The sequence below is a fragment of the Haliotis rubra genome, unplaced genomic scaffold, assembly GCF_003918875.1.
Source record: "Haliotis rubra isolate DU_JTF1 unplaced genomic scaffold, ASM391887v1 Scf1554, whole genome shotgun sequence".
NCBI classification, from domain to species: Eukaryota; Metazoa; Mollusca; class Gastropoda; order Lepetellida; family Haliotidae; genus Haliotis; species Haliotis rubra.
The window spans coordinates 72,956-145,044 of record NW_025765508.1 but is presented as its reverse complement, the minus strand read 5'-3'; the positions used below and the strand labels follow the sequence as shown (position 1 = coordinate 145,044).

The 72,089-nt window shown below is 39.6% G+C and overlaps 2 protein-coding genes and 1 long non-coding RNA gene across 3 annotated transcripts; 2 read left to right on the top strand and 1 right to left on the bottom strand.

The window, feature by feature from the left end:
- Positions 1–10,125: 10,125 nt before the first annotated feature.
- On the top strand, positions 10,126–11,030 carry LOC124270880. The gene is made up of 3 exons (XR_006896899.1): positions 10,126–10,155; positions 10,570–10,657; positions 10,945–11,030. It is a non-coding gene; the product is annotated as an uncharacterized LOC124270880 (long non-coding RNA).
- Positions 11,031–15,517: 4,487 nt separating this feature from the next.
- On the top strand, positions 15,518–17,956 carry LOC124270882. Its single transcript, XM_046705944.1, has one exon. It carries the CDS (start codon positions 15,518–15,520, stop codon positions 17,954–17,956), a length of 2,439 nt encoding a protein of 812 aa, XP_046561900.1.
- Positions 17,957–30,831: 12,875 nt separating this feature from the next.
- On the bottom strand, positions 30,832–35,265 carry LOC124270881 (G2/M phase-specific E3 ubiquitin-protein ligase-like). The gene is given in 6 exon segments (XM_046705942.1): positions 30,832–31,476; positions 32,538–32,600; positions 32,603–32,772; positions 32,920–33,061; positions 34,459–34,691; positions 35,080–35,265. Coding segments are annotated over 6 exon segments (1,035 nt in total). The 5' UTR covers positions 35,262–35,265; the 3' UTR covers positions 30,832–31,231.
- Between the last annotated feature and the right edge of the window lie 36,824 nt (positions 35,266–72,089).

Sequence of the window (72,089 nt, the reverse complement as noted above, 5' to 3'; positions counted from 1 at the left end):
ATTATCTACAGCTGGTCTCGTTCACATTCGAGACCAGTTCGTAGTATTCCTGGACAAGCCGAATAGTTACTCGTGCCCCACTTTAAGGATTTCAAAATGACGTATGAACATGAGAACTACTTCAAACAAGAACGATAATACTATTCCTGTTTGATTCCAATGGTACTTAATATCACCGAAGTATATTGTGTTGCTGGGTTAGGTTGTTGTTTTGTATTTCTGTCTTTTAAAGAATTAAACCTCTTTGATACAACTAAGCGAAGGAGAAAAAATTGTTAAACACATATCCTAACGTAATTAGTACCAGCGGCTCACCATATATACTACCCATCAAAAGTTTACACTCGCTTAAATCAATCACTATAAGTTATGTATGTGAGGTGAGGTGAAATTGGGTTTGACGTCGTACTTGAGAATATTTCGCTCGTGTATGTGTATGTGCGGCTGCTTGTACTAGCCCAGACTTAAGCTGGTTTTATAGTGCTAGCCCACTGAGATACCATGCCGCAGTGAAGCGTGAATACCCCACTCAGACACATTATACTGACTCCGAGCCGACCAGTCCTTGTTGTACCCATTAATGCCAAGCGCCAGGCAAGGACCAACAAGTACCATATTTAAACTTTTTTGGGTATGACGCCGTTGGGGATCGAACCCACGACCTTCCGCTCTCCGGGCGGACGCTTTAACCAGTACACCACGGAGGCGGTCAGTTATGTATGTACATATGGTTACAACGAAGATGAATTTCTCCACTAACTTGGGGAAAACATCTGCAAACCTTATGCAGATGATTGCATGAGGAACATGCATCAAATTGCTGAAAAGAATTTGCAAATATCGTGCTTGTGAACAGCTGCGTTTTGGTGTAAAGTTTTGATGAAAATCGCCATTTGTCACCGATTTTCGTCATTTATTGAACACATGACAATAAACTTTTCAACGTCACGAATTTGTTTTACAATACATCAGTTTATGTGTAAACAGTACCTTTAAGCTGTATGAATTATTTTATAAAAACTCGTTCTGAACAGTTGACTGAAGTAAGTGGCTACATTTACACTAGCGAGTCTAAACTTTTGATGGGGAATATATTCCAAAAGGTATATTTCAGAATAGAATCATAAATGGGATTTGCGTTATGGAATATGCTATTAAATTGTAAACATATTATAAAATATCTATAGAAATGTGAAATGTAGGCCTAAATGATAAACATTTAAGGGGATTAGTGATATCATAATATATTGTTTTGAAAAGCGTTGCGCTTTACAATATATATTTCGTAAAAATGTCGGAAAGCGGACATAGAATCTCTGTAACAATCCCGTGACATCGTCAGAAAAACACTCACTTGCAGCCACGATAGCTGTTGTGTACACAAATGCACGGGGTGTGTGTATTTGAATCTATCACCGTTCATGGCACACCCTTATTAATAACTTCGCGTTAGGAAACAAAGTTCTGTTCTTTGTTTTCTATCCATCCGTTTAGCACTGAAGACAGACACGGAAGATACTGGCTCGCTCGGTTATCAAGTCAAGACCAGGCGCGCAGCACGCCAATTTTGTCGTGTAAGCCCCATAGATTGCAAAGCGTTTTATTTACATAGTATTGAGTATGGAATACTGTAAGGGACATTCTCGCGATCTCGCTTTCTTGCAATCTCGACCTTTGGAAACAAGCTCAAAATGCCAAAAGTGCGAGAATGCGAGATCGCGAGAACGCGAGATTTGGCCAAAATCTCGCGTTCTCGGGATCTCGCATTCTCGTGTTTTTGGTACATAGCACATTTTGTCAAAAGTCGAGATCCCAAGAATGCGGCATTTGTAAATGCTGTCAAATCTCGCATTCTCGCAGTCTCGACTTGTCAAATATGGCCATAAAAACATGAAATCCCGAGAACGCGAGAATGCGACATCTCGCGTTCTCGCGATCTCGCGATCTCGCGTTTTAGAAGCTGTCGTTGCGCATGCGAAATATCATAAGGTCAAGGCGCATGCGTATCTAAGTAGTGCTATGGTCATGCTTCTTTCATGCTTTTCACTTCCCAAGTAGCATTTAGCAAGATTATCACATAGCTTGAAAATTATATGTAATTTACATACACGATGTGTAGGGTAGAGTATATAAGTCCGTTCCCGTTGTTACAATTTCCTATGAACTTAAAAATCCTCAACATGTAAAATTTTATTTAAGAAACGAAATTGTGAATATGAATGTCCAATAAAAGTGAAAACATGAAAGTGTCCGGAACCTGAAAATAATATTAACGTCAGTGAGTGATAAAATAGTGCTTAAAGCCGCATCATTTCGCAGCTACACCGTCAGTTATACAAACAATCACCGAGCAGTGGGTTTGTCCATGATGCGATGTCATATACGGCTAGCATGTTCATTCTAACAAAATTCTAACAGACCAATTTGTGGCAGTCGGCTTAAATGAACATGTCTGATGAAATTTTTCTTACTCGACATTGTATTCGCTAGATGAGGCCATAAAATATTAATTAATAGATGTTCTTCCGCTCCCGCCTCACTACAAAACACCCTGTCTTACATAATTCTTTGGTCTCCAACTTCCAAGAAATAAAAATGCATTTGTACCTATAATATTTGTGTTCCTCTGGCAGACATGATATAGTGGAGTTCCAATGTGTTATTAACCACAAATTACGGGTGATGAGTGAGATATCTGTTTATTTCCATATCGTGGTGGAAGAAGACACCCTGTAATAAAAATAATAAACAAGATATACACAACATAAAATCACCTCTGATGAACATGTCATCATAATAAATATAGTGCATAAATGTGCCTATCAACAATCATATACAGGTATTACGCGATGCAATATCACACAGGTTACTTACGTGATCACATGTTTACAGTGATATACCAAATGAGTGTTGACATAAACACTTATAATAATACATGGTATAATAATGAAAAAGACAATAGATACTGCTCAAACAAACCTATCGTGTGGGTTACACGAGAATGGGTCTGCACATCCAGCAGGCGCACAGTCAACGCATGCAATAATCCCATATAGGTACCACACATTGATCACATGTTGTCTTTGTCAAGTACATACAATATACATGATAGATGAGATATATCAATCTTACATGATACAGAAAATAGTTACCAAACAACAACTACTAGCCAGCACTAGATATTCACTATACATATAGAAAGCAAACCATAAGCACATTCATACAAGTTAAAAAGTATACTGTGTATTCACTTTTATTTTGTTTATCATGGGCATATTTATACCTATTTTGTGTAATGATTAATGTTAGGGTTTACGTTACTATGTATGTAACAATTAAAATGTATAATAACTAACCTTTAATTCTGACCAAATTGTGACACAGAACTGTACATAAAAACACAAAGACATCCGTCAAGATCCGGGTTCGAATGTGTCTTCAGCAACCAATGCTTGTCGTAAGAGGCCACTAACGGGATCGGGGGGTCAGGCTCGTTGACTTGGTTGACACATGTCATCTGTACCCAATTGCGCAGATTGATGTTGATCACTGGTTTCTCTTTTACAAAATCGATTATTTGCAGACGGCCGCCATATAGCTGAGTGCGGCGTAAAACTAAACTCACTCACTCAGTTAAACACAAAGAGCTGGCTAAAGCGCCGGCTAGTGATCCAGCGAGGTTGAGGTGTCAGGTTCGAGCCCATCTGTGACCGGGTGTAAAAACCTTGAAGTCAACTTTGTGCAGACTCTTTCTGCTCTGTCACAACCCTAGTGTACAGTACACAACCCTGTGCGCCAAAAGAACCCACAAATCCACTGGTATATGACCATATGGTGGCCACATGTTGCAAAACACCTAGTTGCGGGTACATCAACGTGCTGTGAACTATGTGTCCCTGTCCACCCAGCTGGAAATGGGTACCTCGTTAGGATGAGAAAGTCACAATAAACTCGGTGCGCCTAGAGGCAGTAAGAGTTGTATACTCCCAAGGGAGTTGATATTGATATTGCGTGGATAGGTGCGCTATATAATATAATTATCCTATGATATTGATAATATAATAATTAATCCCTGTTACATTCCTACTTTCTTTACTTGATGAAATACTCCACAAACGTAGCCCTACTGAACATGCATGATACATGTGAATCGAATCCTTCGACAGTAGTTGTACAAAGTAAAAATAAAATGTAAATTAATATTCTTCCCGTCTCCCATGTTTTTCTAGAAATTAATCAAACTCTGTATATAAAATTTATTGCGGCCTTACCTTCAGAAGCTCGGCATGCTAATATTGGAAATAAACCCCATTCACAACCCGGGGAACGTGCATTGCTCTGAATAAATGAGTGAGTTTGGCTTAACACGCCTTTCAACTGTATTTATCTTTCAGTTATGTCACGGCTTGTCAGTTCGATATAGGATGAAACCCACCAACATAGGTTTCTGGCACGCTCAAGGGACGCAACTCCATTGCCACGCCTCAGACGACTGAGCTACCCGTGATCCCGGTTCAATATGACTGTATAGGTAATTGGCAGAAAAACGCGAGATCGCGAGATTTGTCAAGTGTCGCAATCTCGCGTTCTCGTGTTTTTGAAAATCGTTACATAGAACTGTATGGGCAATTGGCACAAAAGCGCGAGAGGGCGAACGCGAGATTTGTCAAATGTCGCAATCTCGCGTTCGCGCGTTCTCGTGTTTTTGAAAATCAAAGAACTGTATGGGCAATTGGCACAAAAGCACGAGAACGCGAGATCGCGAGATTTGTCAAATGTCGCAATCTCGCGTTCTCGCGTTCTCGTGTTTTTGAAAATCGTTACATAGAACTGTATGGGCAATTGGCACAAAAGCACGAGAACGCGAGATCGCGAGATTTGTCAAATGTCGCAATCTCGCGTTCTCGCGTTCTCGTGTTTTTGAAAATCGTTACATAGAACTGTATGGGCAATTGACACAAACGCACGAGAACGCGAGAACGCGAGATCCGGACATTTGTGAAGTGTCGCAATCTCACTTTCTCGCCCTTTTGTCATACTTTACATCACACGTGTACAACTCGCCATTTTTAGCTGAGTGACCGTATTTACATATGCACCGTGCTTAAGGACGAAGAATCTAAAAGAAGACATACATCTGAACTGGTGGAAAATTCACTAGTGGAACACTTACAGTAGGTATCTTGTTTCTAGCTCTACATTTAGCACATGTCCAACTGTAGGCGGCTTTACATAATCCATTCGCCTGAACGTCAGAGGTATTGTTACTAAAGTACTGTCGGAAATGCTAGAAAAATGCTTTTTAGCCTTAATATCTTTATAAAGGTGATAAATGAACTATGTTGTCAATATATCAACTCGCCTATTGTCTACCTAATTGTTATTTTAATCGATTTAACATTCCCATGCATTTAAAGGGCAGTTTACAGGAGAGAATTTGGTACCAAAACAGCAACTTAAGATTTTTTCAGAGTTCAACAACAGAAATCTGAAATAGTCTTTACATTTATGCTAATAATACAGGTGGTGTAAAAATATGAATTTAACGTTTTTCCTAAACAAATAAATGTTGAATGTTTGTGTTACTTTACTTAATTATCGTTTCTTTATTGAAGAAATATTAATATAAATGTTAAGTCTTGATAAATAAGTTTCCCGTCATGCATGCACATCTTTATCACAGCGTGCACTATGGCCAACGATTTGCAGTCGATTGTTGCAAAGGTTTATAGTTTTTTCTGCTTAAAAAAGACAGAGGTAAACCTTTCATTAGTTTAGAAAGGGTTTATTACAGAACTTGTAGAGCTGTTGGCATGTCTTACCAACAAGTTTACAATATTGTAAACAAATCAGACAAGACAGGGACCGTCTCAAATGCAAAACTGGGACGTGAAACCATCCTTGACAACTTTGACAAGGAGTGCTTAGACGGGCGGTCTACAAACTTTATGAGAAGAAATATATATATATATTCTAAAGAAGCTACACCAGTGACTTCGTTAAATCTTTGGCCAATGTTCACAACTAGATTAAACTGACCGAGTTACATCCATATTTTTCAATGAAATATACTGTTGACATGCAAAACATTTATTAAAAACGTTGCACATGTCTACAATCAGTCGATAAGATCACACAAGTGATAGGATTCTTTCCAATGTACAGTAATTCGTATGTTTATTTCAAAACAAACACACATACACAAATGATCCCTTACATAACCGATACGTATACTATACGTACACATATTCAACATTTTGCAGAAAACATCTATTGAGATGACCCCTCGCACGAGCGTGTGCTCAGGTGTCAATTTCACCTGTCGATACCGTGGATGCTGATGACGTATCACAGGCAATTAATGTTTGTATCAAATAACGCCACACTACCCCTTATTTTTCTAAGTTTTGGGTATTTTCATCAGTAAAAACACATAGAGCATGTCTCAAAATTTATTCCCTCGGTCTACATTAGGTAGATGTTTCTTGAAGTGATATTTCTTATTTAAGTAACTGTAATACCTCTGAATTTTAAATATAAGTCAAAAAGCATTTTTCTAGCATTTCCGACAGTACTTTAACATCCTATGCCACAACACCATAAACAACGGTTTGTCTGTAGGTGAAAAGGGATTGAACGTCGCGTACAGGATAATTGCACTTCTATAGTTACGTCCAGGCACGTGTGTTCCTGCTGGTACTAGTCCGGTCTATTGCCTATTTAATATTATTTTATAGTGCTAGCTCACTGAGATACCATGCCGCAGGTTTAATATGAATATCACACTCAGACATAGTATACTGAATCTGAGCCCACCAGTCCTTGTTTTATAGCCATAATGTCGAGCGCCAGGCAGGATAATAATAATAATAGTAATAAAGCGTGCCAAGGTTGTTGGACAGAATCCAAAATTTGATGTTGATTTTGTTGATGGCGATGTCCTGCTGGACGGTACAGCTATGGGAGTAAACCAGGTGAAGTCCTCCACCAAGTCTGTCTAGAGTCGGTCTTTTGTGGGGAGGCTTTCTGAGAAGCCATTGCATCGTGTGTACATGCAGTGTGTGGAACAGAATAGCAATTCCACCGACTCCTTCGCCTGTGTGAAGTCAGCTGGTCTTAAATGTGAAACTGAGGGCTTTCTTTTGCTGCTCAGGACCAATCACTTCCCACTCGCAATCGCCAAAATGTGATTCTTAAAGAAAATATTAACATGAAATGCCGACTGTGCAATGAATTTATTGACACTGTCCAACGCCTTGTCAGTGGATGCCCTTCTTTGGCACAAACAGCATATCTTAAAACACATGATGGCATGGCTCGTTGCTTTTACTACCGTCTCCGCCATGTCTGTGGCTTTGACTCCTAGGTTCATCTATGGTACGACCCTGAACATGTCCAGGGCGTCATGGAAAATGATGCTTCAAACTTCTGTGCAATAGGCCCATATACAGCCTCAGAAGAATTCCAGCTAACAAACTTGATCTTGTTCTGTTTGATAAAGCCAATGAATTTATTTATATCATTGAATTTTTTTGTCCCTTTTGACAGCAATGTGATTGGCAAGATTAGTATGGTCCCTAGTATGGTGATCTACCTTCAGTTGTTGGGAATCTATAGCCTGTTTTTATATTGTATTGTCATGTATAGTTAAACTATTTTAGATTTGATTACTAGTTTTATATTTATATTTGTGATATAATCTAGTTGTTTTACTGTCCTTCGCTGACAGAATTTTATACTTTACCTTCAATTGTTAATATATTTATAACTTGATTTAGTCACGATATGGCTGTAATATTGCCCATGCGACTTAAAATCTTAACTCACTCACTCACTCCAGAGTCTTGGGGCATGTAAACAGAACGACTTATCACCAAAGCTTGTGAAGTTGTGGTGAGGAATTGACAGACGGTAGAGCCTATCTGAGCGCACTGAACGTTTGTACAAGGTAAAACGACCATCTCTTTTTTAACATCTTTTGGTATGACGTTGGTCGGGGATCAAACCCTTCCGTTCTTCGGGCGGCTGCTCTGGCAGTTCACCACGGAGCATGTCCTTTTTGTCTTTAACCATAGCGGCGCACAAAATCCTTTTCATAAGGTATGTGTTGTCATCGTTCTTTCTCAGATATGAAAAAATCTTTTCAAGCCTTCAACAAAAAAACCTAGCCAGACCACCCGATCCCTTTAGTCGCCTATTACCACCAGCATAGGTTACTTGGGACGTTTTCTGTATCCCAAGGAGCCCTGTCAGCACATGTGCTACTATGTACATACCGGGATCTGCTTTTCATTTTACTTAATCTCTATTTGTCGCAACACAAAACGTATTTATTGACAGTATATTGAAAAGGATTAATTGCATTTACATGCAGTGATTGGGTGAGTGAGTTTAGTTTAGCACTCAGCAATATTCCAGCCATATGGCGGCGGTGTGTAAATAATCGAGTCTGTACAAGACAATCCATTGATCAACAGCATGGGCATTGATCTGTGCAATTGGGAACCGATGACATATGTCAACCAAGCCAGCGAGTCTGACCACCCAATCCCGTTAGTCGCCTCTTACTACAAGCATGGGTTACTGAAGGCTCATTCTAACCCGGACCTTCATGGGCCCACTGGGAATAGCTCATGACTATAGCAAACCTGTTGCTAGGCTCACGTCACATGGCATTGCTGCACCCATTGATCTTGCAACAAAACTGAACAAAGAACCATCTCTATCTCCGTGGGTTCCAAATGATACCCCCGTGAACAATTATAATAAACCCGCACGAGGACGCTTTCTACCACCATGTATAGTGTAATAAAGCACACTTTCGCCCTGAACTATTATGATTAAAGCACAAGGACGCTTGCTGACATTCCACGATTGCATGTGGGGAATGTAAACATTGAGAACGTTTCCGTATCCCTGTAACTGACACATGTTATCTGTCGGAGTGAGGGGCTCTGTCCTACATCTGTCCCTCCTGGAATACCAGGAGTGAGGGGCCCTGTAATGTTTCCACCAGTGAAGTTAGCTGAGTGAAGCAACTGCAAACCTAGAAACGGAATGCAAAGGAGTAGTTTTTATGTAGGAGGCTGTACGAGGCGATGACAACTCACCTGCATCGTGACGTCGGTTACATTGTGATGTTATGCAGAAGTGTTCTATTACGAGGGGGCATACGAGTACTAGAATTGCGCAGTGACGCCAATACATTGTGACGTAATGAAAACAGTGCACATTATCGTCTTATTAAGTACTGTCGACGCCTTTGATTTTTCACCGAGTCATCTTAGAATTATCAACATTGTAAACACAAAAGTAAACCAAAAGGCCCACATGGCACATCGAGTACGGTACAGTGAAGTGTCCTCAGCTGGCCGTTTCAGCTGGTTCCCATGGTAGCGTCTTGAACTGCTCATTTGTGACGTCATTCCGACTTAACGTCACAATATGATTTTAATCACCCCATCATTGCTTACTACGCTACAATACAATAATAATTATTGTGCGCTATATTTGTACTATTATACGCAGCGAATAGTCTTGCAATTTCCGGGAATCGAATACTAGTACCATTTGATCATGTTTTTCAACCAACCACATTAAAGAACGCAGTGGCTTTTGGTTTACATTTGTGCTTTCACGCATATAACATTAGACGTTATTTATGTTCTATCTCTGTATCATGCTCTGTTCACGTAGGTTGCTGCAAATGGCTACTTTGGGTTCACGTGGAGCTCCACCTACAAGTAGTATCCTTTTTCTCATGCACAATCAGCCGCAGTGAAGATAAAGCAGACATGTTAAGCCTTAGAACTTTATAGTCGGTAGATGCGACACAACTGAGGTAAAACCATCTTTTATTCCAGTATATGTTATTATCATAAAATATGTTTTTATGGAATATAACCATGAAAATATAAATAAATCTAGTTTTCAAAACGTGTGACGCTTTACTGATTCGCTTCAAATCATCTGGTAAGTCCATGATATCATGGTATACTTAACCAGTATAACTCGTCTTATGTTTTCTTCTCTCGCAGTCTGCTTCACTTAACGGCTTTCAGGAGATGATTTAATTCGTCAATACTTTTTCAATGGATTGAGCTATGAAAAGATACGCATAGTTTTTCTAGATGTAAGACACAGTTTCTCCATCGGGTTCGTATTCCTTATGAATGTCATCGAGTTAATAATATAAAGTGTAAGCAGAAATATCTGCATATAAACATATCATGAATATTTAAATAGCAATGGTATTCATAAATGTTACATAAGTTATTACATATGTTGTGTTACATTCCCTTTGATATTTTTGTGCATATCTGTAGTAACAAACAGTTATGTATTAATATTAGTGAGTGTTTCAATATTGGTATCAACCAAATTGAACCATCACTTTTCCTTGTTCATATTTCATCTACAATTGAGGTATATTTTCATTCGTTGTTTTTACATATCATCACATAAATTGTGTTTATGGTATTTTATGTCATGTTGTAAACAGTTACTGATTGCATTGTTGCATATTGTAAGTAAATGACAGTTATGAAAAATAAGTATCATTCCTCACAGTATTCGTCAACTGAAGCGACTGTTAAGAAGAATGAATTTACGTCGTCGTGGTGCTTCAAATATCCAAGTGGTCCGGCGAGCAGTACAGGTACATGTACCGCCAAGATTCTATTCATACATTGCATAATTATTTCTTTACATTATGATACTATATCATCTGTTTTCACAATGTGAATGAAACATGGTATAAAGGTCGCACGCAGTCGTGTTAACGGTCCTGAAATCAGTAAGACACCGGTAAATGTGTCCATGAGAGATCCGCATTCAAGTTTCTATTTGAAATATTATAAAACTGAACTAATTAAGAAACAATATTTTTTATCAGTGCTGTCACATCAAGTACACCGTTTTACAGTTACTTTTTCATCGTTGCAGGAAGAACTAAATGGCAGTGGTGCCTATCTCGGATGTAGGTCAATGCGGTCGCGGCTGCAGTCGTCGTATGGCCTATCAGTACCAAGGTATGCAGCAAAATGTTAAAACTTGAATTTGGAATACCTTGATATTGCACAAGAAGCTAAACATAAATCTCAGGTACATCAACTACCAGATATCGATATCGTTTAATAACGATCATGTCCCTTCCACTGATTTTCCCACATGAACTTGAGATAGATAATGAAACCAGTTAACCTGCCTCATTTTGTTTATACTAATATTTAAATCTATGCAAAACACTTTCCACAAAACTGCATCACAAAGGTATTATTGATAATCACCATGAATTTATATTACAAAATCATAGCATAAATGTCTTTATAGGAATAAGTGAATATGGCACTCTCTAGGAGGGTTATGAAAAAATGGATGTTTTATAAGAAAATATCATGTGCTTTTGCATTGGTCTTTTCGGGGAGGTTTGTGAAGAAACTGTACAACACATGAAGAGGGTCAACCGCAAAAATGAAAGGCATTTAGACTGGGTCATTATTTTCATTTCATTAGTGCATCAAAAACCTTTCACCTCGATCAACTAGTGTTGTATACTGACTTGATATTTGGCGAATATATCTTGTGTATGAAATCCTAATGTTACTTTATATTGTATTTGGGGTGTAGGTAGCTTAGTGGTTAAGGCGTTCGCTGATGGCCCGTGTTGACTTCTCCACATGGGTGCAGTGCTAAAGTACTGAAATAATATGTATGAAAAATATTGAAAGGTTCGAAATTAAAGTAATGTCGAAGAAGAGTTTCCTATTCCGAGTTAGTGAGAGAGTGAGTGAGTGAGTGAGTTTGGCTTTACGCCGCTTTTAGCAATATTCGTGCAATATCACGGCGAGGGACACATGGGCTTCACACATTGTACCCAGGTAGGGGATTCGAACTTGGGTCTTCGGCGTGACGAGCGGACGCTTTCACCACTAGGCTACCCCACCGTCCCTTTCTATTCCTAAGTTATGGATAATCCAAAGTAATCTGACTTTAAGATTCACCATAAGTGGAATAATATGGCCGCCACACAAATCGTGAAAATACTGTTTTGCTGGTCGATTTCTTGACCCATTACCAGAAAACTGTAGAAAATAAACTTGTAAACTTGGAATCCAGTTTGGCTACCAGTCAACAAAGCCGGAGAACAAATTGTTTGGGGCATATAAAGCTGCTGAACTTGCCAAATATGACGGGACCATTATCAAATTATTTCGGTTAAATTGAATATGTTGTAGTTATATGCCCTTAGTCACGAGGTATGGACACTTGCGAAAGGCCTCTTAGCCATTCTGGTTGGGAGTCGTAATCAAAAGAAACAGATATAAAATAGTCAACATCCTTCCCGAGGTCTCGTCAAAAGAAAGGGTCCAATCTGTCAAGAGCTGTATCTCCCTTGTCTTAGTCTCAACGGTGTTTGGTATTGCGCGTACCAAGGTTATCTTTCTCCCAACACTCAAGTGCTATGCATGCTTAGCATTACACCACTGCTCCAAGCTAATTTGCGTATCACGTGCCCGCACTTTTAGCTTTTTTAGAACAAAAGCGCTTATGCACGGCCAGGGTATCAAACCCTCTACCGTTCACCCTCCTACATCACGGAGGCGGTAAAGATGTGTTGGTTATATTATACATCAGATGGATTTTGTTCTTTTATTTAACATAACTTTCTCCCAAACCTTAAATCTTTAAATAAACTTTCAGAGATACAATCCTACAGCTTCAGCGTGAGTTAGACCCAGAAGGTGTGGAGATGAGATCTCGCCATCGACTATCAAGGCGTGTCTACACTAACAAAGGACCCAATTATCTCGTCCATATCGACGGCTATGATAAATTAAAACCATTTGGTTTTGCAATTCACGGAGTCATATGCGGGTAAAGAAACTGTGTTACCTAAATCAATGCTTTCTATTCAAGTCCATTTTAGAAGAGTAGATCCATTGGAGATCAATGTCATGTAGTTGTCGTTTTGAGAATACTCCAATAGTCATTTCCTAAACCGCAAGCCGCACGCAAAAGAATAATCTCTCTCTCTCTCTCTCTCTCTCTCTCTCTCTCTCTCTCTCTCTCTCTCACACACACACAGAGAGACAGAGAGAGAGACAGAGACAGACACACACAACACACACACACACACACACAGACACACACACGCTATATATATATTGTCAGTATTTTATTCGTTGAGCTTTTTTCAGATTCTCCAGGAGAATATTGTGGCTGGAAGTGCCTAACACGGACAACAATCCATACGTTGTTGCCTCTTACTTTCTGAATTATATTGAAACGGTGAAAGGTAAGTATTCTTTATAAGCATCAGTATTTGTTCAGAATATATGGGAACATTCAAGGGCTGTCTTTATTTACATTGTCAATGTATATGTTTCCCTTTAAGGTACATGTCACCAAAACATTAGCAAAGTTTCTTACTTTATGATGTGTTATTGATGAAGTGGAACATTTTCAGGCGTTACAATCCTGTTTCACGTGTCTGTATCAGAGTATCTGTATGTCAAGATGTGATTCGTCATCTGGCTTGTACTCATGTCAAGATCACATAAAGGTCAGATCACATAAATCATTTGTTATAGAATAGTTAGTTACAGTACAACCAGAAATTATTGAGTATTTAAAGATTGTAATTTTTTATATTTCTTTTCACTCATTACTCACGTATTAAATGTGAATTTTAGCAGAACATAACTCCAGATTCAAAGACAGGTGAACAGTTAGTACTTTGTCAAGTCACCATGGGCAGCAAAACTTCAATGCGGCGGGGCATACTACTGATCAAAGAAGCTGTCCCAATATCGGACCACCTCTTCTTTCATTTCAGCAATATTTGTCAGATTTTTCTTATTGACACTTTCCTTCTTAAGTCTCCAAACATTTTCTATTGGATTTAGGTCAGGGCTATAGCTTGGTCAATCTAATAATGTCATATTTTGGGTCCGAAACCAGGCCTGTGAATGCTTTGAACGATGTTTTGGGTCGTTGTCCTGCTGGAAAATCCAAACATTTCCATAGAACACGTGAGCAGATGGAAATAAATGTCCCTCGAGAATATCTTATCTGGGTACCGCTCACTGTTCATATTCCTTTCAAATACACAGAGGGACGTTGCCCCTAACACAGATATGCCACTCCACACGTTAAATTTCGGACTCTACTTTGGGCGCTGATACAAAGGTTTTTCAGTTTGTTTGGTCCAGAATTTCAGTGTATTAGGAAACAGCCACACAGAACTTTCATCTGAGAAAATCACATTGTCCCAGTTTCCTTTTGTTCGCTCCTTTTGTTAAGGTTCAGGTTTCGTGATTGGTGATGGAATTCCTCGACTTTTCTGCCAACCCATTGCATGCAGCTCAGTTCTAATTGTCTCCTTACACACAGCCACAGTTCCTCTATCAATCATATCAATCAGCCTTAAGTTTTCTAAACTCCTTTCGTATATTTGTAGACACAAGAATACCAAGCCGCTTCCTGTCACCAACAGTCAATTTTCTGGGCCTACCTGCGCCTCCTTGGTGCTCAATGCCATATCCATTTGCAATATTGTTCAAAACACGATAAAAAGTGGGCAAAGGGATGCCTGTTCTACTTGAAATCACTTTAGCTGATCTGATGCCCTTGTTATAATACTCTAAAATCAACTTCCTCTCCTCTAAATCATCCATACTGAGGATCACTGATAATGTAGTCTTCTAGCAAGTAAACAAAGGGGGGGGTAACTCTTCACAAACTAATGAAAAAGGATTAAAGGCGTTGTCTCTCTTGAATGAAGCCAAGCACTTGATAGCTGGTCAAGGTTCTTTATACTAGAAATCCAAGTAAACATATTAATAATATCAATAATTTCTGGTCATACTATACTTCATCATATCGTGATGAATGTAGAGATTTATTTGCTTTAATCTTTTATAAAGATTTTACGTGCGCTTCACGCAATTATCTGTTGCCTCAACAAGGTCGGAAGTTCTCGGGCAGATAACTCTAATCGCTGCGGTGACCTCGTGGTTGTGAACGGAGAGCTGTGAACGATGAACGTCTGCTGCGGTAGACAACATTCTACTTTTTACTTTGTACACCTACCTTTGTGGAGGATAATGGTCCTAAAATTTGTAAGCATTGTTTCTTTTTTAGTATTGCAACACTTTTCAAGCAATTTTGTCAGGTATTATTAATTTTAATGGTAAAGTGTTTTCTGTAAACTTCAACATGACGAGCACGAGCACGAGCACATGGTTGTGTGTCACCTATTTTCGTGCCACTATGAAATCATTGTTTTATTGGTCTTACACAGACTATTATGTAATATGTGTTTGTATATCATTATTTGCAAGGTTTTATGCTGGATATTGTAACTAAATGTTGTTTTCTTACTTCTTTAACCAGCTTGAACCTACTACACAGCATAGTCAACTCAAACAATAAAATCACGAGTTCAAGATTAAAGGTCGCCCAGTTATTTATTCCCACAAAAAGTTCAAGAAATTTACAACTTTAATCAACAAATATGTCTGTCATAAGTGGATGTACAGATAAAGAAACTTTACAAGACACTGAAGACATGCAAAAAATTGAAATAATATCCAAGCTCCAAAAGGAGAGAGGAGGAATTGTGTCATACTTTAGTAAAATAGAGAAGGGAATAAGACTGATGATACAGGAGGGCAACCCAAGTGCAGTTTCTCTTGCAGAAGAACTAGAACTTATGAAAGAAACATTAGACAGAATTGTTGTGAAGTCTATGCAGTTGAAGGAATTAGTTGTCCATGATCCAGTGGAATTCAAGCAAGTTGATGAATATGATAATGCCCTCAAGGATAGATATAGTAAATTAGCAGCAGAAATTAGGGTTTTTATGGTCAAAGACAGTCAGGAGATTAAACCCGAAGATTCTGCAAGTCAGGTCAGCATGAAGTCGGTAGCATCACATGTGAAGGTGGCCGAAGCTAGGGCAGCAGCGCTTCGTGTGAGAGCCGAGGCTCTAAAGAAACAACAGTCATTGAAGCGTCAGGTGATGGAACTGCAACTGCAAGAGGAAGCCCTTAAGTTAGAAACAGAGATCGCCGCTGCTGAGGCAGAGACCAGCGCTTTGAGTGATAACGGGAGTACAGTTAAGAGGCCTCTTCCAGCTACATCCATGCTGAACCCCAGGACTGAAGAGTTTCAGCTTAAATCAGATACTCTTCCAAGTCACCCGATCAAACCAGAGAGAGAGCGTAAACAGCAGCTTACACAGCCACCAGTGTCTGAGAGTAGCAAGGAGATTCTGAACATGATTCATCTCCCTAGAGCAGACCTGATTAAATTTGATGGTGATCCACTCAAGTATTGGATTTTCGTCCGTTCCTTTGACAATAGCATTGGATCAACTTCAATAAGTGACACTGCCAAACTTACAAGACTCCTACAGTATTGCAGTGGCAAAGCACTTTCGGTCATAGAGTGTTGTGCCGTCATGAACCAAGACTATGGTTATAAGGAGGCAAGAAGAATTCTGCAGGAGCGATTCGGCAACCAGTTTGTTATTTCGCGTGCATGGATTCAAAGAGTCACTGAGAGACCAGTACTGCGGAATGGAGACAATGCAGCCTTGCGTCAGTATGCGGACTCAGTGAAGAGCTGTATAGTCACTTTATCAGCCATGGGGAGACTCACAGAGGTTGACAACCAAGACAGGATAAGGAAGATGACAGAAAAACTCCCGGTCCATCTACAGAACAGATGGAGAAATCAAGCAGTCAGCCATCTCAGGACACACAGACATTACCCAAACATTCATGAATTTGCTCAATTCATTGAGATGGTTGCCGATGAGGCTAACGACCCAGTCTTCGGGAATATTCGCTTTGACAACAGAGAGAGACCATCAAGAGGACACGATAGCAAGGGAACAGCCTTACAAACTGTCATGAAGTACAGAGACACGAAGTCAAGTTGCAAGTTATGCTCTTGGGATCATGCCATTTACATGTGCAACACATTTAGACAAATGAATTCTGAAGATAGACTGAAATTCATGCAAGAAGAAAAATTATGTTTTAACTGCTTTGCTAAGAATCATGTGTCGTATGAATGTACCAAGGAAAGCATGTGTCGTATTGATAGATGCAACAAGAGACATTCAACTCTGTTACATCATGCCTTGCAGACATACAGGAAGATGCATTCTGGCGTGCTAGTGGAAAGTGAACTACCGAAGAGAACCCAACAGTTACGAGGGAACTCACACTCAAACCAACAACATCGTGGAACACAGACCTTCTCTACTCACCATTCAAATCGTGATGTCAATGGGGCCGGCATATGTAGGGTAGCATTACCAGTTGTACCCGTTACAGTTCGGAAGAACGGAGAAGAGTGCTTAACAACCTATGCCTTCCTGGACAGTGGCAGTACGAATTCCTTCTGCTCCCAAGAATTATATGACCAACTCGGCCTGCAGGGAGCGAAGACATCCTTGTCTCTTATAACTCTGACAAATGAAGACTGTCCATTGGAAACTACCTGTATCTCGCTTGAAATTGCGGATCTGGATGGAAGGAATCAATTGAAGTTGCCCTATGTTTATGTTATTCCCAATATGCCAGTTCCGGAAAGGAATAAAGTGTCACAGACAGACGTTGACAACTGGCCACACATGCAGGACATACATTTGCCACAAGTCAATGAGTCAAAGATCTCTATACTCATTGGACAGGACAATCCTGGAGCTATAGCACCACTTGACATTAGAAGAGGGAAAATAAACGAACCGTATGCCGTGCTTACCGTTTTCGGCTGGACCCTGAACGGACCTTTGGAATATGGCAAACAGGGCACAATAGTCTCCAACTACATTCAAGCTGATCTTACAACTTGTTTAGAAAGACTTTGGACATTGGATTCCTGTGGCATGCAGATGGATAACCGTCAGCAAATGTCCATACAAGACAAATATGTATACTAACCTGTGGAAGAATAATGGCTCCAAGTTATTGACGGGCATTACAGCATGCCTATACCATTCAAGATGGAAGAACCGAACATGCCGAACAACTACTGCATTGCTGAAGCTAGACTTGAATCCCTAGGAAGGAAGTTGAAGAAAAATGAAACCCTTCATGACAACTATTCAAAGGGCATCGAGGAGTTACTTGAAAAGGGTTATGCAGAAAAGGTTGACGATGATGAAATTACAACTGAAAGACCCGTGTGGTATCTGCCGCATCATGCCGTTACAAGCGACAAGAAGCCGGATAAAGTGAGAATCGTGTTTGATTGTTCAGCAAAGTACTTGGGGACAAGCCTTAACGAAGAAGTACTTCAAGGACCGGATCTCACTAATAAGCTAATCGGAGTACTTCAGCGTTTCCGAGAGGGACAATTTGCTATCATGGGGGATATCGAAGCGATGTTTCACCAGGTCAAAGTCGAACAGAAACATCGAGATGTATTGAGATTCCTCTGGTGGCCAGGAGGAAACCTATCCCTCAAACCAGAGATATTTCGGATGACTGTTCATATTTTTGGAGGGGTATGGAGCCCCAGTTGTGCTAGTTATGCTGTCCAGCGCACCGCTCAGGACAACACAGTAGACTTTGATGAAGAGACAGTGAGAACAGTGTTAGACAACTTCTACATCGACGACTGCCTCAAGTCAACAACTTCAGACGAAAGAGCAATTCATCTTGTAAAGGAAACTAGCAATTTACTCCAGCGAGGTGGATTCAATATTACTAAATGGACTAGTAACAGTCGGACAGTAGTGGAATCCATTCCAACTGAAAAGCGAGCAAAGGAGCTGAAGAATATTGACCTTGGCAACAACATTCTCCCACAAGAGCGACACTTGGTGTAGTTTGGGACACTGAAACATATGAATTTGGGTTTATTGTGAAACCTAAAAGGAAACCGATGACACGCAGAGGACTTATTAGCATCATAAGTTCTGTTTATGACCCCTTTGGAGTTGTGTGTCCAGTCATGTTGAAAGCTAAGAGACTATTTCAGCATGAGTGCAGATTGAAGAAAGAATGGGATGACGCACTTGAACCGGACAGTGTTCGAAAGTTCATGGACTGGCTCCTTGATCTCCAAGAAATTGAGAAATTGAGAATCCCCAGGTGTCTATTTCCTGCGGACTTTGGCGAAATCGTGAAGTGTGAGCTACATCACTTCTCTGACGCATCACTAAACGGCTATGGAGCAGTGTCTTATCTCAGAGCAATAAACACAGATGCGGAAATTCATTGTTCATTCTTGATGGGAAAGGCCAGACTGCCACCTATTAAAGAAAGCACCATTCCGAGACTTGAACTGTCCGCTGCGGTTGTATCAGTAAAACTGAATGAGACACTTCTACAAGAATTAAACCTGAACATCATCAGTTCTACCTTTTGGACGGATAAATACGATTGTACTCCATTACATTAAGAGCGAGACTGCGGTTTCAAACCTTTGTTGCCAACAGAATAAGTACAATCCAGGAATCGACTTCGTCGTCAGACTGGCGATATGTGAAATCTGAACTGAACCGGGTGATTACTCATCTCGTGGCATGCATAAAGTCAGATTGTCAACTCTGCGGACAGTGGATAAGGGTCCAGAATTCCTGTGGATGGAAGAAAGCAAATGGCCTGCAACTCCCGACCTGTTTGATGTTGACCCGACAGAACTTGAAGTAAGGAAAAGCAAGGTTTTCTTTTCTGACATTGGAATGGAGGAGTATGCTACAGACAGGCTATTAAAGAGGTATTCATCCTGGATCAAGGTGAAGAAAATAGTTTGTTGGATTCTAAGACTCAAACAATGCCTTCTACTGAAAGTGAGAGGTTCAAAACAGAAACAGGACAATAAAATATCCACAAAATCTCTTTCAGTAGATGAAATGAGGACTGCCGAACAGGAAATTGTGAAATATTTGCAGAAACGTCACTTCACATCTGAAATTCAAGAACTGAAACTAGGTCGAACAGTTAAGAAATCAAGTCCTATACACCAGTTAGAGCCAATGATCAGTTCCAAGGGAATTGTCTGTGTTGGAGGCAGGCTATCCAACGCTCTTATCACCGAGCAGGCGAAACATCAGATGATTTTGCCAAAAGATCATTATGTCGGCCGACTGATCGCCTATCACGCCCATGATATCTTGGGCCACTCTGGGACTGAGCATGTTTTATCATATCTGCGACAAAGATTCTGGATAATCGGGGCCAGAGTTATGCTCAAATCCATATTCAGGAAATGTGTTCATTGTCGGAAAATGCAGAGTGCTAAGGGTGCTCAACAAATGGCGCAACTGCCTACAGATCGAGTTATGCCTCATCGACCGCCATTCACTTATGTAGGTATTGACTGTTTTGGGCCATTCGAGGTAAAAAGGGCCAGAAGCATTGTGAAACGTTATGGCTGTATCTTTACGTGTCTTACTACCAGAGCAGTCCATATCGAGAAATTGGATTCAATGAGTACAGACTCCTTCATCGACGCACTTCGGCGATTCGTGAGTCGCAGAGGCAAACCAGAGAAAAATTAGGACTGATAACGGGTCTAATTTCAAGTGAGCTTGCAGAGAGCTCAAAGGGGCAATTCAAGCATGGAACTTGAAACAAGTTGATGATTTTCTGACTAGGAAAGACATTCAGTGGGAGTTTAACCCTCCTACGGCATCCCATATGGGCGGTGTATGGGAGCGGCAGATAAGGACTGTGCGCAAAGTGTTGAATGGACTGTTATGCAGGGAAAAAGGACTGTCTGATGAGTGTCTTCATACACTCTTCTGTGAGGTTGAAGCAATAATCAATAGCAGACCGATCACTGTTGTATCGGACAATGTGCGGGATGCAGAAGCTCTCACACCTAACCACTTGCTTCTATTGCGGCAAGGCGAGTTGATGCCTCCAGGTGACTTTCATCCTCAAGATGTGTACAGACAACGATGGAGGCATGTACAATTCCTGTCCGACGTTTTCAGGAAACGTTGGGTCCGGGAATATCTTCCAACCTTGCAGCTTAGACAGAAGTGGTTAAGCCTACATATAATCTCTGTGTGGATGATATTGTTCTCATTACGGATGAGAATACACCGAGAAAATTGTGGCCACTTGCCCGTGTGGAAAAGACATTCCCAGGTAGAGACGGACTGGTGCGGTCAGTGCTTGTGAGATCAAGGGGGACAATCCTTACCAGACCCATCCATAAACTGTGCCTTCTGGAGTCAGTGACACTATGACTGACTAAATGTCAAATGAGTGACTTTTCATAAAGCAAATCAGTAAATGTGATTGTGTGACTACTGTAACTGTAGGGGAGTATATCATTGAAAGTATAAACTTTAAGTTCATTTAAGAGAAACATTCATAAGCACAGTATATAATATTTTGTATACAATCATGGTATGCACCTGTGAGGTTGTTTGGTTATTACATTTCTTTTATTTGTTAAGGTCATTTTATTCGAGTATTATTCTTTGGTTAAGAGTATATTTAGGTTTTTGGAGGTAAATGTTTGTTATAAAGGAAAACTACACATTTATGGGGCCGGTGTGTAGAGATTTATTTGCTTTAATCTTTTATAAAGATTTTACGTGCGCTTCACACAATTATCTGTTGCCTCAACAAGGCCGGAAGTTCTCGGGCAGATAACTCTAATCGCTGCGGTGACCTCGTGGTTGTGAATGGAGAGCTATGAACGATGAACGTCTGCTGCGGTAGACAACATTCTACTTTTTTACTTTGTACACCTACCTTTGTGGAGGATAATGGGCCTAAAATTTGTAAGCATTGTTTCTTTTTAGTATTGCAACACTTTTCAAGCAATTTTGTCAGGTATTATTAATTTTAATGGTAAAGTGTTTTCTGTAAACTTCAACATGACGAGCACGAGCACGAGCACATGGTTGTGTGTCACCTATTTTCGTGCCACTATGAAATCATTGTTTTATTGGTCTTACACAGACTATTATGTAATATGTGTTTGTATATCATTATTTGCAAGTTTTTATGCTGGATATTGTAACTAAATGTTGTTTTCTTACTTCTTTAACCAGCTTGAACCTACTACACAGCATAGTCAACTCAAACAATAAAATCACGAGTTCAAGATTAAAGGTTGCCCAGTTATTTATTCCCACAATGAAGTGTTTCATATATCATGTTTCATATATCATTACAGTCGTGAAACAAGTAATGTAGGTATATGTTATATAAATATCCTATAATAATAATAATAACAATAATAATAGGTAACACTTTATCTGAGGTATCATGTAGGTGTCCCACGATGTATCAGAATGGACGCTGGGACTGAAAACGGTGTTACAGAGGACAAGCAGAAGGCATTCAGATGGTACCACACAGATGAAATGGCAGGGGAGAATTGTGTCATAATTGCAAGTTCTAATTCAAACCAAGTAAGAAAACCATGTCAAAACAATTTCGCAATATTCACCATTTGTGAAACATGAAACAGTTATGCTCAAAACACACTTTTCGTTCATGTGTTTCTAAAACATGCATAATTCAAAACGTCCCTGTATTAGTCCACAGAACGTACAAGACAGTGAAGAGCTGGAGCTTATAAGATTATGACTGTTTCACCGAAGATCAATCCAATCATATCCTGCTGTACCAGTAGCTATCCACGTTCACACCACTTCATTAAGAGTGAGTGAGTGAGTTTAGTTTTACGCCGCTTTTAGCAATATTTCAGCGATATCACGGCGGGGGACACCAGAAATGGGCTTCACGTATTGTACCCACATGGGGAATCGAACCAGGGTCTTCGGTGTCATGAGCGAATGCTTTAACCACTAGGGAACCGTACCGCCCGAACTTCATTAAGAAGTCATGCTTGTCATGTTTGGCGACGGTATCAGGTGTCAGACTCGCTCACTTGCTTGATGTTTGTCATCGTATCCCAATTGGGTGGTTTGATGCCCATTGCGTCAAACACTGGATTGTCTGGCCAAGACTCGATTATTTACACCCCACTGTCATATAGCTGGAATATTGCTGAGTGCGGAGTTAAACAACAAACAAATAAACACACAAACAAACGTTAAGACGTTATTGCCAGTCAGTGCGGTGATGTCATAACGCCTGGAGACGGAAGGTGCCGGAGACAGCTTATTGCCACAGCGCGTCCGTGGAAACCATTTTGTAAGTATTACCTGCCTGAATCAGGGGTCTACCATATACTTTAGATTTTGGCCTAAATACTACAAAGTGCAATCCGCAACTTACTCCATTCGTTATATAATATCGTAGTGCAAGCTGTGATCACCACATTTGTTTATGTTCCCTGAGCACGAAGGGCGAGGGGAATATAAAGAAACATCGAGGGTACATCAACCCATGGGCCCCTAGGTACCAGTGAACAACGTGTTTATCTTACCGAACACCTCAATGGTTATTTTGAACTGTTTGAAGCACGGGTATCGGATCATAGTATGAAGTACCAGACAAGAAAAAACAAATTTAGAGTTATCTCCCTTCGATCGATTTGCATTCGCAAAACATCGGTAATTTCCGTACAATATTCATACGTGATTCAATGTTATTCGAGAGAAAGAATTACTACTACGATGTACCAGATGAGTTCGGCATTCCCAGCAGGGTACATTGACACTGTTACTCCCTTGTAAGCGGGGTTCATTGAAAATAATAGAACATTTATGTGTGGATGCAAGATATATATAGTTTTTAGAACCACAGAGAACTTGGAATTTATCGCTTTTCTATAGCCAAATATCGCGTTATATTTTCTGCGTTACAATGACTTGTATGACGTCATAATAGTTATGCGTGGTGAAGAACGAAACATTGCAAGGCTTGCTCAGGTTATTGTTGCTTCAACTTTGTAGCTTAGATGCACACGTTTTATGCCTGTCATATGTGCGAGTGAGGTTTTACGATGTGAACAAAACATGTTTGTGCAAAGAAGCTTTGTTTTAGGGATACAGAGTTCTACAGACATGGTAGAATGGATATAAACACAGTGTGGTTGATCCTTATAGATCAGTGAGAATTAAACTATTCATAACAATGCCCTGTACCTTAGTTCCACATACAAACATTTTGTTGTATTGATTCTGTTTTGCAAGGCACTGCCTCCGATACAGTTGTATGGATGTGATACAAGCTGATCTAAACAGAATAAGGGACGAGTGGAATACACATTTGCCGAGGCGTGTGACCAGTCAGCTGAATGGGAGGCCAGATTTGATGTACAGTATACCAGAAATGTTTGGTACGTTTGTGGAGAGGTTGAGGCCATACTGTGGTCTGAAGGTCACAACACATACAACTTGTAAACTTAAATCTTGTACTTGTAATGCAGGGTGTACATCAACTATTTAAACATTGACCTTGAAGTGTTTTTATATCCATTTTTAAGCCTAGCGGGAAATATGATTAATATGATGCAACATTTTTATTGTGCATTTCGCCATCCAAGTCGCTAAACTCTGTTAGCAAGATGTGAGATTACGGAAGTGAGGAAGTGTTTACCATAATAGTCATCAGCGATGTGTTTTTTATCCTGCTAGCAGTCGTATTATCGGGGTTTTTTCTGTTTCGGTACTCGTGCTCGCATTATTTTCGTAACATACATATTCCACTATAATGGCATGTGTGAAACAACATTACCATATATATACATTGAGCACGTGTTCTTCATAATATTGGTTCAGGATCATATTAATGACCAAAGCATCTTTAGAAGAAACTTCTTCAGTATAAAGTGTTTCGATTTTTTAAGAAAATAAAAACAGAACACTATATCCATATAAATAAGAACACAGTTTTATTTGAATGTATACCCGTCATAATGTGTATTTATCTTCCATTCATCGTAGGTACCCGTGATTACAAGTTCCCTGTGTCCCCTGTGGATGTAGCCGACATGTGGCAGTGCTGCACATGCCCTCTTCCCAAAGGTTTATCCAATGAGTTCAAGACTCTGTGCGACGAAATTGTCAGCACCGATGCGTTGAGTCCGCCTTCGAACAGCCAAGAATGTTTAGACTTGTTTCACAATCTGACTGCCACACTACCCCAGTAAACCACTTCTGTTAATTGCCATCAGGACTTACAGAAGTTTGTGGAATCAAAAATGAAAGAAATATAACTCTGTAGTTGCACAATTAATGGACGTTCTATCTTTGATACTGTGAAATGGTCATCATAATACGACAAATTACTGGCCCCTACAAAGTCGAAGGAACAAATCAACTGACTGTTACAGTAAGTCCAACGTGATGAGATATTTTCTCAAAAATATGTCTGTCTGTATGCAAGACTATCACAGTTTTCAAGTGTTATGGAAACGAAATACGGACTCACATACAGCCGGAGAGACAAACAGACCAGATGCTGACTACATCCCATTGCAGTATAAAAATATGCGGCTTCATGTTAATCACAATTCATGATTATCATGAAAGAAATAAAAAGTTGGCTCCACCAAGCTGGTCGCTTTGGTGTTTGTTAGTTTTGGTAATGATGACTAAACGCTAAATATGGTATTACAGAAAAGCCAACAATGTCACAATACATGTTTGTGATTCAACAACGAAAATGTCAATAAATACATAAACGTACTAAAAAAGCTATGATTACACAATGCCACATAGAAAGTGGCCAAATGTAACCTATGTTATATTTGGGATTACACTTTCTCAGTAAAGTACAGATTCTAGTACTTTTGTCTGGTTGAGTCCCTCATATTCACGCACCCAATCGCCAGCACACAAAGTCAGCCGCTTAACCCTCTCAACCCAACAAAAGTATTTCACCAAGAAAGTGTAATCCCAGATATAACATATGTTACTGAAAGTTGCTGCAGCTTTGGAAGTCGAATAATTTCTGCACATATACTGATGCCAAAACTATGGGAGTATATTAATGCCACACCCTATAAATATTTCCAACGGTGATAATACTTATAGCTACGTAGATATTACTTTCATCTACGTAGAATATTTATGTATGATGTTTAAACTATCACCCACTAGTGAATTATCCACTAACAATATAACAATGTAACAATATTTTCTCCAATTAATAATGACTCAATCAATAATCACGATTTGTGTTACTTTCTACCTTGACATGTCTATTGATATACACTCTCTCAAAAAAAGAAACGCAACCCCTATCTAAATATCTGACATCATTTCTAGAATAAAGATGGTGAATGTAAATTAGAATTTTCTTCAATACTGTTAATACGTTCCCATCTGATCAGTATAAGCTCCCAAACGGAACCATTTTCACACATGATGACCTTTGTATCCGTGTTATTTGAGAAAGTGCGAAATTGTCATGTACAAAATGCTAAAAGCCTGTTGCACGTGCAAATCGTTGAAAACACAGTTCATGTATAGGGTTTTAAAAGCACGCGTAGTTTGTAATTTTTCTCTCATAATTTGCTCTGCAAATCAAGTTCGAAAATGCCCCGTTTGAGTACAGCAAATCGAAATATTGCCATTGGTCGCATTGAGGCCGGGGAAAGCTTTGGAACAGTTGCCCGTCATCTAAACGTACACAAAACAACAATCTCACGACTTTGGAATCGTTACACACAGTTCCATGCAATTGAAGATCGTCCCAGGAGCGGTAGACCTAGGATCACCACACCGGCTCAGGATCGCTTTATTCGACTCAGCCACCTACGTAATCGGCATGCCACACCCACCATCACTGCAACACAGGTGCCAGGTTTGAGGAGAGTATCGGCCCAAACCATCAGGAACCGTTTACATGAGGCAAATTTACGTGCAAGAAGACCAGTTGTTGGGCCCGTCCTGAAACGCCAACATCGACGCCAACGTCTCAGGTGGTGTACTTACGTAAGGAGATGGACCCTAAGAAACTGGAGAAGAGTCTGGTTTAGTGACGAGTCTCGTTTTCTTCTTCAACGACGTGACGGTAGACAACGTGTCTATAGACGAGCAAATGAACGTTTTGCACCGAACTGCGTTCGACAGGTCGACAGATTTGGAGGAGGAAGCATCATGGTATGGGGAGCCATGTCTTACAACCAACGGTCAGACTTGGTCATCATTCGTGGCAATTTGACGGCACAACGGTACATTGATGACGTCTTACAGCCACATCTTCTGCCGATAATCAACCAACAGAGGGAGTTGTTTCAACATGACAATGCCCGCCCTCACACAGCTCGTGCAACAGTGGCATTCCTACAGAATTCAAACGTCAACGTGATGCCGTGGCCCTCCAGATCGCCAGACATCAATCCTATCGAACATCTGTGGGACCAGCTGGATCGTCGTGTTCGTGCACGTACACCACAACCGCACACGTTGGTTGAACTGGCCGCAGCACTCCAGGAAGAGTGCAGAGCAATCCCCCAGGAAAACATCCGCCGTCTGACTCGTTCTGTTCCGAGGAGGTGCACTGCTGTGATTAGAGCTCGTGGCTCTACAACGAGATACTGAAGACAACGCCCCCTAGCGTAAATTGAGAGTTCGATACTGACCTGCATTAACTGTTACCTTATACCGTGCTGACATAAGGTTCACCAGGTCAAATTTCATGGCATTATCTTTAAAAATACAAATGTAATAACCAGTTAAAATTGATATAAACATTACCAAAAAAAACAGGGGTTGCGTTTCTTTTTTGAGAGAGTGTACTATCTAAATATTAGATAAAGCAATGAATCACACTCACCACATTCCCTTAGAGCCGTAATAAAGAGCGGAGAGTACAAAATCTTCAAACTACACTCAACTATACGTTATTATTACAATATATATATATATATATATATATATCACACATAACCTGATTTAAGTTCCAGAAAATTACTGGAATATATTGACTCTTGTACTTTTTCTACTCCGGAAATTAGTTTTTTGAGGTAAATCGTCAATACGAAGGAGTGGGAATCCCTCAAACTTAATGAAATGTACGAAACCAATTCTATAAAGCACTGAGGGTACAATTCTATAGTTTTATATTTGCGCTGACTGTTTGAAAATTTGAATTAACCTCTGTACGTTGTAAATAATTGAAAAGGCAAAATGGGCAGAAATGACCAACATGCTTCCAAACATTTAATTGAATTAACAGTAAGTTAGTAGTCACCTTTATTTAAAATATAAATGTTTGTATAAATTAGTATCCAACTAGGGGGGCAACTTCGCAAGACAATATTACTGTCTGAGTAATGATGATACGTTTGATCCTTATATCATATAGTACCCTCTTCGTACATGTGCATCTAGTACGTAGATGAAAATGTTTACACTGTGTCTCTCATACGCTTCCACACCTATTTCTGATTTCAGAGAAAACATTAAATAGGTAAATATGCAATATCAAAATTTATGAGCATGGTCAAAACAAGACAAATACTGTAATATATTGAAAAACATATGAGTTGAATCCTACTACTAAGTGTGTACTGTATTGGTGAGAATAGCAAGTGATCCACTGTTTACCCACAGACAAACAGGCCACGATATAGTCTTTTGTAACCAAACAAATATACACAAATAACACAAGAATAGATTCACACACTCTTCAAAGTTACAAACTGTGATGAAATACATCCATACAATAGCCATCACATACAAGCTTCTTTAACTAAAATACGTACAGTAAATGTATCCTTGAAAAGATTGTCTTTTCTTTAAAGAAAGCATAACAGAGACGCGCAGTAAACTGTAAGACTGTGGAAAATGTTTCAAGTGTAAAACGATGGCAATAAATCTGACAAACCCGCAGGTGGTACTGCTATACGAGGGGCGTTCAAAAAGACGTCCGGTTCACCTAGAACATTATACAAATGCAGCTGTTTTTATGCTGTTTTTATTTTTTCTACATATCCTCTGTCAACCTCAAGCAAATTGCTTTTGCCATGATCCCGACACACGATCCCCGTTTCGTTTGACTTTTATCTTGGTATCCCCCAAAAACCAAAACGCAAAATCTGAAATACATGCATCACAAACTACAGGAAATAAAATATAAAAGAAATATTTTGTGTGTTTGATATAGGCAGAAGTCCTTTACAATCAAACGTAGATATTAAAGTGAATAAAAATGCAATTCCAAACTACAATCGCTTGTTAAAGTGACTTCCCCCTTCATGTTTACTGAAAGAGCTTGTTTTGGAGACACTACCCAACCCCTTTCAGATAACGTAATCATAAGGACATAACATATTCTAATGTTTTCACTTATTTATGCATGATGCGAAGGGTTCAAACTAAATACTGAATGGTCACACAAGTGTCAGCACCATATATATTGTAAACAGTGCGAGCTTCAACTTCTGCACACAACATTTTTGAAATCTAGAATTTAAATGGGCGTGTCCTTTAAAAACAACACCGTCTATAATTAAGCTATTCAAATCTTTTAATGTTGATTATGACGGGAAGCCATCCAATACTATACTGAACATATCTGATATGATGTTATCTGAGGGCATACCATTATCCAAGAGGTACAAAATGACAGATCGTTTTTCATTTTCTGCTATTTTTGGGGAATATTATACCCCAATGTGTTGTGATTACTAATATCTCGTTAACGACATTACCCACGTATGTGCATTTTTGGATAGTGCTTTGCTTATGATTCCTTTAAAGGTCACATGCAACGCAAAACACAACTTTGCAGATTCTGAACAGCTTTCGGTATGGGCGTGCAGTAACAAATTATCAAATTGCAATTTCAACTTATAAAGTTGAAACATAACGTGATGAAAAAAAACCCCGCGAAATCGTAGTTCAAACGATTCACTTATTTCACCCAAGGCGCTGGGGTGAGAGTGGTTTCAACAGCTGTGCTGCGCTGCGCCTATAGCGCATGCACAGTGATTAGGTTCGCGCGGCTTGAACCGGGAAGGCGATTCGTAAAAACACAGCAAGTGATGCGTGCAAGGATTATCGCTGTGGTCGAAGTTGGAGAACAAAGGATGTTTCTTGTGATTACAAGCATCTTTGGTGTGCAGTATTAAAAATACACTGGTCCCACACTTTTTCTTATATGTTTTCACGTCTTGCTTTTTGGGGGTTGGCAGATTTGCAAACCAGGTTTTCAAGAAAGTGTAGCATTAGAAATACTAATTTCATTGTTAAAAATTGCTCACCTTGAAAAATCAAATGTTTTAATACATGTTTATAGAAACATAGAAAAAATATGTTGATTGTGATAAGCAGTCTCTGTCACAGAAAAAACTCAATGTCTGTTTTATTGACACCTATGTGTCTGTCTGCCTGTCTGCTACTCACAATATGCAATACACAACTTCAATCATTGACCACATGCAATTTGAACTTAACACCTATCATGCTTTACACCATAAACAAAATACATTGATTTATGGCTCGTTCTGTCACATTACATAATTACACAGACAGGCAGGTGTGATACTTGTACACATGACATGTTATTATGTCTGTGGATTGCAAACAAACTGCATCTATTTTTCTCGGATGATTGGATCGGGCGGAAACCGATGCAAACTCAGATTGTCAGTTTCAAGTCCTGCTTTGTACCTCGACGAACGACAGTTTCCAGCCACGCAGTAGTTCACCATCTCAGTACTTGTTTATTGGATCGAACGCAAATGCAGAAAGCATGTATTTACAAAACCCAACATCTCAATACACATTCTTTATGGATAACAACTTCTTTTATTGTAAATGATGCAACGTTTCGGTATGTCACTCTTGCTTGACAACGGTATAAGAATCCATACCGAAACGTCGCATCATATACAATAAAAGTTGTTATCCATAACAAAATCTTACTTTCTTATTACTCACCATACTTCTAAAATGTCAATCACACAGATCATCTCTAAATACACACTCACAATGAGCCCTCAGAGTATCGGCAAATGAACCAGCCAATGAGAGACTTCGTTACACTTGAGTACACCCACCCGCTCTGACTGGGTTCGGTCTCCCGGGTACTTCGTTTCGAGGGAAGCAAACCCAAGTACAAAATATTGCACTTTTGATTTGCGATTGGGCACTTATTATTTGGTTTATTTGGTTTTTTTGACAATCAGCAGTGTATATTATATGTCATCGATAAGTAATAATTGCGTTTATATTATGTTTGTTTTTTTTTGGGTTGCACGTGACCTTTAAAATAAAATAGAAGCTTTACGAACATTTGACATCGATAATATAGTTAGGCTGACAACTTTCGGAACGCCCCTCGTATACCGACATACGTATCACACATCAAATTTATAGTTAAGCAATAAAGAAGCCGCCGCTGTGATTTATAGCATACGTCATTTTGTCTTCAAACATGCCGGCGTCAAATCTCCGCATCAACTCCAAAACCAAGCCACAAGTATGGGCAACTGGTAGTGGAGCTGGCGTTCTTTTCGGGACGAAAGTGATTGATATATTGTTATCAAAACCAAGAGGTGGGACACGCTCAGACCCCGTCCAAAACCTCAGTATGTCAGCGACTGTGACTGTGCTGTCTCCACCTGCAACATGATACAAACACAAATTTGCTCTATTATTTGAAAACAAATTAATTAGAATGCTTTGTGAGAAAATAACGGTAGCTGCTTTGTGAATTTATTTAAACATTGTCTGTTGGGTTTAAATGTTCAGATCTTAAACATATATTTTCAACTATATATTACTAAAAACATATTTTTATTCATTTCCAATCAGTGTTAATAAAGATTAGTCAAAATACAGATTTCTTTGGCTAGTGAGGAAACGTTTCACTGCAAAGGCGGGTATATCATTTTAAGATTGTAATCAATATCAAGGTGGGCATCAAATTAATTTATTATCTTTGTAGTTACTTACTGAACTGATATTATATAATTAGTTAAATTGTAAGAAGAGCGTCTTTGATAAAATCAAATAAAACTCGCCGGTAAAAGTACATTACGGCATCCATCAGCGTCGGGGATTTGTTACTTCAGTTGATATATTCAACAATAAAGGTGAGGTTCTGAATGCATCTATAAAACAACAGATTCCTTACCAGTTCTTTAATCTATGGCAGACACATAGGTAATCTGTGCATGTGCACACTGATATGGGGATAATGAAGAATTGTGAACGTTTGTCATGGTAACGAGTACAGGAAAAGCATTTCCCATTTACACATTTCTAAATCATCACCTCTTTCGCAACACTTTTAAATAGACACGTTACCACACTTCTCACTGTTTGCTTCGTTATATCGTATTCATAGATATTCTCCTATCAACATGGGCACATATTTTGAAATGGACAGTATCTTTTACTTCAAGTATGAAACAAGCTGTTTAGAGGATAATTTGTGTAGTGTTTTTGTATGATGGGACAGCGCTGTTTTCTCGATCTTACTGTCGGACATCAGTTGAAAATATCATGTTTTGTGTTCTGTTGTCTTACGGCATGATAAATTATGTTGGTGTGCTCACGGACTACCTTGTAAAATGTGATGTAGCACTGGCAAATGAAGCAATTCTAAAGTTTGCATATGTTTATAATATTTGCGTACATATAGAAAAGCTCATTTCATAGAGCTTATGCGACAACTTACTCTCACAAGTACGAAGGAAATCTTCCCGGGCAAACATCGTGACGTCTTCTTGAGATCTGTTGTCGAGCCAAGAGGGGATAAATGCACTGTGTACATCGATTTTAGCTGCCGATAGTTTATAGGCCCAACAGTATCAACGAAGAGGGATTCAGTGGCTTCGGATGATCCAGTTATGTACTTCAGCATTTCAAGATCGTGTAGTCCTTTTCGAAAGTCCTGAATTTCTGCGTGAATCCTGTTAATGGCAGTCATTATATACACTGTCAATATTTCACTTTCTGAAGTTGCTGATGCACCGATAAGACACAGCTACGAGCTACATGTTAATCACGAGAGTAAACAGTATCAAAATGTAAATAAACATCTCCTCCTGAAAACTCACCTGTAGAACATGTGTGATTTGAACAGCTGACGGACCAAGTCCTCCTTGTCATCCAACCCAATATTACAAATGGGTTTCATTATTCCAGAATCTAACATCCAGTTGGTGGTTTTCTCGTCTTGACAGGTTATCCTAAACTCATCTGTGGTATCACAGTTCAGGATCCGTTTGCCAGAAGACACCAACGTGAACATATTACAAATCAGCATACATAATATTTCTGATAGTTACAGTCAATGTAATAACGTATTTATCATCGGGGTGATAATAAGGTCCTTCAATGCTTAATTTCAGCACTAGTCGTATGCACAATTGTGAAAGTAGAAATCAGGGACATTGCTGTAAATTGGTATGGCGTGTTTTGTAAATGTATATATCTTATTTATACATGGACGTATTGAAATGTATTAACACATGTTCAAATCGAGTTGTAACAATTACATGGCGCCAGTAGACTTAACTATTTTTATCCAGGGCACGTTTACTCAAATCCACAAGTATTTTGCACTGGTCAAATGCTCTATACATGAGAGTTGCCAAATCTTCACTGTCAAGAGGGTTTAATGTGTTTGTAAACAAGGTGCCAAACGTATCAAACACACACACACACACACACACACACACACACACACACACACACACACACACACACACACACACACACACACATATGCAATAAATCGCAAAGGACGTTGAAGAACAACGTGTGGTTTTTTTCACGATAAATCACGGTTCTTTATCATTACATCATTTCGGGGGATTCGAACATGCAACTGGATGACGTAGTAAATTCTAGTGTGTTGTTCCCAACAGATCTAACCTGGCTACTCGGACGAGCCCAATGGCCGAATGCTCGCATTCAAACGTGGCAGTAACATGACATGTATTGGGAGAAAAGGCGCACATAATTGAGAATAAGTGAGCGAATATCCCTGAAATACCAAACGTGACTCCCCTGTGCATAGAATAGACTTGTCCGCCATTGTCAGGGTCGGATTGTATTCAGGGAGACATCATTATGTAAACACAGGTAAATATTGCTTGTACATATTAGTAGTATTATTAGATGAACTTGTTGATGTTCACAAAATATTGATATCTCATATATAAGAAATATACGACTCGAGGTCGTTGTTTGAAACACTACAGGGAGAATACACCACTCAGGTCTGCGTCCCTCATATAATTTATTCTTCCTGTAGTGTTTATTGTACCATAAACAATTCTACACGTCGTTTATTTCTTAAATACACATACGACTAGTGGCCCTTAGCAATGATTGCGAAAGCCGAGAACTATTTTGATTTCATTTTCAGAACCAACATTCATCCCACATTTCCGCTTCTTTCCCACAGAGGTTTTAGAGCTCAAAACACAAGACAGATATGTGGTTCAATAAGACAAAAAAACAAAAAAAATCGGGGAAGTTGTCCTGTTATCAAAGTACGATCTATCATTTTAATGAATTAATAAATTCTATCATTATTTCATCCTCTGATGAACACATTACATGTTTGCTTGCCTTGTGCAGCATGTCACGGACATGTATATCTGGTACATCCTCCAGACGGATGTCTCCAACCTCTCGCCCAACCAGGAAACCATAGGTTGATCCGCTTAAAAACGGAAAACCTGGTCCGCCATTGAGTATGCTCCAAGCGACCATCTTTCCGGCTTCCCTGTAGCGACCAGCTTCTAGGGCTCCAACGTCGTGTCGGAATGACCCACCTTCACCCTCCAACAACTGCACCTTTAAATCCTTCATCAGTTCGCTGGAATATTGTAAAAAATAAGCACATCTGAGTATACGAATCACACGCCAGACTGTGATAAAGACCACGGCCTTTATTTTCGAAGCTCTCTTAGCGCTAAGATAGTCGTAAGTACCATACATTAACATTAACTTACGACTATCTTAGCGCTAAGAGTGCTTCGAAAATGTAGGCCCATATGGAGAAACTGACAGCTCATATTTGAATAATTAAGGAACATTTACTCATGTACATACGCTTTAAATACAACTGTTATGGGATACCGTTCGTGTTTGCATGTTGCAATGCCTAATTGTTACATACAATACCCATTCACATGTCTATGCCCATCACTAATGTATGTGAGTAATAATATACACTCGTACCCATTCCTCTGCCAAACACTTACGTAAAAAATTCCCGCCTTGGTCCGCCATCATCTGCACCATCTTCTAAGCCGACGTCTTCATTTGAAAACTCAATATATACAGGGCGCCTGAAGTCAAAGGCTGACTTATTCACTGCCCTCCTCGCTGTCTGTAGCACCTTGTTGCGTTGGATGAGAAAGGGCTGGGTGCCTTCTATCACCATCTCGCTCCTCGAAACTTCTATTATCTCACTTTGAGTAAGACGTAATGGAAAGTGGCAAATAAAGCAAACATAAAGCTTGGAATATATTCCTTTACACCCAAAATGGTGTAATGACAATAAACACATATAGTAAATATTATGATGATCCAGAGACAAGATTAATTCATGTTGGCAACAATTCACATGAAACTGACTCTTATATATACCAATCAACGCTCAGATAGTATGTAGATATATTAATTCCTTGAAGTACATTTAATAGTGGTGGCCACTTTTTTTGGGGCAAACATGTAATGGCACATATGAGCGCAATGTAGAAGTCCACGAGAGTACGTATAAATAAGTAGTTTACAAACAAGAACACTTACGTCGAGTGCGGACTTTCGGTCCATATTATGTTTTATCATAATATCTGGTGCTTGTAGATGTATATTGAAATTCTTAATACACGTATTAAATGTATGATTACACACTGAATAATTTACCTGTGTACGGTGGAGGTAAGTTGGGGATCTGGCCAAATTTACAACAACAACAAATTTAACTATTTTAATGTAAAGCTTGTTAACTTCGCTGGGTTTTATTCATGCAAAAAGAACTGAACGTTTTCCCATGACAAAACCTGTACACGGTTTAGAATAAACTCTTGAAACGTAAACATTCACAACAAACATGTCTGAGTGCTTGTCAACATTTTACTAAAGCTACATTTCATGTTTGTTGCCACCCTATGTATTACAGAGCCGCAAGAGACCAATATGCAAACATAACACTCTGATACCATATAAGTAAATGGTGTTCTTGATTTAATGGTGGACACATCATGATGGGAAATTGTCGGATGTTCATTGCTGTATATGTCAGGAGCATGGCGGTAACATCAGGCCGTTGCCTCATCTTAGAAGTGTTTTACAAATTTTACACTTAACTGTCACCATATCAGTAGCATCCATACAAAAAGGTTACGCACCATATCCAGCATGTCCTCCATGTCCGGTCTATGGAAGATAATAGTTGGTGTGCCAGAATATGATGGCATGTCACTGTCCATGTACTGAAGTAGAAAGAGTATATGTGTGCAGTTCGAGTAATTAATGGCTTTGTACTAGACTACATCAGACTACACTTTACATTAAATATTTTGTATCATTCTTATGCTGTTAAAGTCCACACGAACAGTAACGTCTATTTGAGGGGGAAAATATACATGATACTCGGTGTTCGCAAAACAGTGAGTCTATCCAGTCCCAATGGTGATTCCTATCACAAACACATGCAAAGTCAAGTCAATTCTTCCCCTGAAGGAACACGATAATAAATGGTGCATGTTGCAATAAGGAATTGCATCGAAAACCGGTTTGGCCATTGGTGCGTCACATTTTGAAAAGTCTTGCACATATATGCAAGAATATGTTTTAAAGCTTTACTAAGACCTCTAAAGAAATGTAGACAACAGGGCTGAAGCCTCTGGCCTTTTGCTTGACATGAAGGTTGACTTTCTGAAAAATGATGCCATTCCTCTGGTCATACAGTCTTCTTATTAGCTTGCGTTTACACTAAATCTTTACGCATTATTCTGAGTAGGACACAAACGAGTTTTTTTCACTGGCCTCTTTAAATGCTAGCTTAGGTGGGTAAAACAATGGACTGGAATTGACTATCGTACAATTCTTGATAAACAATTTTTATCATCGATATTCGAAAAGCTTAAGTTAACCTCCTTGACCAGTTTCCCATGTGTTGAAATGAGCAATATCCGCACACAAATTCAGATTCATGTGCAAAGAGAAACAGATGGGCAAGGTGAAAATCACAATAACGCAAATGGAAAGCTATTTCCGTACTCCGATACAATACGTGTACCATTTAGGCTCTATACACAGTGCTCAGCCACGTAATCAGCTCTTTGTGTATCTGTTAAGCTCAAAGCATCACTAAGATGCAGGAAGTGGCAAAACAAAATGCAATACCCACAAGAAGTCGACTCGGAGATACTCAGAGGACTTCTGTTTGCATCAGCTGGGATGAGGTCATTTGGCTCATCTTGGACAGTACGATCCGTGTCTGCACCTTCCTCTACTGTTGCCTGCACCAAATACAAATGTATTCAATATTGCTTTCAGTGTGGGGGTTTTGTAACACAACATTTGTGTGTGTTTCACAGAGTATATAAATACATTAGAAACCTTCCATCGTCAATGTAGCAAGATGAACTAATGCAGCACGTCACAGACAGTGCATGCATACATGCATATCTGTAGCAGTCACTGTGGTGATATTTGATGTTAACGAAACGACTGAAAATAACCTATTCATCCCCATTTCATTTTATATAATTGTTTAATGTGAACCTTACACGATGCGACTTTACCAGTGAACCAGACGGTGGCCGCAAACGCGTAAGAGCGACATATTTTGGAGAGTGTGACTGCTACAACTGATGCCAAATAAAACGACTATCGACTCAATTCGTGTCTAGACTCACAGTAACAGTCTAAAGCAATCTAAGAATTTATCCCAGTATGTATACTATTCCAAAAAGGAAACGCATCACCGAGAAAGCTGTTATAAAAAATGTTGTATTTTCAAACATGTATAACTCGTCCACAAATAGACTTTAGTACATGATTTTTACATCAGTTTAGATAACGGAGACGTTGAGCGCGATGGTGGCCACGTAGCATGGTCCCGACGTCGGGACCTAGCTCTCAGTCCAATCTGGATATCCTCCGGAGTCCAGGCACCCTGACTGCTGTGCTTTCACCCGTGGTAGTACGATTACGCAAATGTAGTACCCTGATGTATGGATCTTGGGTTGCAGTGGTGACTCGAGGTCTGCCTGTACGGGGACGATCATTTGTTATACTTGTCTGGTTGTAACGAGCTGGAAGCAGTGATATCGTGCTCAGACTAACATTCAGACGCCTGGCTACAGAAAATTGGTAATCTCCAGCGTGCATTCTATCAATGGCGATGTTCCATGTCCCAATGTCAAGACGTGGTGTAGTCATTTGACCTTGAAACTCCTTCAAAACGGATACCGATTTCCCAAATTAATCTGGATTTTTTATAGCCAGACAGTGCATGCTCTTTGCCGCACAATTTCAAATGGAAGGTGATTTCTGTTGCTTTGGGGCGATTCCTTTTTAATTCTTGTAAGAAATCTCATTGAAATCAACATTTTTAGGTAAAGTCATTTTCCACTTGTGCAATAGTGTAAAATCATGTTATCAACACTTTCGGTACATATTTTGACGATTGTTTTGAACACAATTGGTACTTATTAGATTTGTTAAAATACAAAGCGCCTGTGCGTTTCTTTTTAGAGATAGTATATTTTACACAACTTTACAATCATCTTTCAACGATCGGCCAACTGATCATCATTGTCTAACTCTTGTTTTTGCCAGTTGTTTATTTGCAACTTCGGAAATGTCTTCGGAATTCTGTTGACGTCCTGAACTTAACGTCAATGCATACCGACCAGCTGTCACTGTGGCTGACTTACCGTGGTAGTTCTGGAGACACTTGTATAGTCTAATGATATCATTTGTATACATTTGTTGTCTATACGTACTTCCAGATATCAAATAGTGATACAGCAGACACTTTGTGTGAATTTATTCGCTTTAAAACTTTCACACAACTGGGGACAAACGCCGTGGCAAGCTCAAACTTTCATACAGTTTGGCTCTCACTGTATGAAGGTTCGGTATACAATGAACACAAAATAAAAGTCAATAGTTAATAAAAGCAAGTATACCCCTGACTCTGACGAGGATTGTGTGCTAACCGCTGTTCTGGACCTGGTCCTAGGCCTCCTTGTTGTGGCTGCATCTGAACACTAACAGAAATGAATTGTAACATGAACTTAATAACTATACTAGCCACATAAGGAAACTGTGCATTGTCAAAATATTATCCCAGTTGATAAGTACGATAACAATGTCAAAGGTACATATAAACTTTTGGAGGGATCATGAGACCATAACAAGTCGGGAGAATTTCAATTGAAAAGTCAATCACAATGACGGGACACAAGCGGGACAGGGGTCAAACGACAATGTCACAAGCTCAATTACGGGTATGTCCACCATCGGCTTTGAGAACAGCAGTGCATCGACGACGCATAGAGCCTATCAAACGTGCAAGGAAGGCTTGTGGGATGTCACGCCAGATTCTCTCAAGTTCTGTTGCAAGGTCAAGGACGTTATCTGGCGGATGAGGAAGACGGCGTAGACGTCCATCCATCTCGTCCCAAACATTCTCTATCGGAGAGAGATCCGGTGAATTGGCAGGCCAAGGCAGTAAGTCAACGTTGTGGTGTTGCAAGAAATCCATAGCAACCCTTGCCGTATGAAGGCGGGCATTGTCCTGTTGGAATGTTAACACAGGGCCATGACGTTGCAGAAAAGGAATTGCCACAGGTCGATGAATCTTATCCCTGTAGCCCACACCAGTTAAGTTGCCCTGAACAATCACCAAAGGAGTTCTTTGGCGTGATGTTATTCCACCCCAAATCATCACGGAACCACCACCAAAGTGATTCCTCTCCCAATACACAGGCCTGTGCATAACGTTCACCCACGCGTCTATAGGCACGTTGACGTCCATCACTATGGGAAATGTTAACCCTGCACTCATCTGTAAAAATAACATTTCTCCACCAAAACAAGGGTCTGCGGACATGATTTCGGCACCACATTCGGCGAGCTTGTCGATGACGTTGTGTCAGGATAGGCCGTATGGCGGGACGTCGTGGTCTGATCCTGTGATGACGTAAACGTTGTCGAACTGTGTTGGGGTTGATACGGCGAAGTCCTGGGATGGTTCGGGCAGTCATCACTGCAGTCTGAAACCTGTGGCGAAGATGGGTCACCCTTATCCATCTGTCCTGTCTTGGCGTTATTACACGTGGACGTCCAGAACGTGGCCGATCGATGACGTCATTTGTGTTCTGGTAGCGTCTCACCAGTGCAGAAATGGTGTTCCGGTGGCAGTGGAAATGTGCAGCCACTTGTCGTTGAGACATTCCCCCACGGACCATCCCAATGGCCTCATGACGTTGTGCAGACGTGAGCCTTGCATGCTATGCGTTTCAATAGCCATTTAATTTTTTGAACGATCGCACGGGCAGGGGTTGAGATTTCCAAAGTGACAGTATTGTGTAGCATGCATTTGCTCTGTTCCTCTTTCCCGGAATGCAAGTGCACCAACGTATTGCACGTCTCAAGGACGAACTCACTGACGTCACGGAACGTGGTACGTGCATGCATGTTGGATACATGAAACTATTCTTTAAGTTTAAATCCTTTTGTGTCTACACAGGTTTGATAAATTAAGATGTTAAATTTGTGTATGCACAGTTTCTTTATGTGCCTAGTATACATTTTTACAAATCACCTAAACAGATGTTTTGTGGTTAAACGGGTTCATATGAGTTGCCTGAATGGGATATTCGGGGGAAGCAACTCTGTTTATGGAACTGTGGCGCCTTAGATGACGATGAGGCCAAATCGTCAGAATTAAGTCTTTTAAAACGAATTTTTGATGCACTATTGCTAAAAATTAAGTAAGTAATAAAATAAATATTTCATTATGTTTAAATTATAATATACTATAAATATAGTCTTATAGGCAAAGTTATAATAAAGGGAAAAATAACGCTCGTGTACGAACAGAAAGCATACAGTGATTTACGTTTGAACTCCCTTCTTACTAAGGTGTGCTGTTCACAAATGAACCAACTAGTATCATTGTGCCAATTATACATGAGAATTGACCTTCCTATGACATAAATTATTATATAATTGCCAGTTAAAACAAGATAGTTAAAACCTAGATGCACATGTAGAATACTAAAATGCATTATATTTCGACACTATAAATAGAATGTTCACTACTTAAAACATATTACGAATAATTAGAATTTAGCATGAAAGGCACAGTTTATGTTGGTGAACCAACCATAATAGTGATCTAATACTAGTGATATCAAGTACTGTTAATGGCCTTTGTGGTAAGTAAACTGTGTAATATACTGCACATCCATCTGGTGTATCACCTACCTATTGTCTCTGTGTGCAGGTAGAATCGTATGGGGTTTGTGTTTACCCTTTGCAGGTATTCGCTGACGGCCTCTTCATTGTGCCATTTCTCTGATACACGCTGTGCATTAAAATAGCACAGCGTGCACAGCACCTCATCTATGTTTATGTCCTCAAACGATTTCCCACCCGGAAAAAACATTTTTTTGGCATAATCAAGGAGCCCCTCACGGGTGATATCCTTTGGGGCATCGTAGTAGTGTTTTCCGCCCCCCCCCCGCTCAGACATGAGCTGGAAACGACCTTTGGTGTGGTGTTTCCAGCCCAGTTCCACTTTCCTAGTGGCAAAACATTTGGCGTTTCCGGTTCTCCTCCTCTTGCGCCTCTCCATAAATGTGGTCAGTACTGATGTTGATAGATTCAATAAAATATTACAAAAAATGAATTGCATTGATTAAAGGTTTATATAATAAGTGTTTGTAAACTATGTTATTTGATATTTACACATTCAGTTCCTATTTCAAACTAGCGCCCCAGAGAAAAGCTTCATCACAGAGACCCGTGAAGATCCGGGTTAAAATTGATCTTCACTAACCCATGCTTGTCGTAAGAGGCGACTAACGAGTTAGGGTGGTCAGGCTCACTGACTTGGTCGACACATGTCATTGGTTTCCAATTGTGTAGATCGATGTTCATGATGTTGATCATTTAAAGGTCTTGTCCACACTCGATTATATTCAGACTGCTCACTAACTCACTCATTTCAGAACGTGTGCCCGGAGAGCGGAAAATCGGAGGTTCGGGCCCCGTCAGCGTCATACCAAAAGACTTCAAAGTTGGTATTTGTTGTTATCCTCCCTGAAGCTAGACATTAAGGGGATAAATGATCGACCGGTGGTCGGCTCTGAGCAAGTATACTGTGTCTAAAGGGTACTCCTGTTAAACTTTGCATAGTATTACGGCGTATCTGAGTTTGCTACATTATTCAGGATTAGTAGACACACACACACGCACACGCTCACTCATGCACACACACTAACATGTGATAATATTGAACGCAAGGGTAAGGCCCCATACATGACCTTATTTTAAAGTCATGAGATCAAACCCAAGATTAGTTTGTCCTACTTAATGTCCATTACTAAAATACAGACAAATACAGTGTAAAATTGTAAGGTCGTTAAATATTATTTCAGACCAACCACCAATTTACCTCTGAATATGTAATGTGGGTCTCTGCTTTAGAGCAGCTGTATTAACGAAAGTTGAAGAATTATTTTGTTTCTGCTTTGTGCAAACGTAATTGTATAGTTTCCTACTGGTTTATCTTTGGGTTAATGAAAACCTACACCCTTGGTTTCCGGCATGTTGCCATTAAAATATAACATAAATATTTCGCTTTAAAAGATTTTTTTCATAGTAACTTCCTTGCGGTGTGATGAAACCTAAACATGGACAATTGTATTCAGCTGAAACACGCACGCACACACACACTCACTCACTCACTCACACACACACTCACTCACACTCACACACTCACTCACTCACTCACTCCCACTCACACTCACTCACTCCTACACCTCACACACACACTCACTCACTCACACACGTCACACACTCACACACACGTACACACTCACACACACTCACTCACACACACACACTCTCTTACATGGTGATAATTAGGTGGTTTTTCAACCAAACCATGTGCAGGATTCGCATAGAGTTATTTCAAAGGTTCGTTGAAAGAGAGTACCCAGTTGTACCTGAAAGGTTGGAGCTGCTGGAATATTGCTCGACTTAAAGGGAACGTTCATTATTGTTACCCTCGACTGACTAATCTTGTCACAGTCTTGTGGATGTGGTTCTGTCACTCTAAACCTGAAACAGATGAAGCGGTTTCACTGGTCTCCTGTTATTTCAAGTTCGATTGGGTAATTTTTACTGAAAGCAGCGTTAAACCAAATATACTATTGTGATCTGAAACTTCTGATATAAACGTATTTGAATGTATTTAGAAGTGATACACACAAGGACGAGTATGTATGGATGCCAACTCCTTTATTATGAGGAACACAACGTTTTGGAGTATATATAATCATTCACCTGTTGAAGGAGTAGGTATATACTCCGAAACGTTTTGGTCTCCATAATAAAGAACATGAAATGTACATGCAGCACCACTTGTTTGGATATATAAACGTTGGGTTTTCATTTGCACGCCATTACAATCTTACAGCAAGTGAACTGCAAAACAAAAACTTAAAACACATCAGACAACCCCCGTCATTTTTCCAACAACACAACGCCCGACTTCATGCGGCAAGACTGACAACAGCCGTTTTGAGGAATCACAACATTAAGGTGCTGCAATGGCCCTCCAGGTGACTGGATGTAACAAAATTGTACATTTATGGGGCGTTTAACTCAACTCACTCACTCGCTCACTCTCTACGATGATGGAATGGTGTTTGTCGCTTGTATTTTCAATGAAGGGCAAAATCACCCTCAAGATTACACGGCGTCGGACAATATGTACACGTACACAATGCTATTTACAAGCGATGTATCATGGAAAAAATGACTTTATGACATTTCCAACCGTTTAAAGTCTCCCGGCATCTGTTTCTAATCCTGACCCTGTCCCCAATCAGGTTGACACCTAGAAGACGAGATTCTTCTAACCCAATCTGCAGAAAGATAGACACTACATGACTGCCAAATTAGTGCAAAAAGGATTTATCAGGATTGTATAGAGTTTTAGTTCTATAAAGTGTACATTATTTTATTATATATAGTGTCACATGCTGTAGTACACAATTTATAGTCATATAATGATACATTAAAAACAACACTCGACCAATTGGCCTACGGGAACAAGATTACCAGAAGGGACATATACACAAACACATACTTACATACTCCAGAATCATACTCGAAGAATACGAAGAGGCAAATAGTCCAGGAGGAGAATCTCAAAAGGGGCCTAGAAATAGGATTTCGTAGCCTCCCCAGTACTGATTTTGTTTGACACTATTTTCAGTTAGTATGATGTCTTGGGCTCATGAAAAGGCCTGTAATACTCTCAGATTGTGGTATCAGGTTTTTTACAGGCCATTATATGTGGTGGGGGTCTGCGAGCATTTTCGTCACATTTGGTTTGCTGCCCGACAACACCTCAAAGTTAATCATTAATAGTTTTACTACTATCAATCTGATCACTTTCATTTTGACTTCTGTGTACTGCTAAAGGATGTAGAAATTATTTGACATAATTTTGTTTTGAAAAAAAATCAAAATGGCCGCCATTTTGTTTTGTCGTGTTTTTCCTTCTCAGCACTTAAATTTACATAAAAATGAACACCGAATGTTTCCATTTACATCCAAAGTTGATACTTTTGATGTTTTTTGACACTTGTTTCTCCTAGAGTGATGGCTTGGGCACAAAACAAGTCATTTTGTATGGTCATATCGTGGTAATTTAATGTTTTACAGCTTATTCTTTGAGACAGGGGTATTTTAGCGATTCTCCGACTTTTCATGGAAATGTGTGAGGGTGATTTATTTAATGGCAGTTAACATTATTTTTGTTACTAAAACAAGTTGTTTTTGTTTTCTCTTTACTTCTAGAGTGACGGCATATTATTAGGAATTTTTATATATTACCCAGAATTCAAAATGGCCGCCAAAATGGCCGCCATTGTAGTTTAACTTCATATACTTAGTGGAGGACTAAATTTGTACTGATATGAAATCCAAACAACTCATTTGGTGTCTAATGTTTAATACAGTATAGGAATAGAGCTAAATTTCAATGATATGGTCAATCAAAGCTTCACACTCCTAAAATATTTGATGAAATAACATTATCCAGAAGTGTTTGAAAACTATGCTTCATGGCCGATAACTACGTCTAAGCTTTGGTTGTAGGTATTCAAATTGTTCTATCAGATAACTCTTAATCACATTTGATACATCCATAAGCTTGCAATTAACCCTCCTTTTCACTTTCTTTCATTTCATATGTTACTTCATGTCAGAATCGGACCTGTAAAGATCCGGGTTAGAATTGGAACACTGACATAGTTACATGTTACAGGCTATGGTCTTGTCAAAGGCCAAGGTCGAGTATCGTCACTTTTTGTTGTGACGTCACTTGAATTGTTCGATGACGTAATTGCATTCGGGCAGTCACCCCGTCAGAAGTTGATCTTAAACTTACATTCAAATTCCTTCATTGTTTCCTTTTTCTTTTCAACACAAATTCCAGCAATAATAACAGTACTGCTATTTTTGAGGGCATTATCATTTGCAGAAGCCCTCGGGCTTTTTCAACTGCCCTCCTTCGTCGGGCAGTTAATGGAAGACCTCGGGCTTCTGCAAATGCCTTCAAAAATAGCATTACCCTTATCACATTGAATAGTATATAACAAGAGTGTCCGGACCCGAAGCCCAGGAAGGACAAACATGCTTGTCATATTCAGCCCCTTTTGAAAAGCGAGTCATACCCAAACACACCCATTAAAAAATCTCTATGAAATAATTCCAATTTCATCACATAAAGGTACTTAACTGTTTTTAAGTCATGAATAAAAAGTAATAATAAATATCCCAATACAATTAGTTTTTGAAATAAAAAAACATAAACCATACAGAGCAATACATTGATAAAAAAATATATAAAAATATTATTTTTGTATATTTTTTTAGTAAAAACACCGAATATATGAACAAGTATATAAATAATTATATGTATGTATACCTTGTTTTCTAAGAATACTGCTATGTGTTGTGACAGTCCAAGTGATTGAAGGATTTCTTCCATCTGAAAAGGAAGAACAAGATACACATCCTAATATCATCTACATGAAATAATGGTTTTGTCAATAAAAAGATCTTGATTATGGATTAAGTATGAAAGTTCATTATGTACGGCAGGTTTGGCATTATGTTTCAAGGCATAACAAGTGCCTACAGAGTAAACAAGAAAAAAAGTCTATATATTTACACGTAGGATAAACTTTTAATTGTACATTACTATAATAATTGTGAATTTGACTTTTACAAACCATGGCCACAAAATTGATTCATGTGACTGTGTGCATTACGTATGAAGTATGAATCTATGATTCAAAGTTAAGGAATATGTAACATTGAGTGACAGTGAGTAAGCAAAGTTTAAAAGGCAGCGAGACGATTTTGGGGGGTTGCGTAGTTCAGAAAGGGGTTGGGGGTGTAGGTCGTGCACAATTTATTTTCACCATTTTCTCACGAGGAAAGGGGAAGTGCGCACCCCTGCAACCCAACCACCACCACCAGCAACAACAACAACCCCTTTCTGGGTCCGCCTATTATGCTATCAGTTATAGCAGGCCTGATCCATGCGTCTGTGTCAAATATTTGTCTCACCTGCTTAAACATTGAGTGAATGATGTCTAAATGAAACAGACACACAGTGACGGTAGATAGGTATCGCAGCATTCATTAGCAAAGAACAATGGGGGTTAATACCTTGGTACGAGGTTGCTGATAAATAATCCTTTCCTGATATTGTTCTCTTACATTGAACACATGTAGTAGCTACTTCCTGCTTTTCTCATAACATGAGTTATCTCCCTTCCGGCGCGAAAAACTGCAACTTCCGTAACGTACTTGGCAACAATGTCATGTAACTTTCAGAACAAAGTGTACATGAATGAGAAACAGTGATAGAAAATTGTTCAAATTCAGTTATAAAATTGTTCGTTATAAGATTGGTTATGTGAAAGCATCTGACAGTAAACCCATTACTAATTGTGAGAGATATACACAGAAACTTGAAAGTAACTCCACTGCTGACTGGTTCAAGCTTTTGTTCAGACACTACTACAAGACCAAATATGAAACCCTCTCTGCCTCCCCTTCATTACCTTTCCATTTCATATTGTGGTGATGTGGATCTTTATTCCACTGATTGTCAGGTTGAAATGAAGGCATCATGTGATTTTGTGGATGTGTCAGAGGAAGATGCTCACCGTATTGATACTTTAAAGGGCAACTTTACACGAATACTAACCTTTTTATGTTGCACTGTATCATCATTAAAAGTGTTTGTCAAGAATTTTTAAAGCAAAAACAGTACAGATATCAGAAGTAACTAAATCATTGTTTACATTATATCGATTCAGATTTTGCACATTAACAGAGATTTCTATGTCCACAATAAACACACCTTGGCTTATGTCCCTTGGAAATGACGTCATTGGTGACAAACCGACAAACGAATGACGTTGTTAGACCCATTTCATGTGGTGCAGGTATAAGTGTGGTTCTTGTGCCTCGATGCGCAGGCTACTGTTTTAATCCAGCTGTTGCCTGGCCGTTAGCTGGCTATATATTGTCAGTTCCACACTATAGTGACGTTGCAGTTTGAAAAAACGTATACAGGGGCGGATACAGCTTTTTGAGAAAAATTGGGGGCGGGGGGGTGCACACTATAAGGAGGGGTGCACACTTCATTTTCACCCAAGTTTCAATGGTCATTTAATATCCTTTAAGGACAAACAAAGGGGGGCGGGCGGACCCCTGCACGAGTTTAAAGCGTTCGCCCGTCACGGCGAAGAACGGTTTGATTCCCCCCTTGAGCACAGGCCCTCGTGTCTTTGCGAGGATTAAAGATTATATAACATATATACAAAAATTTGAGATGACCTCCGACTCGAAATGCTTCACAGTATAATACGTTATGACGTATTGTATTGTACTGTGGAGCCTTTCGAGTCGGGGGTCATCTCAATAACAATTTTTTTTTAATCATTAATCATTTTAATCACCTGTGCTCTTGAGTACAATACGTTGAGCCCACACACTCATTTGCTAAGTAAACACGCCTATGCCAGAACATATCTATGATGAGCTGCTGCACTCTTGCAATACGTTTAGCTCTGTTAAGTGACCATTTATAGATGTTTCTGTTCATTAATGTTGATGCAGTGGTGCCCCGTAATCAGTAATAGTCAAGAAGGTGTCTTATGTTTCAGTCTGGAAGCTGACGGGAAAGTGTACGTCAAGTACGAAGTTAAAGGACAAAATCACGTGGCAGTTCCCACTCACTTCTTTAAAGCGATTGTCATCAAGAATATATGATTGGTCAGTTTGAACTCCAGTCTTACGTCATGCCCAATCAGATGCTTCCAGCGTACACGCCCCTCAAGAAATTCTTCTGGTCTTTCTCCTTTTTGACAAGATTCCCAGGAATATGTTTCATAAAATTAAGGGTGTGGAGCGATGAATAACAGTTACGAGGACTTGAGAACTGTGATATGTTATTTGACAACATGTTATGAAAAGCGTTTGTGTATGTGTGTGTCTGCAGGGGCGGACAGAGCTTTTGGAGAAGGTGTGTGTGTGTGTGTGTGTGTGTGTGTGTCAGAGTATTGCACACTATTGAGGAAAAGAGGGGTGCACTTCAATTTCATTTCCCCTGTAGCCCCTTCCCCCCCCCTAGATCCGCCTATGGTATACATTGTACAAACAGTCTTACCACGTATACCAAATTGTACAACATTCAACCTGAGTCGGTAGTCTTTCAACCGTATCGTTTTTCACAAAAAATAAAACGTTTATGCACTACATCTGGCTTGCCATCGGTGAATGTGTCGGCATTCTACGTTTGTTACTTAATTCCTACGTAAATCGTACAATATATATCCAACCTCTTCCACTCTTCCTACCTATCGATACCATATTCAGATACATCACGAAGATAAATGCAATTGGCAGTTTTTAATTCTGTTTGAAATTCGTTTATTCTATGACACCACCATCCGTTCATTGTAAGACAAATATACTGAAAATTACATGCATCGTAAATCTCGCCAGTTTTGACACATTACAAAATCCCCATTCACTGTGTTTTTTTATAGTATGTCTTAATTGAAATGTCAAATTTGGCTGGGAGAATTTAATTTAGAAGACAAAAAAACCCAAAGAAAACCATGTCATTGTGATCAGCGGTATTTCTGTTGTTGTTGTTTGATCGAATCACCAATGCTCGTTCTGAAATATTGTCGATGAATCGAGAATGGTTGAGAATATTTAGGAAATTACGCACAGTTAACGTCAATTTTCAGAGTGTTTTATTTATAATATCACATCAAACGTACACACTTACACGAATCCCTGAATTCCTAATACAGTTTAAAATAAAATGAAAAATGGTCTTTGGCACCAATACCAATTGTTTCAGTGAAATGTTAACGAAATAAACTCTGTCAAAAAAGAAACGCAACCCCTGTCCTCAGATATGAAAAATTCGTTTGAATGAAGTTATTGCTTCCAAACTAAATTTTATTCGAATGTATTGAAATGATACACGTAATTAATGAAGATTACCATCCAAACAACTGCATTTGTACGCATAAGTGTATTTTATTGCTTATTCCGTCACAACGCATGAAATGACCCTCATGGTGACTTCGCACAAAAAAAACACATGCAAATCATGAAAATGGCAGTTAATGTAGGGGTGTATAAAAGCCCATGTGCTTCCGTATTATATTCATTCATTTGTCGCCGAAAAGCTGTGTTAAAAATGCCACGATTGAGTGCTGCCGACCGAAATATCGCCATTGGTCGTGTTCAAGCCGGAGAAAGTTTTGGAACTGTTGCACGGCACCTAAATGTTCACAAAACAACGATATCCCGACTTTGGAGCCGCTACAACAACTTCAATTTGACCAACGATCGCCCGAGAAGTGGAAGGCCAAGAATCACGACCCCTTCAAGATCGGTACATCCGGTCCATCACCCGCGTAATCGGCATGCCCTACCAACCGTGACTGCCACACAAATACCAGGTTTGAGGAGAGGTCAGCTCAAACGATTAGGAACCGTCTGAAAGAAGCGGGTTTACGTGCCTGTAGACCAGTTGTTGGACCTGTACTACGCCCCCTACATCGACGCCGACGACTCAGGTGGTGCAACAACGTAAGGATACGGACTTTACAAAACTGGAGGCGAATCTGGTTTTCTGATGAATCACGTTTTCTTTGCAACGTCACGACGGAAGACAGCGTCTGTATAGGAGACGTCATAACGTTTTGCGCCCATCTGCGTCCGACAGGTGGACAGATTTGGCGGAGAAAGCGTCATGGTTTGGGGAACCATCTCATACAACCAGAAATCAGACTTGGTGATCGTTCCAGGAACCTGACAGCCCAACGTTACATCAACCACGTGTTAGAGCTTCACCTTCTCCCGATTATTATTGACCAACAGACACAGATTTTTCAACGGACAACGCCCGGCCTCATACTGCACGTGCAACAATGAACTTTCTGCAGAATTCCAACGTCAATGTCTGCCATGACCTCTAAATCACCAGACCTCAACCCTATTGAACACCTGTGGATACTCTGATCGACGCGTACGTCGCCAACGTCAGCCGCCGCCACAGACGCTGCAACAGCTCGCCGTTGCACTGCAGGAGGAGTGGAGAGCCATTCCCCAGGAAAGAATCCGGCGTCTTATCCGTTCTTGTCCAAGGAGATGCCGTGCAGTGATTGCAGCGCGTGGTGCTCATACGAGATACTGAGAAAGACGCCCCCCTGGTGACAAACTGGTGTCTGTGAGATGACTTTTGAAATGACAATTTTAAACATGCCCATCTGGGTTATTATTCTGCCAAATTTCAGACTTCTGTCTTAAATAATAAAAATGCCGTGTCGTCCTAAAACTTCAGATCAAAATCTCTAAAATACAGGGGTTGCATTTCTTTTTTGACAGAGTTTATATCAGATGCCGCACTGGGAAAGGAACACTTGTTTGAAATGTAAACAAAGTCAATCTCAACTGATTTCACTCTGTGTATCTGTTCGCCTACTCTTGTTGCAAACACTTGCACATTAGTTTTAGACCATGCATGGGAAAGGTATCGTAGCAAGCGATAGTTAAATAAAATAGGTGTATTGCAATGATTTCCGAGATTCGTCACAACATAATTAAAGTTACTGAAAGCGTGACGCCATGACTGACGCAAATTCACGCACACCGACCGTGGATGTTCTCCTTATTTCTGACTACTTTCCTTGGTGACAATGAAAACAAACAGAAAATAACAACCAGCAGATTGTCAGAATGTTCCCGACTACTTATATTGTCACATTTATGTATATACTTTGCTTGAAACAACGAAATTGTGCGTACAAAATTCCGGCGCACTCGTGACAGTGAACACGCCATTTTGAGAGTGTTGCTTCCCGATAGTGATGTCATACGTACGTCAACATTGTTACAGATATTTGGTATTTTCATTGATGTTATGAATGAAAATACACACATGTGATTACATGCCATGTGATTACATGCCAGATGTTAAATACTTTATGCGCGTCATGTTTGTTATAGTGGTGGCCAAGGACAGATAACTGACGTTGTGAGAGAGAGAGTTTGCATCCGTTGAGTAACAGGAGAATTTGCACAGGGAACTGACAATATATAGCCAGCTAACGGCCAGGCAACAGCTGGATTAAAACAGTAGCCTGCGCATCGAGGCACAAGAACCACACCTATACCTGCACCACATGAAATGGGTCTAACAACGTCATTCGTTTGTCGGTTTGGCACCAATGACGTCATTTCCAAGGGACATAAGCCATGGTGTGTTTATTGTGGACATAGAAATCTCTGTTAATGTGCAAAATCTGAATCGATATAATGTAAACAATGATTTAGTTACTTCTGATATCTGTACTGTTTTTGCTTTAAAAATTCTTGACAAACACTTTTAATGATGATAAAGTGCAACATAAAAAGGTTAGTATTCGTGTAAAGTTGCCCTTTAAAGTATCAATACGGTGAGCATCTTCCTCTGACACATCCACAAAATCACATGATGCCTTCATTTCAACCTGACAATCAGTGGAATAAAGATCCACATCACCACAATATGAAATGGAAAGGTAATGAAGGGGAGGCAGAGAGGGTTTCATATTTGGTCTTGTAGTAGTGTCTGAACAAAAGCTTGAACCAGTCAGCAGTGGAGTTACTTTCAAGTTTCTGTGTATATCTCTCTCACAATTAGTAATGGGTTTACTGTCAGATGCTTTCACATAACCAATCTTATAACGAACAATTTTATAACTGAATTTGAACAATTTTCTATCACTGTTTCTCATTCATGTACACTTTGTTCTGAAAGTAACATGACATTGTTGCCAAGTACGTTACGGAAGTTGCAGTTTTTCGCGCCGGAAGGGAGATAACTCATGTTATGAGAAAGGCAGGAAGTAGCTACTACATGTGTTCAGTGTAAGAGAAAAATATCAGGAAAGGATTATTTATCAGCAACCTCGTACCAAGTTGTTAACCCCCATTGTTCTTTGCTAATGAATGCTGCGATACCTATCTACCGTCACTGTGTGTCTGTTTCATTTAGACATCATTCACTCAATGTTCAAACAGGTGAGACAACTATTTGACACAGACGCATGGATCAGGCCTGCTATAACTGGTAGCATCATAGGCGGACCCAGAAAGGGGTTGTTGTTGTTGGTGGTGGTGGTGGTTGGGTTGCAGGGGTGCGCACTTCCCCTTTCCTCTTGAGTAAATGGTGAAAATCCACATCCCACACCCCCACCCCCTTTCTGAACTGCGCAACCCCCCAAAATCGTCTCGCTGCCTTATAAACTTTGCTTACTCACTGTCACTCAATGTTACATATTCCTTAACTTTGAATCATAGATTCATACTTCATACGTAATGCACACGGTCACATCAATCAATTTTGTGGCGATGGTTTGTAAAAGTCAAATTCACAATTATTATAGTAATGTACAATTAAAAGTTTATCCTACGTGTAAATATATAGACTTTTTTCTTGTTTACTCTGTAGGCACTTGTTATGCCTTGAAACATAATGCCAAACCTGCCGTACATAATGAAATTTCATACCTAATCCATAATCAAGATCTTTTTATTGACAAAACCATTATTTCATGTAGATGATATTAGGATGTGTATCTTGTTCTTCCTTTTCAGATGGAAGAAATCCTTCAATCGCTTGGACTGTCACAACACATAGCAGTATTCTTAGAAAACAAGGTATACATACATATAAATATATATACTTGTTCATATATTCGGTGTTTTTAATTAAAAACATATATAAAAAAAATATTTATATATATTTTTTTATCAATGTATTGTTCTGTATGGTTTATGTTTTTTTATTTCAAAAACTAATTGTATTGGGATAGTTATTATTACTTTTTATTCATGACTTAAAACAATTAAGTACCTTTATGTGATGAAATTGGAATTATTTCATAGAGGTTTTTTAATGGGTGTTTTTGGGTATGACTCGCTTTTCAAAAGGGGCTGAATATGACAAGCATGTTTGTCCTTCCTGGGCTTCGGGGCCGGACACTTTTGTTATATACTATTCAATGTGATAAGGGTAATGCTATTTTTGAGGGCATTATCATTTGCAGAAGCCCGAGGTCTTCCATTAACAGCCCGACGAAGAAGGGCAGTTGAAAAAGCCCGAGGGCTTCTGCAAATGATAATGCCCTCCAAAATAGCAGTACTGTTATTATTGCTAAAATACATTGAATTTGTGTTGAAAAGAAAAAGGAAACAATGAAGGAATTTGAATGTAAGTTTACCCAGATCAACTTCTGACGGGGTGACTGCCCGAATGCAATTACGTCATCGAACAACTCAAGTGACGTCACAACAGAAAGTGACGATATTCGACCTTGGCCTTTGACAAGACCATAGCCTGCAACATGTCAAACTATGTCCGTGTTCGGTTTTGGTCCATCAACAGTCTTAATAGTGCATTTGTTTAGGTTAGCACCGACAAGAAAGCCAATATTACCGCTATTGAAAGCGGGAATTCAGGTTGCTTTGACATGTTTGAGCCAGAATATCTGCCAGTCGAAAGCCCATTAATGTCGAATGAACCGTAAGCGCACGCAGCTGAAAATTTTTTAATGTCTATTTGTATGGCAGATGATTGTTGCCCGAACACCTTTGACTTGTTGCTAGTAGATGACTCCGATTCTGACATGAGTGAGTGAGTGAGTTTAGTTTTACGCACTCGGTAATATTCCAGCTATATGGCGGCAGTCTGTAAATAATCGAGTCTGAACCAGACAATCCAGGATCAACAGCATGAACATCAATCTGCGCGATTGGGATACGATGACATGTGTCAACCCAGTCAGCGAGCCTGACAACCAGATCTCGTTAGTCGCCTCTTGTGACAAGCATGGGTTATTGAAGATCAATTCCAACCCGGATCTTCACAGGTCCGATTCTGACATGAAGTAACATATGAAATGAAAGAAAGTGAAAAGGAGGGTTAATTGCAAGCTTATGGATGTATCAAATGTAATTAAGAGTTATCTGATAGAACAATTTGAATAGCTACAACCAAAGCTTTAGACGTAGTTATCGGCCATGAAGCATAAATTTAAAACACTTTTAGATAATGTTATTTCATCAAATATTTTAGGAGTGTGAAGCTTTGATTTACCATATCATTGAAATGTAGCTCTATTCCTATACTGTATTAAACATTAGACACCAAATGAGTTGTTTGGATTTCATATCAGTACAAATTTAGTCCTCCGCTAAGTATATGAAGTTAAACTACAATGGCGGCCATTTTGAATTCTGGGTAATATATAAAAATTCCTAATAATATGCCGTCACTCTAGAAATAAAAAGGGAAAACAAAAACAACTTGTTTTAGAAAGAAAAATATGTTAACTGCCATTAAATAAATCACCCTCACACATTTCCATGAAAAGTCGGAGAATCGCTAAAATATCCCTGTCTCAAAGAATAAGCTGTAAAACATTAAATTACCACGATATGACCATACAAAATGACTTGTTTTGTGCCCAAGCAATCACTCTAGGAGAAACAAGTGTCAAAAAACATCAAATATATCAACTTAGGATGTAAATAGAAACATTCGGTGTTCATTTATATGTAAATTTAAGTGCTGAGAAGCCAAAACATGACAAACAAAAATGGCGGCCATTTTGATTTGTTTTTCAAAACAAAATTATGTCAAATAATTTCTACATCCTTTAGCAGTACACAGAAATCACAATGAAAGTGGTCAGATTGACAGTAGTAAAACTATTAATGATAAACTTTGAGATGTTGTCGGGCACCAAACCAAATGTGACGAAAATGCTCGCAGACCCCCACCACATATAATGGCCTGTAAAAACAACCTGATACCACAATCTGAGAGTATTACAGGCCTTTTCATGAGCCCAAGACATCATACTAACTGAAAATAGTGTCAAACAAAATCAGTACTGGGGAGGCTACGAAATCCTATTTCTAGGCCCCTTTTGGGATTCTCCTCCTGGACTATATGACGTCACTTGACAACAAAAGTGATAGTGGCCCGTGGTTAAGGTTGAGCGGTCCAATATCATTTGCAGCGCCCGCAAATTTCTGATAATGGGATGGACGTTTCATGATAATTCCATGTATTTTAGCTATAAATGTATATATTGTATCCAATATGACTGCAGTGTGTAAGTATCTGTGTAGGTGTGTAAGTATCTGTGTAGGTGTGTAAGTATGTGTGTAGGTGTGTTGGGTGTGTAGGGTTGTGTACTCATGTACATGTAATGTTATTTATGTCTGTACGTACGTACGTATGTATGTATGTATGTATGTATGTATGTATGTATGTATGTATGTATGTATGTATGTATGTATGTATGTATGTATGTATGTATGTATGTATGTATATGTATGTATGTATGTATGTATGTATGTATGTATGTATGTATGTATGTATGTATGTATGTATGTATGTATGTATGTATGTATGATATAGGTATTCATGCAGGTATGTATTCATGTTTACGTGATTGATGAACTATATTCTGTGTTCATGTGGATGCTTTTGCGTGCATTGATATGTGCCTACATAGATGTATAGGAGTATGGCACATGCATGAGACTGTTATGAGAGCTCGATGTGTTTGCCTCTTCGTATTCTTTGAGTATGATTCTGGAGTATATTAGTATGTGTTTGTGTATATGTCCCTTCTAGTAATCTTGTGTCTCGTAGGCCAATTGGTCGAGTGTTGTTTTTAATGTATCATTATATGACTATAAATTGTGTACTACAGCATGTGTGTTCTGGTAGCGTCTCATCAGTGCAGAAATGGTGTTCCGGTGGCATACATACAGACATAAAATAATGTACACTTTATAGAACTAAAACTCTATACAATCCTGATAATTCCTGTTTGCACTAATTTGGCAGTCATGTAGTGTCTATCTTTCTGCAGATTGGGTTAGAAGAATCTCTTCCCCTTACAGAAGAATGGTTTCGTCTTCTAGGTGTCAACCTGATTGGGGACAGGGTAAGGATTAGAAACAGATGCCGGGAGACTTTAAACGGTTGGAAATGTCATTGGGAGTTACAATACATTTGCTTCCTGCATGGACCCTATAGCTGGATGTACATCATCCCTTCAGTTGTTAGCAATTTACACACATCTAGCCATACATTAAAAATACACATATTCTACGATTACAAAATGGAGAGTTTAAATTTACTTGCCAATGGTCCCCAATATGGTGATCTACCTTCAGTTGTTGGCAATCTATAGCCTGTTTTATATTGTATTGTCATGTATAGTTAAAATGTTTTATATTTAGTTACTAGTTTCAAATTTCTAACTGTGATAATCTAGTTGTTTTACTGTCCTTCGTAGACAGGGTTTTATAATTTACCTTTCTTTTATATCAATGTATAACTTGATTTAGTCACGATAGGGCTGAAATATTGCCAAAGTGACTTTACATTTTAACTCTCTCACTCACTATACTTGAGTGCACACCCACCCCTTCCGGGTGCTTCGTTTCGAGCTTAGTATACCCAAATACAAAATAGTGTGTTTTTAATATCATAGGTGATACTGACAGTGTATGAAATAAGCCCAAAACCCAGCCAGACATCAGGGCTGGTAACTTCAAAATGTTACCATCCCAAAATGGATTTAACCAGACCAGACACCAAAATATGTATGGAGTATGTAAAGGTTTTACCAGATCATCGGGATGGCTAGCTGTAAATCTAGACCGTCCGTTAGAAATCTTGCCCTCGCGTTTTTCTACCAATTACCTATACAGTCATCTTGAACTGTGATCACGGGTAGTTCAGTCGTGGCAGTGGACTTGCGTCCGTTGAGCGTGCCAGAAACTTATGCTGGTGGGTTTCATCCTACATCGAACTGATAATCCGTGACATAACTGAAAGATAAATACTGTTGAAAGTCGTGTTAAGCCAAACTCACTCGCTTCTTTAGAGCAATGCACGCGCCCCGGGCTGTGAATGGGGGTTAATTTCCAATATTAGCATGCCGAGCTGGTGAAGGTAAGGCCGCAATAAATTAATAGACAAGTTTGATTAATTTCTAAAAAAAAACATGGGAGGCGGGAAGAATTTGATTTACATTTAATTTTGTCATTTACTGTAAACTTCTAATTCACATGTATCATGAACCTTCAGTAGGGCTACGCTTGTGGAATATTTCATCAAGTAACGAAAGTAGGACTGTTACAGGGGTGAATTAAGTGGTTGTATATTGTGTACGTAAATGAATAACTAATCATCATTATCTTATATCAGGATATAGTGGTCTCGCAGACGACGACTTGTTTATGCATTTAAGTTGCAATTAGTTGTCAGTTCAGCTGCCTCATGTCCTTGTGTTTCAGTGAGTGAGTGATTAAGTTTAGTTTATATGGCGGCGGTATGTAAATAATCGAGTGTGGACCAGGCAATCCAGTGAACAATATCATGAGCACCGATCTGCGCGATTGGGAACCGATGATATGTGTAAACCAAGTCAGCGAGCCTGACCACCCAATCCCGTTAGTCGCCTCTTACGACAAACATGAGTTCCTGAAGATACAATCTAACCCGGACCTTCACACGGGTGTCTTTTTGTTTCATGTACAGTTCTGTGTGACAGTTTGGTCAGAATAAAAGGTTAGTTATTATACATTATAATTTTACATACATATAGTAAATTAAACCCTAATATTAATCATTACACAAAATAGGTATAAATATGCCCATGATAACAAAATAAAAGTCAATGCACAATATACCATTTAACTTGTATGAATGTGCTTATGGTAGTTTTCTATATGTCCAGTCAATATGTTGGCTAGTAGTTCCTGTTTGGTAACTATTTTCTGTATCATGTAAGATTGATATATCTCATCTACCATGTATATTGTATGTACTTGACAAAGATTACATTTGATCAGTGTGTAGTTCTTATATGGGAATAGTGCATGCGTTGACTGTGCGCCTGCTGGATGTGCAGACCCATTCTCGTGTAACCCACAGGATAGGTTTCTTTGTACAGTATCTACAGTATATATTTAATCATTATACTATGTATTATTAGTCTATATGTCAACACTTATTTTATATATCACTGTAAACGATCACGTAAGTCACCAGTGTTATATTGCATCGGGTAATACCTGTATATAATTGTTGATATGCACATTTATGCACTATATTTATTATGAAGACATGTTCATCAGATGTGATTTTATGTTATGTTTGTCGTGTATAAAAAATATTATTGTTATTACAGGGTGTCTTCTTCCACCACGATATGGAACTAAACAGATATCTCACTCATAACCCGTAGTCTGTGGTTAATAACAAATTGGAACTCCGACATATCATGGCTGCCACAGGAACACAACTATTAGCGATACAAATGTATTTCTATTTCTTGGAACTTGAAGACAAACGATAGTATATAGCAGGATGTTTTGTAGTCAGGCGGGAGCGGAAGAAAAAATCTATTAAAGTAGCGAATATGGTGTCGAGTAAAACATCAGACATGCTCATTTTAGCTGACTGCTACAAATTGGCCTGTTTGAATTTTGTTTGAATGAATATGCTAGCCGTATATGATATTGCATCATGGAGAAACTCACTGGTCTGTGATTGTTGGTATAACTGACGGTGTAGCTGCGAATTGATGCGGCTTTAAGGACTATTTTATCACTCACTGACGTTAATATATTTCCAGCTTCCGGACACTTTCATGTTTTGACTTTTATTGGACATTCATATTCACAATTTCGTTTGCTAAATTATATTTAACACGTTGAGGATTTTTAAGTACATAGGAAATTGTAACAACGGCAACGGACTTATATACACTACCCTACACATCGTGTATGTAAATTACATATCATTTTCAAGCTATGTGATAATTTTGCTAAATGCTACTTGGGAAGTGAAAAGCATGAAAGAAGCATGACCACAGCACTACTAAGATGCGCATGCGCCTTGACCTTATGATATTACGAATGCGCAACGATAGCGTCTAAAACGCAAGATCGCGAGAACGCGAGAAAATGAAATGTCGCATTCTCGCGATTTCGTGTTTTTGTGGCCATATTTGACAAGTCGAGATAGCGAGAATGCGAGATTTGACAGCATGTACAAATGTCGCATTCTCGCGATGTCGACTTTTTGACAAAAAGTGCTTTGCACCAAAAAAACGAGAATGCGAGATCGTTGGCCAAATCTCGCGTTCTCGCGATCTCGCATTCTCGCACTTTTGGCATTTTTAGCTTGTTTCCAAAGGACGAGATCGCGAGAATGTCCCTTACAGTATTTCAAACCTAATCGCATCCCAAACATGTTCAGACCTAAATACATCACAATTATGGGGCAAAGAATGCCCCCAGTCTTGTGTTGGGATCGAAACACATTTGTTAGTAATGCCACTGTTACGCCATAATAAAAAGTATGAGTGAGTATGGTTTTACGTCGCTTTCAGCATTATCTCGGCAATATTACGGCAACGGAGACCAGAAACGGACTTTACTCAGTCAGCATATAATATTTCTATTCATTATCTGGATCAACAGGCTAAAACCAAACCCAACAATGCATATAAAATGTCTTTCTTAATGGCTGGGTGAGTGAGTGGGTAAGTGAGTGAGTGTGTGACTGAGTTTCACACCGAATTCAGCAATATTCCAGCAACTGACATCAGAAACGATTTTCATACATGGTACCCCGGGTCTTCAGCGTGACGAGAGTACGCTTTAACTACTAGACTACCCCCACCGCCACCTATGGTTATCTGTCCCCAATTCGGACAACACCCAAGTTACCAGGAAAAATAGTTCAGGTAAACATAAATGTTAAAAAAGAAAATCGATAAAGCAAATTGTTTGATATGCATTGCTCTGAGAGCAGATTCATGAGGACTGATAAAGTGAAGGTAATTATAGCACAGACAACACCCAGCAACAGCCACCATAGTCTTCCGTATACTAGATACAATGGTACGTTGCCTTCACATGCAATGCCTGTACTGTTCATATACGTCTTCTTCATGTATTGTGGGCCGGTGGGGTAGCCTAGTGGTTTAAGCGTTAGTTCGTCACGCCGAAGACCCGGGTTCGAATCCCCACTTGGGTACAATGTGTGAAACCCATTTCTGGTGTACCCCGATGTGATATTGCTGGAATATTGCAAAAGCGGCGTAAAATCATACTCACTCACTACTACCAGCGTCACAATGCTTATATCAAGAACACTGACTTGAACGTACACTACAACTAAAATTGGCGGTGTATGTCCGATATCTGAACACTGTCTGAAACGAATTTCTGAAACGAAGATGTCGGTATCCGATTAAGAGGTGTCCTAATAATGTGATTGTCCTCCACGAAATCAATCTACGTAGATGTATTGGTGTTGATTACGTCATCAATGGCGTCTCTGACGTTGACGTAGAGTTTGGTTTTGCGCCGAATCCTTCTCCGTCTTCAATGAAATAATGGATTGGTCCGTGTATTGCTAAGAGTGGCATAAAACTAAACTGACTGACTCACTCAAGCACACTAATGGTTTGTGGGTCTGTTGCTGTATGAGTAGATCACGGGGCACGTTCTTGTCTAAAATTCATTTCGGATATATTTGTAGTCGTTGATTAAACAAACCTTCCCACGTCGTCTAGCTGCTACCCAGTGGAACGTCGGCCCAGTCTATAATCCACGGCGACTCGTGGTGCAGAGTTGCCTCCCTTTAGATCCGTTACTGTGGTTCGAATCCCGGTTCGTCCCAGTTATGTTTCTAGATTTACCAGCACATCACCCCTGTTCCCGGATTTCACCAATGTGGTAAATATCTCACCTCTGCATCATCTCCGTCTTACCTCCAGCATCAAGCTGTCACTCTCGTTTATAACTGGAATATTGCCCAACGTGAAGTTAAGGAACAGTCAGTTTGGAGATAACTTCTAACTGAAATTGCCAAGTCCATGGCTATTTAGTCGTTCCGCCATGCCACTGTTTACCATGTGCGATCCACAGTGACAACTGAAAACCGTCTGTGTTTAGATACAATTACTGGAATGGTCGCATATAAGTATTCTTCTTAATTATACAAACAACTCGGTTCTGAAGAGCCGCCTATCAACCATATGTGATATCAAACAACTCGGTTTTGGTCACTTTGAAACCATTTTCAGGGTTTGCTGTTACCTTTATTTAAACACCATGTACGAACTATCAGACATATTCACATACATTGGAATCCCTTTAAACACGGTATGTCCTAATGTTTTAGCCGCTCAGGATACCCATACGATATCCAGCTAACACACAACGTTTTCGCAACGTTATGGGAAGATCGTTATTGTATATTGGTAACGTCATAACACAACGTTGTCAAAACGTTAGTATTGCATCATGTTATAACGTTATGTCACAACGTAGTAACAACGTTGCACATTTTCTTTGAGGAAACGTTTTGCTTTGGACTCCTCACAGCGTTATACCAACGTTACTTATAACTTGGTGTCACGATAGTTTTCTGCGAAGCATTTCACTTTGAGATTCTTCACTATTCAGCTACAGCTTCAGAAAATACACAACCGAAACAACATGCAAATTGACGAATAAATATTGAAGTCAATTTCTGCTTTGATTCTTATGTACTGTTCAATCCTGGGAAAACTATTCAACTATTAACGTGAAATAACGTTAAGACAATGTAAAATACATTAGCATCAAATAAATTTAATCTTGTGGAGACGTAAAATGACGTATCACAACGTCAGGCCACAACGTTGTGACAACGTAAATTTGAGTCGACAGAAAAACGTTGTAGTAACGAAAGCATAACTTCGTGACAACGTTGTGACAACCTGCTTACTGTTAGCTGGATACCGACAGAAGACGGACGGACGCACATCGCAAAAACGAAATGTTGACTTACATCACAATCAGCTAAAGCATGCGCATACACCACACACACACACACACACACACACACACACACACACACACACACCACACATACACAAAATAGATTTGAAAACACACACACACAAAAAAAACAACAACAAAACCAACAAAACCAAAACAAACAAACCCCAAAAACAAACAAACAACAACAACAACGCCCCAAATCAAACAAAACAAACAAAACTTCAACGAACAAAAAACAAAAAACAACAACAAAAAGCATAAGATATGGAACAAAACAAACCACAATAACAAAACAAAACAACCAAAACGTAAAATGACGCATCACAACGTCACGCCACAACGTTGGACAACGTAAACTTTGAGTCGACAGAAAAACGTTGTAACAATTCACACACACACACACAAAAATAACCCCCCAAAAAAGCCGAGCCGACCAGTCCTTGTTGTACCCATTAATGCCAGACAGGGACTATGGAATACTGTAAGGGACATTGTCGCTATGTCGCATTGTCGCGTTGTCAAAAATGAAGTAAAGTGAGGCAAAATAATTCACCAAAACGCGACACGCGACATCGCGACAACGCGACATTTCGCCCATTTGTCGCATTGTCGCGATGTCGCGTGTCGCGTTTTGAATAATATTTTTCTATTCCTTGTCAAAAACAAGGGGGCGACACGCGACATAGCGACAATTTTCAAGGTCAAAATATGTCGCGTTGTCGCGCGTCGCCCTATCTAAGATGTGTAAAAAGAAGCCTAAAATTCGCTATCTAAGACGCGACGCGACAATGCGACATTTTTTATGTCGCATTGTCGCGCGTCGCGTTTTCGCCCTTTTCGATTACCGGTGCGCATGCGTAGAAAGTCAATGAGTCTACGCATGCGCAGGAAATGTTATACTCTATTACACATTTCAGTGGTCTTTGTTACCTCCAATGGTTTTACAATGAAGTACTACGCGTAATGACAATGGGGCTGCTTTTCTTGAACTTAATGGAAATCTTTCATTGTTGCTTTGAAAATTATTGTATAATATTGTCTTGATAAAAAACACACTTGATTGGCCAAATACATTTACAATACAGTGTGTTTTGTATTTCTCGAGCATCATGAGGGTAGAACAAAAAATGATGACAACTATAATTATTAGCATACTATTCTATTCATCATCGTACTCTATTGTAAATGTATTTGGCCAATCACGTGTTTTAGCATCAAGACAAATTATTAGCGCTACTATTCATTGTAATCACGGCACACGGTGACTGTGTCATTCAAGGCGGGGCAATTTGCTGAGCAGAGTTGTGTCTCTTAGTCACACCAGAAAGCTATGATCATAGGTTCTAATCCCAGCACCATACACACTCGTCACTTTGGACATTTCACCAATATCAAGCTCACAGGTTGTGAAAAAACTCAAATATTGTTAAAATTCAGGCCACATCGGCAGAAACATCAAGTGATGTCCACGAATGGGTCACTATGTTCCACAGTGCGGCTCCTCTGAGACATTCTCAGTACAGTCCTGTCCGACGCTGATGAACTTGTTCAGCCAGCAGCGGATGGATACCAGGTAGAATGACATGGTAATATCACTTAACCATCCAGCACCTCAAAGACAGTTTTGGTCGACTTTGAACGTGATATTGTTCTTGGGAAAACGCCATACAAATGGAATGTTATGATTATGATTTTAAAAGCGGTCGAATCGCTTGGCAGAGTTGCGTACCCTTGGGTGCCAGAAATCAACCCTCGCTCGCTCGCTCCTCCCTCCCACTCCACTCCCCGCTCACTCACTCACTCACTCCACTCCACTCCGTCCCGCTCAGCTCAACTCCACTCCAAACATCGAAAAGTAATCATGCTGGTGATAAAATCCGCCATAACTAATGAAACGCGACGCGTGATTAATGCGACAACGCGACATTTTGATGAAATGTCGCGTTGTCGCATTGTCGCGTGTCGCGTTTTGATAAAATATTATGTACAGTATGTATCACTCACTCACTCACTCCCCTCCCCGCTCCACTCACCCAGTCACTCACTCACTCATTCCACTCCACTTCGCCCACTCACTCACTCCGCTCCACTCCCCAATGCCTCTCCACTCACTCACTCACTCTCTCCCCTCCCCGCTCCACTTCTCTCCGCTCCTCTCCGCTCCACTCCACTCCGCTCACTGACTCACTCCCTTCCCCGCTCCACTCACTCACTCATTCCTCTCCGCTCCACTCCACGCTACGCTCACTCACTAACTCACTCACTCGCTCATTTCACGCCGCTCCAATCCACCCACTCACTCCTCTCCGCTCCCCGCTCTACTCACTCACTCACTTAGTCTCTCATTCCGCCCCTTCCCCGCACCACTTACTCACTCCACTCCGCTCCTTTCAACTCCGCTCCACTCACTCAGTCACTCCACTCCTCTCCCCCCTCCACTCACTTACTCACTGCGTTCCACTCCGCTCCAATCACTAACTCCACTCCGTTCACTCATTTCAATCCACCCACTCACTCCACTCCACTCCCCGCTCCCTCTCCACCCACGCACTCCTCTCCGCTCCACTCCGCTCACTCACTCCCCACTCCACTCACTCAGTCACTCATTCTACTCTACTCCACTCCACCCACTCACTCCGCTCCCCTCTCCGCTCCCTCTCCACTCACTCACTCCGCTCCCCTCCCCGCTCCACTCACTCACTCGACTTCACTCCCTTCCGCTCCACTCCACTCCGCATCACTCCTCTACCCTCCGCTCACTGACTCACTGGCACACTCCACTCCCCGCTCCACTCACTCACTCATTCCTATTCACTCCGCTCCACTCCACGCTACGCTCACTCACTCAGTCACTCACTCATTTCACGCCGCTCAACTCCCTCTCCACCCACTCACTCACTCCACTCCGCTCCGCTCCACTCCACTCCAGTCCACTCCAAACATCGAAAAGTAATCATGCTGGTGATAGTTTATAAAATCCGCCATAACTAATAAAACGCGACACGCGACAATGCGACAACGCGACATTTTGATGAAATGTCGCGTTGTCGCGCGTCGCGTGTCGCGCTTTGTTAAAAAGCATATAAAAACCGAAAATTGTTTGCGCATGTGCACAATCATACTAAAGGAATGCGCATGTGCGTGTTTCATTCCGCCATTTTTCGGAACAGCACGCGAGGTAAGCTGTTGTCTTTTTCTGAATGATTTCAATCGCATTTTATAACTTATTACATGTACCCAGGCTTGTCGTAACAGTCGGCTACGGGGATGCCGCACGTGGGTATTGACCCTAACTCATTTTATGGAAGCATCTCAAGTTGCATCCCAATTCAGGGTATTAATGCGCATTCTGGTAGTGACTGGATTGTCTGGTGGTGTCTGATGTATGTACAACATCGCCGCTTCGTTTCCTTGTAACAAGCATTTGGCGATATGGTTTCTGAAGTTTGCATTCTTCCCCCCATTACGTTTAACGTTGCTAATATTATTATTAACCGTTACTTTGTTCAGGCGCCACTCAAACAAACCACAGGCAAGTGTTACATTGCCTGAGAAAGTAGGGGAGACCGGGGTCAACTGTAACACGAGGCAATTGTAACAAGGGCGAATACTCTAACAGGTTTCGCTCAAGCATAGTGTAGGCGGGTAGAGTTATTTCCCTTTGCTCCCATGCGGTACACATACAGGCGTTTTTCAGCTGCTCGCTCATGGCGAGATACAGTTTACGAAAAATCATTTTTCACATAGGAAAGTAAATTTTTCACAAAACGTAATAAAACGTTCTTGATGCAGTAAATGTTGCTTGGAATGAACTTTTCAAGCGTAAAATTGAGGTATTGACACATATTTTGAAGTAGAAATATATGATAAGCCCAAGTTGTGAACATGTGATGTGGCATGAAACATGGCTACTGTCATCGGGGGAAATTGTAACACTGTGTTAAAATTGTCCCCATTTAATTTTCCCTTGTGTTATGATAATGAAGAAATTATGATGTCGGTTTTATGTTAGTTCTTTACTAGTTTCATCATAGTATTTAGTACATTTTCTGTCTTATTTTGATAGTATCAGCCCTCAGGTGAAAGCTTTTGGTGTTTTAAACCAAAAACATGTAAAATGTCGGTGGTTACAAAGGTTTGATGTTAAAAAAAAATCCATTTCCACCTCAATTAATCAAGATCACATCTTTCCACATTTTATTTTCATTTTATTTGGAAAATAAGCAGATTGTTACATTTGGACCTTCTTTGTTACAATTGTCCCGTGCTAGGGGTCAATTGTAACACTTGCAGTAATTGCATTTGGTACGTAAAAACCTTGTAACCACGTGATAGTGAACTTTAAATGACACTGAGGTTTAAAACCAAGAATCCAATGTACTAGTTAGTACCGATTAACTTTGTCAGCTGTCGACTAGTATCAAAGTACAAGAAGTTAAGTAAAAAGTGTAATAATTGACCCCGTCTCCGGAATAGTGCTAAAAGTAGCGTAAAACCCAACTCACTCACTCACTCTTGGAGTTGAGTGCGTATATATAACAAACTATTTAAAACATATCGCCCACCCATTGAATATACAAACTATTGAGCGCAATATAATACCGTGGTGTCCATGCATCATGTAATTTGATTTATTATTTCCTATGTTGTCTGACAGTGGTGCTTGAAATGTATTGTACAATCATCATTCATCTGCTAAATCGTACGTCTGGTGTTTGAGTTACATTCAGCAGTAGAAATCGAGTACGCATCCAAAACATACAACCAAGAACATGTTCTTGGCATCCTTGCAGTTGCCTGTTACCAGGCTTCGTTCCATCGTCCTAAGCTCCCGAGTCAAAATAATTAGTGTCCTGCGTTTGCCATTAACTATTCTGTTATACTATATCTGACCATTAGGCTCACACTCATATTTCAGCACATTTTGTTAGTCAGGTACTCCTGGGTTCTTCTTCTTGTTGTTGTTTGTCTGTTTGTTTTATAAATTATGTCTAGAAACAATGATTGCCAAACCGTGCCTTTCGGCGACATTGGTCCAACAGTCAAAATTGAATGGAAATATAATGGTCACTGTACGACTTTGTTACTTATACAATCGACATTTCTAAATAAAACCTTGATAATTTTATGGAACATGAAATTATCTCATTTGAGATGTCCCTGTTGCAAAGACACAACCTTTAAACACAATGTAGGGTACAGGCGCAATATGTTGTATTAAGGTTAATATGCATTTATGTATGCATTGGTCTAAATGGTTGTATTAAAGGCACACCAATATTAATTAATTATGGATCACATACACACATGAGAAAGGCAAAGGCACAATGCAAAAAATAGCTGCAGCAGCTAAGGTATCTGAATATTTTGCTAAGCAGTGGTTAAGAAACAAGGTCCACGAAATATACTGAGCAGAAAAAGTGATATTTCCACAACTAATGAAGTCCAGCACACAATATTGTCAATGGAATAGCTGTTGGTTTCTACAGAATTGATAACTTTCATTACTCTCAGAGTCTGTTGTATACATTAAAGAGGAAGTGTAGAAAAAAACAAGTTTTTCTTTGGGGAATACTTGTAGATTTTGTACAATTAATTAATGTCAAAGCTTGGAAATATACCACACGTCACAATTTCATTCTGGAAATGCAAAAGTCCAGGAACTCTCCTTCCTGTGGCCAGTTTCTAACAAAATATTTGAGAAGATTCAACATGCAGTTATCATCAATACATGCTAAGCATTACAAAAAAATAATTAAACTTTAAATTCTCCATTTAAACTACTCCACTAATTTAGAGCGCCATTAAAACATCTCGCCCATGGGCCCTAAAATATACTTCTGCTCAAAATACATTTTTTATCATGATTTGGGGGTTGTGAATGAATGTAAGTATGTTCATAAGTATCATCACACAAACGTTTCATCATTTTTACTTATTTCGGCTAAATTAGAACGTTATAAAAATATCGGTGTAGGCCCTATACCGCGTCAATATCTTTTTTATAAATAACCGAAATCGAGAAAAAAGAATCGTTTAAATCCGTTTGGTTGGCACCTATCATGCGAATCACTGAACTATGAAGTTATGCTGAGTTAATCCGCACTCCAGTTGCAACGTAGAACTTTGAAGTTGGTGTATGCACAGTACATGGAGTAGTGAATAGTTCAATTGCATGTTTGAACTGTTCATGCTGAACTGGTTAATCTAATCGGAGAAAGAGTATGGCCATTGATAAATTGCTCATGGAAATTTAAATACCGTCACAATCGTGAAGCCCTTGAAATTAAGTATACACAGCTTATATTACCCTAGTTGGATTATTGCGGTCATGGGGCGGTGGGGTAGCCTAGTGGTTAAAGCGTTGGCTCGTCACGCCGAAGACACGGGTTCGATTCCCCACATGGGCACAATGTGTTAAGCCCATTTCTGGTGTCCCCCGCCGTGATATTGCTGGAATATTGCTAAAAGCGGCGTAAAACTAAACTCAGTCAGTCAGTCAGTATTGCGGTCATATCTGCAACAACTGCACTAAAGAACAATCTCATTTTTTAAAGAAAAATTACACCTATATGCTATACCAACACTATGTGGAGCAGTATGCGTAACTAGCCATAACAAAATATATGTGGAAACAAATATCCAGCCTTTAAGGATTATAAATTAAAATTAATTTTGTTCTACAAAGTGGTCAACATCTTAAGGCCCGACCACCTAACCAGATTTGTCCCTCCTTGTGTATCAGATTCAAACCAATACAACCTAAGACATCAAAATAACATACAAAATATTATATCAACCGCAGAACAAGTAATTACGAAAACTCGCTCTTACCCTATACTATTATGCTATGGAACAGTTTACCTCAACATTTAATTCATTTAGAGTTAGTGTCGAGTTATATCATACTATTGAGCACTGAATCAAGAAAATCGTTGGAATACACCTATTTGTATTTCTCTTGCTGCAGTAATCTTCCGATACATGTTGTAAAACTTATGAATATGTGTATGCAACGAGTAGGAGAACAGATCTCTCTCAGTATGAGAACATGATAAACAGAGTAAATTATGATATTAGCTTTGTTTGCATTTCAAACAAGTCGTCCTTTCCAAGTGCTACATCTGATATATTTCGCTTCATTTCACTGATACACTTGGTATTGGTCACAAAGACTATTTGTCATTTTATTTTGAACTGTATGAGGATTCTGGTATACGTGTAAGTAAGACGGTTTTGAATTACATTAGTGATGAAATGAGTGAAACATATATGACAAGCCACATACGTTTCACGTTCGTGTTTACGTATTTTCCACAATATTCACCCACATTCTCGGTTCATACACTATGTTTCAGAATCGATCAAAAAACAACAACAAATATTTCGGTAATCGCGCTGATACACATGTTGTTCTGTAGGGACTTGTTTTGTGTTATTTCTGTAGAAATTAAATAGCAAACGTACGATGCTGGCACATTCACCGATGGTTAGCTAGAATGATGTATACACATGTTTTTATTTGGGTGAAAGAAGAAACACCACCCTCTCAGGTTGTCTGTTATACAACTTGGTTACGTCGTAACACTTTTTGATACAATGTTCAAACCGCAACGTCATTGTCGTGCAGTGTGGAGCTCACCACATAGCCAGGTAGCAGGTGTAGCAAAACAGTAGCCTGCGCATCGATACACATGAACCACACACCTACACCACGTGAAATAGGTCTAAAAAGGTCTAATAAACACGGGAGTTAGGCACCACTCACGTCATAATGCAAGGTACATAAGCCATGACTATTTCGTTGTATTCCAACCATCGGTTGTGTCAGTACCTAATAACGTAATATTTCCGTTCGTTCTTAGTTTTCCACACATATCCATATACCAGTAGTATACTTCACTGCCGTCAATACTCAAGACGTCATTGCCAATAATTTTAATCGTGCTTTTCTTACAGTCGCATGATCCTGTGGAAGTGGTGCTCATATATATTTAAGTATGTGTCTTATCCTGATAGTAAACATGAAAGAATTAAGAAAACAGAGCTGATAATGTTTTCCCCGTGTTCACTAAGAGATACCCAGCCCGTTATTGCGCACTATATGAACACATTTAGCTGGTTTTGTCAGAACTGTATCGTATTTGAGAACCACTCTTCCTCTAATTTCTAAACATATCAGTAAATCGAAACTTGTGTTAGGTCAGTTGCATCTTTAAGGCTTGTATTTTGTATTTCTTATATACGTACACGTTATAATTATAGTGTATCTATAAATTTGAAATGTTTATTACACTCCCAGGAATACAAGATGCAGTGTTTTAACTGCATCGTTCTGTCGAGAACACAATGGAACAACTTGTAGTTGCTCTCTGCGATACACGTAGCATATCACACTCGGTCGAACAATATAACAACTTCGCGAGGTAACCATAACTTATTACCACTTTTAAACAGTGGGGTACATTCTACAAATTTTGTTGGCTCAGTAAATACATTTGGGTTTGCAAAAAACAGTGCTCTGTATTTATGAATAATATATAAAACACCAACATGTGCATGTAGGATATTTGAGTGTCAGACTTCATATTATAAATGATCATAATGTAACACCATGTAACACACATAATAGACAGTGGAATTGTACGGGGGGCTTATATTGTATCAAAACGAAAGAGTGCATTGCTGCTTCACTACCGATGAGTCGGTAATATGTTCATGAATTGTCCAGAACTCAGATATAATGGATTAAATTTGCAGAATTCAATTATGTAATTTATAACTTAAAAAAGGCCATACAACAAGGCTTTTGTTTGAAGTCTTTCTGGTATGTGCTCCGGGAGATTTCATCGCTGTATTACCAGGTCCAGGGTGCCGTTCCACTAACCGATCTTATCTAAGACCAGTCTTAGCAAGTTACGCCAATTTTACAATTGTCTTAGCAAAAAGTTACACCCGTTCCACTAACCGATCTTAGGCCGATCTTATCCGATGCCGATTTTACGATCCGATCTAAGCTTAGATGGATACTCTTTGGTGAGAGAGACAGAGAAATGCGAGGCATGAGTTATCTCCTTTTGCGTGGTCTAGCGGACGATGGAAGTAGTTTTGGAACCAAGTATAAACGTGTGGAAAAATCCTCGAGCAAAATTTTAGGGTAGTGAGCACCTTAGTTTCAGGGGCACGTGCGTGTGAACGCTGGGTATCAGGCATAATATGTGGCTGAACCTTGTCGATCAGAATAAACAAGGCGTGGCGAGCGAGGTATCTTCCCCCCTCACACCCTGTAATATACGCACTGTTTGCTAGTGGTCGTTACAGTTTGCTATGTACAGAGTTGTAATATTGTTGTACAAATGTATTACACCGACTCCCTCGGCTGTGTTCCCATGACGACAGTGGTCAGACTGGCCTCACATTTGTAAGGTAGTGCAGTGTTTGCTTACATCATTAAAATATACAAATTCAATTCATTGGCGTTTTAGCA

Coding starts and splice junctions, on each gene's coding strand:
- LOC124270882 (XM_046705944.1), top strand. CDS start 15,518: ATGTCTGTCATAAGTGGATGTACAGATAAAGAAACTTTACAAGACACT.